Raw genomic sequence first — 57,860 nt, forward strand, 5'->3', positions numbered from 1 at the left:
TATGATCAGAGAAAGGTGATATTTCTATTTATCACTTGTACAACTGCAATAAGAGAGTGACACACTCATGTATCTTGAAAGCACTAACCCAGAGAGACCTGAGTATAAACGTACGTGGATCTGAGCATGGCAGCAGCAAAACTGACAGGGAGCTATGCAAACAAGGTGGCTGGAAGTGCTGAGCTCTGACATTTTACTAGAGTTCCTCCCTCTCTGGGTCATCAATGGCTGAGCCAGGGCTATGAAGTGATGCTTCCCTCCATGCAGATTTCACAGCTCTGAGTTTTCACCTGGGCCACCTCCTTTAGCGGCAAGTGCAGAGCTCACTCCTGTTCATCAACACAGACTGGCAGGAGGAACAAACTCTTCTTATAAATCACTCTGTTGGGGAGCATTCATATGAGGAAAATTGGGTTCAATGCCCTCTTTTGCCTATTGAGTCCTGACTCACAATTTGCACTCAGTTTCCTTGTCTTCAGATTGCTCACAGTTTTACGGTTTTGCAATGCCCTGCTTGACATGGAAAAAAAGCTTAATTGCACTGGAAAGCGAGAGTGTGACTTACAGTATTGCAATTAGATTCTTACAGTGAAGTTTGGAACTGTGGGTTTGGGTCTGGCCACAAGGATTGCATCAATATTTTATGCAATATTTGTTTCATGTAAAGTGCAGACACAAACTTTGGCTGAAAGAGCATCACCCTCCAGCCCAACTGCTTCTCTCAGGAATCATGCTTACTTTCTGTGACTCACTCAGCTTTAACTTTTCCACACAATGGAACAAGTTCAGCAGGTGAAGCAGAGCCTCCCCTGCCCTTGGTTACACACCCTTTGGAAGGTGAGCAACAGTGGTTTTAATCCTTTCCCACAAAGAGGAGAACAAACCCTGTATCCCAGCTCTTGGTGATTGTTGCAGAGTGTTTAAAATATTTTCTATCTAGCTACATTTTGAAGGAAAACAGCAGCTTCCATTTGCCTTCATGTGGGTCCAAGGTTGAGAGCTGAGCATGACCTTGCCTGCCCACTAGGCAGGCAGAAGAATGTCTGGGGGGACACAGGCAAGAGAGAGCAGGGGCTGACCTGCACTGGCCATCCCAATGGGGCCAGAAATGGAGCTGCAGAATGGAGACCGTTGCAGAAACCCCCCTTCCTTCATGGTGAAGCACTAACAAACACAGGTCTTGAGGGTTAAACAACTGGACTTAAATTTACTGCAAACAACTGGAGTTAAATTTAAATTGTCTTCCTAAGAACGTGCAAACTTGAAAACTTTTTGTGTCTTGGTAAATGAAATTTAGCCTTACAATACCACTAATGTGTTAGGGGATATTGACTGCTTTTAAAAATGTTATCCTGCATTTTAGAGATCAGGGCACCAATTAATTAATGTAATCTTCTTAATACTCTTCATCAAAGAAATTTTATCTAATTATAGTAGGTTACGACAAACTTTTCCCCAGGGAGTTTCAGACTGTGGTATTGCTAGGTGTGCTGAATTAATTAAGGAAGCACATTTCTAATTCAGCCATTCAGGAGCACTTTAGAGCCTAATTCTCACAGACTTTCTCATCTCTGCTGTTTTAATTTCAGTTGTCATGAATTTAACTCTGGAAATTACTTAATAACCAGTAGAGAGAATCTGATATTGAAATTGGCTTGCAAAAATGTGGACAAAAGAAAGAGAATTCACAGTTAAGAGGTGAAGAAAAGGCAGACTAGGAAAGCAAAATACCAGAATTAAAAAAGGTATATTTGAGTAAATTCAGATAGCTCATCACGAAAATTTAATGGGAAGTTGATGAGAGAGAAGGTTAAGCTAAGAATGGCTGTCACTCAGAAAGGATTAATAGGAAAGACAGATCCAGAAACAATCAGACAGGGCACAGAGGCAGCTTGCCCCCCTGTCATTCCACCACTGCCCTCAAATTCAAGAGGAAAAAGAAATGAAAAGGAGGTCATGTTCATAGTTACAGGAAAAGAAGAATGAGCTTGAACAATTACAGACAGTATCCAAAGGACCAAGGCATGAAAGAAGATGTCAAATAACAAGAAATTTGGCTTTAAATAGCCTTAGTAAGGGAAGAACCAAGCAAAAGGAAGGCCTCTACTTCACTTGCAAAACAGCTTTATGTGGAGAAGGCCAAAATATTCAGTTGTTTCTTTCACTTTTGTGTAAAACATTGAATGATGAGCAGTCTGTAAGTCTGCGCATAATTAATGTAAGTCCAAAAAGTGTAAGATTTCAGCCTAGGTGAAGGATGGGATAGGGAGATCCTGGAAGGAAAAATTCTTGTATGTTTGATGTTTCAGCATGGCTGATAAATTGTTCAGAATGATATTTAAAGATAGACTGAAGCAACCTCAGTGGAGAACCTACAGGAAAGGAAAAAAAGAACTGGAGGGAAGATACAGAATAATTGGCTTTATTAACAATTAAAAAACTAATTCGAAGTATTTGGTTGCAAAAAAAACTTTCTGTTACTTGCCAAACTATATGTCGAGAACAAATTATGTAGTTTCAACATTTTCTTCTTCAAAAGGACAATTGCACTTACAGTTCAGGAAGGAGGATTATGCCATCTGTCCTGACTTTAAATGGGACATTTGACACTCCCTTTCAATATTCCTACAGGGGTATTAAGGAGGATGAAACCAGAAGAAAATCAAAAGCAAAAGTGTAATTCTCCATGATTCATTGTCAAAATTGAAGGACTTGTTTTTCTACAAGGTTGTCAGTTAGGTTAAATTCAGCTTTCTACTTGATATAAGAATAAGTTTTGTTTTCTGTGCTCACATGGAATGGAACAAGAAGTAATGAGCTTGAGCGTTAGAAAGATTTATCTTAGATATTGGTAGAAACATTTCTAATTGTGTCACAAAGAGAAGGAAACACCTTCAGAGTCTGTGTCACTGAAGGTCTGTAATAACACTTTAAACAAACATGAAATCATGGAATGGTTTAGATTGTAAGGGACCCTGGAGACCATCTGGTTCCAACACCCCTGCCATGGGCAGGGACACCTCCCTCTAGACCTAGGCTGTTCAAAATCTCATCCCACCTGGCCTTGAAGAACTCCAGAGGTGGGGTATCCACAACTTCTCCAGACAACCTGTCCTGGTACCTCACCACAATCACAGTAAAGAATGTCTTCCTTGTAGCTAATCTAAACCTACTCTCTTTCAGACTGAACCTACTACAATTTGATGAACAATTGTAGTTGACTCTGACTCTTCTCTCCCTTCCTTTTTGCTGTAGTAAGAAGCAATCAAAGAAAAAAAATTGACTGCAAATGCAATAAAAATATTTTTTCCTAACTCTACAAAGAGAAGAACCCTCCCATTAATTGATAAGAGTCATGCACAGCTTTGAGAAACAAAGCCTCTATCACATCAAATATCTGTGATGTATGTAAAAATCACTATTCATCTGTATCTTTTATCTTTGTTTCCAGCAGCTGCTGTTGTGGTTCATGGTAAAGCTTCTTGCTTTGGTGTGGCATAGCTAAGACACCTATTAGTCTCTGGTGATGTTAATTAAAGAATGAACATTGATGTCAGAGAATATTAAAAAGGGTTTGTTGTGGGAGAAAAGGGGCTATATCAAAATGCAGGCATTTATCAAGAGAAGCAGTAGCAGCATGGAGAAAAATAACTACAATGAGTGAACATAACAAGAGAGCTTCAGCAGATCCAGTTTTTAAAAAGAAATGTCAATGTTGCCTGCTTAGGCCCAGCATGTGCACTGCTGCCTGCTGGGATGGAGGGCTCTGCTCCAGCAACACCCTCAAACCTCTGCATGTCCTGAGATGAACAGCCATACAACTGGCAGGATGAAAATTGCTGAGCAAAAGAAAATGTTCTGCTGAAAAATACTGACAGAGGAAAGCCTGCCAGCCTGGAACTGTGATACAGGGTACCAGGCTTGGGAAAGACAAACATGCTTGAGAAATGCAGCTGACATATTTGAAGTACAGCTGTGTACCTGTAAACCACAGACATCCTGAGACACTAGTGATAGGCCCCAAAATAAGAATCTGTAACAGCAACTTACTGTCTGAAAAACAGTCTGGGAAAATAAAATGGTTCTAAATGAACAGCAAACAGCATCATTTGTTGGTTGTTCCATGTGCAAAAATGGAAATGCACAGCATTTATTGGCTGCTTGAAGTGGTGATGTCCCACAGTCCCTTATGCCTCTATGATCTGAAAGACATTTTCATCCAAAGTGAAGCCACTGTCTCTGAGTACTTCCTGTACTTCACTTGTTTTTCTTTCCTAAACAGGTTAAATCTCACAGAAACTTCCAGTGAGCACTTGAATGCTCACCAGGGATGTCTGGCTGACTCCAGGCTCAGTGACACAGATCATCTCCAAATGGAGAATTTTGAATAATTATTGCACTGTACTTCCTTTGGGCACAGTTTTGGGGATTGTCCTACCACCTCTGGGATGGCTGGGTAGCCCTCTGGGGTCAGTTTGTCCTCTCCTTTGGGATGGTTTGGCCCCTTCTGAAAACTGTCTAATTCACTTGGTCCTAGCCAGTACTATATATCCATAGAAATAATCTATTGCAATCTATTCACTAATTATGTTTGTAATAACCTGTAATAACCTATACCCCCTTTGTTGCTACTACACAGTTGGCTGCTGCTATTATCTGCCTTATGTCAGATAACTACTATTGATTGATACTGTGTTATTTATTGCTTATCATCATTTTTATTGCTTGATATATGTATATCTTCATTTTATTAATCATGTCCACTTGCTATTGTTGATTTTTGGGCTATTTGTGCTAACCAATAATAAGGCAGAGAAATCTAGAGGATAAAAGTCTCTATGTTTTCATGTATTATGGAGTCCTACCCACCCACAAGCCAGAGAGCCCATTAGTTTGTGACATGCTCCCAGGCATGTACTTAGTTTCCCTAAGCATGCTCCATGCTGCCATTGGGAATAGAAGTGAACCTACAGGTAAGGACGTGACAAAATGTTTTGCTGGATGTACACGAAGCTGTAAAAATCAACATCCCACTGGAGACAGGATCACATAGGAGGTTCAAGAAAGGGAAAACACAGCTGCATTAATCAAATGGCTTGTCACTCACTGAAGGTGTTTGAGAAGAGGCTGCTCTCTCCATTCAGATCTGTGGTGTTGCAGGGTTTGGCTGTTGAGCACTGAACTATTCACAAGGACAGAAGCAGTGGGTGATCTGAACACTCGTCCCCCCCAGAAGCTGGGGGAAAAGGAACTGTTTACCAGAACCACCTCCTCCTCTCTGGCATGGGGTTGGTTTGTCACTGCTGAAAGTGGAGGCTCAGGGATGTAAAGAATTTTGGTGGTGATGAGAAGAAAGTATTTGACTCAAGGTCTCCTAGCCTAGCCATGAAAAAAGCAAATTGAGGGTACAAGTTAAATTATCAAGTAAAAGTTTAAAATTTTAAACTTCATTATACATGAATTTTTACAAGACATTTAACTTTTCCAAGCCTGTTTTTTTCTCTTTATGCATGTGGACATTGGCTAGGTAATAAATATGTATAATGTAGATATATTGAATCTAGTAGCTTAACATAGCATTTTCTCCTCATGCTACCAGGAATCATTTCCATGGCTCCTGAATGTGTCAACATGAAATCAGTGGAGTTACACAGAACTACCTCACCCATCTAGGTTCCCTCCCCTGCCTTTACTCACCTAATAAGTCCAAATTGCATCAACTACAATCTGGTTTGATGTGACAAAGTACCTGCTGTATGTCTCTTCAGGCCCACCTACGTGCCTGCTGTGAATGTGTTTGCTTTAAAAAGCCAGGGTACCAAGAGCCAAAATTGAACCATACCAAGCAAATTCTGTTGCATGAATCTTCTGTTTACCAAAATATCTTCCTTCTAGCAGACAGGTATCGCAAATTGTCCTTTCTATCATTAGCTTGCAAGATCTCTGCCACCATAAGACACCCCCTCAACCCTCCCTTACATGCCCTTTGCAAAACAAAATGCATCCTGTTGATGGTGTTGCTGTCTGAGTTCATTGAGTTCATGCTGTCTCTGAAGTCATTGATAGAAGAGATTGCAACAAGCAGGGTGGGAGTGGATTTACAGATCCTGCACTGCGTTTGGAAATGCCAGGGATAAATTTTCACAGACTGTAATGGCAGAGTCACACATCTGAGACACTGCCTCCGTGTGTCATCATGCATATGTTGAAAGATATGAAGCAAGTGGGGAGAAAAAAGCCTTCAAATGAAACAAAAAATGTTTAATGAGCATGCTCAGGTAAAGATGAACAGATCAGAAAAATGTCTTCTTTTATTTGATTTGCTGTCTACAGTATCTCAGTAGCTGTAATTTGATTTGAAGGTTTTTATTGTAACTGATGCCACTTTAGAAAATCATTAGTCTCTTTATTGGTTAAACTGTAACTGAGTTTTTCCCACTTTCTTATCTTCTGTGCAGATGTTGCCTTTTCTCGTGAAAGTTAAACCAATTAAATAGCTTTAAATATTTGTGAAAAACTGACTAATTACTTATTTTCCTAGATTTTCTGATAAAATAAGATTCTTTTTTTAAGAGATGCAAATATCTGTTTCCAGAAAGCTCAATCTATATAAGCTTTACTATGGATTACATCAGATCCACAGGGCTCTGCCTAGGTACAGACCCTTCTAGAACAGAGCCACGTGTGGAGTTGGAAGTAACTGCATTTAGGGCTCATTCCAAGTAAATCAAGAGATGTACTTTTGTGGTCTTTTTAATTTTTTTTTCCTTCACTTCTTGAAGTTGTGTCATTCTAAAAGGGAAGAAAGGAGAGTATCCTATCCTAAAGAACTCCAGTGAAGAACATGTTTACTTGAGAGAGGGAATGGGGTTGTGATTTCTCTCTCTGCTTCCAATCCTTTGAATATTTTGTCTATAATTCTTTCATTTAAATTAAAACAAACAAACAAAACAAAACAAAACCAAAACAACAACAACACACAAACCAACAAACGAAAACCCCTAGACAATCAACTCTCTATTCTGGATTGACAAGGAGACATAATCCACTTGATTTCACTTGAGATGCACTGAAGATTGCAATGAAAACTTTGGGAAGAAGAAATAAACAGTAATAACAGAATCTGCTGAACTGGAGGAACTAACTGAATATAGAATTGGAGTGGCATGTCCTAAAATCTCAAGTATTAGGCTTAACAGTTGGCAGGTACAACTGGCAGAAAGAAATGCTTCTGACTAATAACTTCTGGCTAATAACTACTAGATATTCATTTTCCATGATACTTAAATAAAAGATAGGAGAAGTTAACTGAACTGGAATGAGTACTGTGGAAAAGATATTTTCTCTACTAATTGATTCATTTGACAGAATAGCAGTGTTTTTCAGTGTCAGTCACACAAAATGGCTGTTGATGGGAATCATTATGTCCAGGCTTGCACTTCCTTTCAATGGAAACTGCTCTTAACATCTCAGTGCCTACAGAAGCAAAGCTTTTTACCTCCCTCTGCTATGACAGTTTGTCATTATGAATCCCATTTCAACACAGTGAGCTGAACAAGGTGCACAGATGAAGTGGGGGAAAATTTACTTTTACAGAGCTATTACATTGCTAATTACAACTAAATAAATATTGAAAGAGAAATCTCTAATAACATTAGCCATTAATCTCTTTTAAATGTGTTTTGCTGGAGGACTGTCGAGAACTGTAACCACAATTTCAAGTATAATGAAGCAGAAATAAAGGGGGTTTTTATTATTTTTACCCTTCGGTAGTGAGGTGATTGTTTGCCTACAATGGGCCAATGCAAACATCCAGTAAAGTGGAGGTTTATGCCATTAATAATAAATAAAGTCATCCTGATGAACTTTTACACCTGAATTTACTTGTTTTAATTCTGGAGAAATGATAGAAAATTGAAAATCCCTACAGAGGTTTTCTATATACCTCTATAGATGTCATCATACCTGTTTGATATGAGAGCTGGAAAAGAACGACCTTTCTAAAACTAGAAACATTCCCTGAAGGTACTAATATAAGGTGGTACCAAACTAGGGCCTCCTGTCCCTGCTGCTGTTGGCCTATTCTGGCCAAGTCCCTCTCCTACCTTCCCCAAGATCCCACACCACAGCAATCCCCAGGTCAACACATCTCAACTGGGATCCCTTTTCCACAGCTATTTGTCCTTGGCCAAGAACCCCAGTGCCAGAAACAGCATTAGGAGCTTTTCTCTCGTCCAAAGGGAAATTTGCAACTGAGGAAGGAAGGGCAGTGTAGCTGTCTTGCAACACCATAGAGAAGTCATAGTACAAAAGAGGTACACCATGCTGATCCTTACTGGAGTTACTTATTTTAATTCGCCCTGACCTGTATCAAAGGGCATTGCAGACAGTACAGGACACATCTCTCCTTTCACTACTTGCTTTTGGAAGCAGAGACCTTGGGGCCTCCCCAACAGCCTTGGAGATGTGCCTGGTAATATCCTTATGCTGGGCATGTCCTGTGTGGTGTGCCCTGGCAGGGCATCTCCAGACATATTACAGGGAGGGCAGGGAAGTCTTTTCCTGAGACAAGTCTTTTCATGGGAGGCAGTGCCTCTCAACAGCCACACTGAGATAAACTGAACTTTTTGTCAGTAATGCACTGGCACTTAACATGTAGGACACTGCCTTCGTAGGCAAGGTCATAAATACAAATAAACTTTTTACAGGATGCAGCACAGAGACTGTGAAACCTTGAAATAAGCAGATGTGTTACCTGTCCATGCTTGAGCAGATCCTGAAAAATATAGTCTGAATATACTACTGTACAGGTAAAATGCAGACAGCTACTATTGTTCCTTTACATCATCGCAACACATTTGGAGGCAAAATATTGAGATTGTTTTCTCTTTGGAAAATAAAACAGTTGCATTTCAAAACTCATAGAGACCTGCTTATTTGTGTCAGGGTTTGTTGTTCCAGGGCTGTATCTGCATACAAGATTAATACATGCGTGCACAGAAGATTATCTGGTAGGCTTAAGGAAAGGCTTTTAAAAAGACGTGTCCTAATTTATGACAGCAAAAAAACCAACAACAAAAAAAAAAAAAAAACAAAAAAAGAACAAAAAAACCCCCAAACAAACAAACAAAAAAACAACCAAAAAAACCCAACAAAACAAAAACAAAAACAAAAAAAACCCAGAGGAAATTATTAGAGCCCTAAATGCAATAAAATGTAATGACTTGTATGTTTTAATCTTATTTTAGAGTTTTGATTTCTGATCTTTTGTGATTGATAATACGATCTTCAACATATATTGAAAAGGAGGGAACATTAATTCTGCTGGCACAAATACTGTTTCACACTCCTTCTCAAGTCAAAAAAAAACAGAGCTAAAGTCCTCACAAAATTTTGGCATTGTTCTTCCGAATAGCTCTCAGTTATACAAAACTACAGGGAGCAAGGGAGTGGAAGGGATGCGTGGGAAAGGGAATATTCTCTAAAGCAAAGGATCACCCTTCTGGTGTTTCCCTGGCTCCGGCTGCCATCTAGTGTTGTGCCGGGAGCGGTGAGGGGCGCGGCTCTTTGCAGGTTTGCGCATCTTCCCGAGACCGCCCTCCACCTGGATCCACGGGCAGGATAACCAGCACGGAACCACCTCTCCCGGCACAGCAGCAGAGGAAGCTGTAACCCAGAAAGCTGAGGAAGAGCTTCTATGAAATTATTTCTCAAGTATTTGCAGTACAAGCACTTCTGAATAAAGTTATTCACATGGTTGTAAACGTAGTCTCTGGTGAGATAAGGAGTGACGTAACAACGTAAACCTTAATCTTTCACTGCATGAAAAGGGGAGGGTGCCTTACCTATTGCTGTGGCACAGCTATTGCTACTGTATTTTCTTCCTCTTTTCCTTCCATTTTAATGGGAGTGCAGAAAGCCCAATTCCCAGCTAAAGCAACTTTTGTATAGAGAGAATCACCTCAGTGGAAAAGTCATCCCTTGGATTGTGCAAACCAAAAGTAAGCATGCCACAGTGTATGCAGGAGATGTACCAGCCATCAAAAGAGCCTATAAGCTTCTGGAACAGGATCTACATTCTTCATTATTTTTAGCATCTTAATAGCTTGAATTGTGCTAGAAAAATAGTTCTGCTTTGCTTTGGAAGAGAGCATTCCATTCTTTAATCCATTCTCCTCCTCAAATAGGCAGGAGTTCGTAGCTCTTTCATACAGTGCCATAATGTGCTCTCGGCTGAACGCAGTCCTCCAGTTTGTTTGTTCCAAATGCTGCACGCGGCTTTGAAGGGCGTCAGATTTCCTTTGCCCTGTTGTTTTAGCAGACAGACAGCAGATACTGGCCACTGAGGACATTTCAGAAGCTCCCACTGACCTTTAAGAAGCTGCAGATCTTTGTGTGAAAACTGTGCAAACTGGAGCATGATGTGACAGACTACATTCACTGTTGCTGTTGGTGCTGGAAATGGATTTTGCTGTCCACGAGATCTGGCTGACACTCTTGAGGTGTCACATCATTGACATCCTTGTGATGCCTGGAGTTTGTGCAAATAAAGGCAGCCATGCCAGCTGCTATAGATCCAAAACCAGTGTGCTGCTGGAGAGTTGCCTGCCAGCACTGTAGCAACAGGATCAGACTGGTGAAGGAAGTAATTACCTCCCTCACAGGTAGTGAATAGAATTGAATCAGCAGCTGGCTTTGAGAGGATGGGAAGAATCTCAGAAAAAGAAAGAAATGTTCCTTATTTGAAATGCTTCATTACCAAGGCCACAAGATGACATTTTATATCTAGTCAGAATGCCTAGCTCCCATGCACATTAGACGAAGCAAAATTAAACCACAGCTTTAGGTCACAGATATGAGGGATAGTCCATATTCCATAAGGGGAGGGGGGGCAGATGAGGGATTTTCTGCAGGGCTATTGAAGAGGGCTGACAAGAGTCTGAAGCCTTTTGTGACTATGGCAATATTTCACACTGGGAAGAGCTCTGCAGGATTGCATCTACTGGAATACTCTGCTTTGCAGCTAGAGCAAGGCTCTGCAGGCCATCATGGGAAACAATCACAACTGATCAGCAAATCAATAAATGGAGAGCACCAGTGATGGATGATTGCCAGGACAGTAGATGAAGGTTCCTGCATACACAGCAGTGCTAGAAGTCACTATTAACCATTTTGTAGTACTCCTTGTTTCAGTGTTTTAGGCTAAAAATCAGTCCCCTCCTTGAAGACCTTTGTTAAGACAAAACCTTTGTTAAGACTGAGTAACTGTAGTGACAATGTTTACCCATTTAAATTCTGAAAGTAAAGGCAAAAGGACTGCTTAAATTTGCTCATATAGTCCTTTTATTTCCAGTAGTAGTTTTTTAAATTTTTTTCACTCACTCCAGTTGCTGACTCTGTTCACTTGATCTTCTTGCACCTGTAAATTTTGAGTGTTCTTCATTCAGAACTGAGGTTCAAACCACAGTGGAATTTTCCAGCTGAAGTCCTGCATTATTCACTGAAAAGCTATGCAAGAAAGTTTCCTGTATACTCAGTCCTTCCTGAGGAATATTCATGACACTGACAGTTAGGTGGTTACTACCCTTCCTATCCAATTGTCTCATTGCCCAGCAAAAGCTGTCTTGTAAACATATAATTGTATCTTAAAATTATTTTAAAAATATCAAAGAGGATTAATTCTGCCACTCCATCTTTCAAAGCAACAAAACCACACCTCTTACAGTTTTGAACATTCAGGTACCACCTCCTATATAAACTCTCAAAAGCATTTTGAATACACAGCAATCTTGACTTCCCTGTTTTATTACAAAAACTTGTCAAAATTGCAGGCTAGGTCAGAAACAAAATGCCTTTAAACTTACTAATTACATTTCAGTGTCCTTTTACATGACAAAAGAAGTGGGCATATATTGAAGGGTATCTGAGAAGACAATGCTTAGCAAAATAGCTAGTTTCCAACACAAATAGAGTGAAGAGGGCCAAAATAAGAATCTTAACAAGTTTTTCCTCAGGTAACATTATTGGGAAACCTAACAATGAGAAAGCCACGTGCTTCAACCAGCTGACAGACCTCCAGCACAAATGACTGGCAAGATAACCCATAAAGTTTGAGTCTAAAGTTTGAGGTTGGAGACGATTAATGAAGCATGATCTCCTTGGAGTAAGTTGAAATATTTGCTCCAAAACCCAACTGCAGGTGCACACATAATCCTACATCTAAAGGCACCACACTTTATGATCTGAGCACATCAGAAGCCAAGAAGAAGTGGTGTTCAACTCCAACAGTCTGAGGCCCCCAGATCCAGCCTGATGGGTCACAGCACTGCACCTGATGAATGCTAAGAAAGGAAGCACAGCTAAAGCCACTGCTGCTAAAGTGTATTTATTTCTAACATGTTCTCCCATCTTAAGTACTTTTTAGACATATCTCCATTTAACAAATAAAGTTATGCAGATTTTGTTATACAAAAGCCACAGAAATAGTACAGAGGACACTTCAAAAATAACCATGATCCCACACATATTGTTTACAGCAATAAAATTACAGTGAAATGCTCAAAAGGTTTACATCCTTGTCAACAGGAATTTAAAAAGTAAAGTAATTTGAAGTCTGGCTTTTTGGGAAGACCTTTAAATAGCAGGCTGACCTTGTTAACATTAATCATCTGGCATTAGGTACATCATCAAATAAAGTGTTTCTGAAAAATCTGCATAAATCAACCGATATAAGAACCTGACATTTATAATATGCAATCTCATGAAACTTCAATATATCATTTTTCCAAGTAAAAATAGTGGGACAGCAGTACATAAAGTCAGGTTTTCCAAAGCACTGTTGTGTCTTAACTAAACAACCAGTGAGACAACTTTCTTTCCAACACAAAAAAAAAAGTCTAAGAACTGATGTGACATCTTTTTTTTAAAGTGCATTAATTATCTGAACAGTGCACTGATGCTTTTAACAATCTTAAATACAAAAATGCAGAGAACCAGTATAATTTTCAAAGTTTACAACAACTGACACCTAGAATTAAATCACTACCCTTTACATTCAGGTATACATCTTCCTCTGTGTACATTCTGTAAAACACAATGGAAAACTGGTCCTAGTTGGTCATTGCTTTTGTAGCTTACGAAAAAATTAGAAAATTATGTAAAAAAAATGGACTGTGGGCTTATTTTTTTTGCCAGCTGAAGTATTAAAAACTCTCTTGGATTTAATGATTCCTTAGACTTTGAAACACACTCATCCATGAAGAAACCCAATCAAAATTAAAATCATACTGCATCTTAATTTCAACTAAGTACATTTGGTGATAGGTGTGCTCAGAACTTAATTCTGGAAGATGATCATATTTTCTGGCACAATTAACTACTACTTTTGAAATTGTAACGGATTTGCAAGCATACTGGCCACAAATGAGGCTGAAGAAGAGATTGTGTCTATCTACCATTGGAAAGATAGAATGATGACTACAAAACCAATGATACGGAAGTAATAAAGGCTTTAAATTGCAGCCAAAGCTACAAGCAACCAACAGGTTTGGAAATGTGTGAACCACTTCTACAAAAACTGCAATGAGGTAAGGAAATGGATACACTGGAGACCAGACAGAGAAAGACTGGATAAACAGTAATGCCTTCATCTTCTTGGGTTCAGGATCAGATGTGATGATGTGGTGTTAGGACAGTGGGTTTTGTTTCTGTCACTGACAGAACTAGAGATCTTTGTCTATACATCAGAGAGTCTCTTGCTATGTGTTCCAGTATAGTATAAAACTTGAAAATACTAGTTGCATATATTTACTTATTTTTCTAGATTTTATCTAATTGTGATGTTAAATAAAACACTCAACAGTTAAAGCTTACTTAGAATGTTGTTCAATCTCAAAGCTCTACTTAGCAGCCACACCAGTACTGAAAGACTACCATCTATTCAAGGCAGAACAACCACCATGTGGGAAAATGAGACAACACTAGATAAGGACATTTATGGTGCAGCTTTGGTGTTCAGTTGGTTGCATCATCTCTTCTCAGAGGAATTACTTGAAGGGCTTTAGCTATCCTCTCTCCAATAGCTCGACTACTTGCTGCAATTATTCTTCGAGACATCAAATCAAATGGTCCACCTACAAAGCAAAGCAAACAAAGCAACCAGTTTATATTTGAAGAAAATTAAAAGTTGCTATGAAAATAAGCACTGAAAAAATTGAGTGTAAATTATACATTATTATTTAGGACCAAATTTTTCCTCTGGACAAAAATGCATTTAACACAACAAGTATCTCATATGAACCGCATTTAACTTCTCTTCAATGGATGTTTACTGTCCTTTTACCCTTTTCCAGGAGTCCAGCCAAGGGACTAAAGGTTGTCGTCTTGCTCAAGAACATACAATTAACCTGTTCCTCATCTGTTAACAGTTTGGGAACTGCTCAGTAGTGGTAGCTTGGAAAGAGGGCTGAAAAGAACTTGCCTTCTCATTTCAGCTACATTTTGCTCCCCATCAGCCATTTAAAAGGACAAGAGAGTATTATGCAGGTCCATGCATGTACCTGTTACATCCAGCAGCACTCCACCAGCTTCAGTAATAATGATTCCAGCTCCTGCCATATCCCAGCAGTGAATCCCCATTTCATAATAGGCATCAGCTCCACCTGTTGCCACCAGGCACATGTTCACAGCTGCTGTACCAACAGCTCTAATCCTACAGGAGATACAAGATGTTGTTTTAACTGAGGAGAGTTTGCAAAAAAGTTACAGTGTAATAGAAAATACAGAGAACAAAGAAATGTCATGATGGAAGCGAACTGAACTAGAGCAAGCATGATGAAGTGCTGCGGTGAAACATAAAAAGTGGAAATGAAGTGTTACTTGGAGAATTTTCAAAATACAGCAAATTTGTAGAAATTACATTTACAAATTCTGTCAATAAATTTTTGTTTAAACACATTTTAAATGATTTCTTGAACTAAAACATATTATGGAAGATCATTTCCCATGAAACAGTAGCAGTCTATTCTGCTCTTTGAATGCCTGAATTCAAGGAGAGTGTACACTTTTCAGTGCTGAAAACACTTTTCTTTTTCAGTTTCTCTGGTGAGGCTCAGTAAACATCTCTGACTTGCCAAACCCTCTAACAGTAATCATAAAAACTAAATCACACAGCATAAATTTGGTCTTGATAACTTCACCAAATCCTCAGGTCAAATTCCAGTTTCTTCTGGAAATGTCAATGTACTTAGGCATTTTATTTGTAAACAATAGTTTGACACTGGAGTTGACTAAAGTTGCTTCTTGCAATAGTTTACCTGCTATCAATCACAATTTAATGTACAGTTTACTGTTAATTGAAATAACTGCAGTTTTTAGTACAACTCACACTCACTTGCTAAGCTGAACTCACAACACATCTAAAATCTATTTCCTACTTACATCTTAGCATAAATTATTTAGCAACATCAGAAGACTTTTTGAAAATAGGAAAAAACCTACATGTTAAGTGTCAAAACAAGAATCCTGAGAATCTCAGCATAAAACTTGTTATATCAGAAACACAGATACTGTTGAGTAATGAAAAACTGTCTACTGAAAACAACTTTATACAAGATGGTTTGTGGAAATGTAGACTGGCTTATCTGGAGGAGAAAGAGCAGGGAATGCAACCAAAACAGGAGCAGTTTATGGACAGTTTAAACTACTCAGATTAAAATTGTATAGTTTTGAAAGAGGAAAGGGAGATCTACTTTTGTCTTTTATATATATATCTAAAACAATTTTCATGACTACAAGGAAAGGAAATTAAGAAATTTCATATAGCTTCTGTTCATCCAGTTTTATCTAGGGGAAAAAAAAGGCACAAAATTGTATTTAATATTTTTAACTACTAAGTACAACACTTTGTAGTCCTGCAAGCCCAAACATGCTTTGCTTCCCAACACTGATTGTTAGCATTCTCTGCTGCATGTCTCAGCTTGAAAAAGTTAAATACAGTTTCCCTCTGGAAGCTACTAGACAGAAACATTTAAATCACATTTCATATTTAAGGTGTCAAATATAATGCAACCAAAACTTTCTAAAAAATATTGTATTTACAATATTAACCACCAGTATATATAAATATTTATAGAAATATGAAGTATCTTACCCATGAATAGGAATACTGAGAAGTCTTTCCATATTAGAAAGAATTATTTTTATAGCCTCTGGATCACGATTTGACCCCAATTCTGTTACTAAAAGGGATTTTGTAATGTCTGGAAAAGAAACAAAACCTCACTCTTCCAACAGCACAACTTCAATAGTCACAGTAACTAGCAGAGTTTACTTCATTGCTTTCTTATAAGATTGAATAAAAGTATGAGGTATCTTAATAAAATAGTACATATATCAAACATATAAAAATCTGTCATTATTTGGAAAATTGCAGGAAAAAAAATACAAGTAAAGAAGCACAATCTGCTCCAACTGTGCATATACATTAACTGATGCGAGTACTAAACAGAATTCTATAAAAATTAAAAAAGTCTTGAGATACCAGAAGATGTCATTTGAAGCATGGATATTACTTGATGTAGGGTTGTAAACACAGAAGTGTGGTACTGACTTAAACCAACCTGGGAGAAGCTGAATTGTTTGGCAGATTTGTTTCACTCTAAAGAAACACCTCAAACAGATTGCAGACACATAGGGAATCAAAGACAAAGAAACAAACTAACAAAACCACAATACATGGGAAATAAAATCTTCAATTGTCAAGTCCTGATTTTGCACAGATCACATCATATACATCAAAGAGAGCATAAAAGGTGTTTCTTAAAACCAGACAGCCCATGGCCAAAGAAAGTCTTGCAAAACAAAACTATGAGCTAAGAAATATCAATATACCCAGGTCCCAAATTTCTCCTGTCTCATTTGCAATCTGGCAATTACCAGAAAGAAGCTATTCAGTTCAGCTTACCTTCTTGGCCTGATACTTGCAGCTTCTGACCATTGCAAAATGCACCTTTTCCTTTTCTGGCAGTATACATCTTGTCTTCTATACAACTATACACAATTCCAAACTCTATCTGCAAGAAAAAGGAAAATTACCTTGTGGGGGTTTTCCCTTTATTCCTATTTCCTGTGAAATAGGAAATTACAGAACTTAGTTGTAACTAGAACAAGCAAGCAATTAATTTGAATTTCATTAGATATTAAGTAATAAAAACTATACCTTTTTGTTTACAACAAAGCCAATTGAAACTGCCACAAATGGAAACCTACAAAACAAAACATTTCACTAATTTATAGTAGATACTAAATTTCTTTCATTACCATGCTTACTCTTAATAAAGACAGTTAAATGTAATGTATATTTCAAAAACAAACTTGGACTATACAGAACTGAATTTTCTGCAATTTGCACAATTTAGCTGACAACAGAGCCAACAACACTGGTTACCATTTGAAACACAAAGTTTTCTACCCACTGGGGCTGCCATTCCTGTTACAGCTATTCCTAGCCTAGGCACTGTTTTTCTCAGCCAAAGAATGCAAACAAGCCTCTATGCTACCAACCTTTCTCAGAAGGAACAAGCTGGCCGAAATGGTCTCATAAAAAGAACCAAGTTAGCTCTCCCACCACCTCCCCTTTCTCCACCAAAGCCATGACAAAGAGATATTGAAGAATGCAGGAAGAGTGAAGACCATGGGACATGGTGGATTGCATCTCAGTCTAAGTTTGAAACAAACAACCAATGAATTAATTTTTACTTTTTTTTTTTCAATTCCCTGACATTTACTTTTATTCTTTCTGCAAAAAATGCCAACTTTTAAGCCTGTGGATTCAGCAGAATGGGTTCTTTTCCTGTAACTTTCTGAACATGTTATTCAGCAGGATTCAAAAGGTGTTTCAAAGCCATTGTGCACATAGCAGCAGTCATTTCAAAACTGAAATTAAGCAGACTCAGAAAAGCTCACTGGGGCCAAAATCTATCACATTTAAAAGATGTAATTAATAGACTCTCAACGATACTCTGTAAGTCCCCTCCTCATCTTGGTGTGAAATACCATTGGTAACTACTGGTGATGTCCTGCTTTCTTTCATAGCTGGGGCTCCTAGACCTCAATGAATTTGAAATTTCTTAGAAATCAGCACCTGAAGCTGTTATTTCCTTTCTGAAGATCCTGTAACTTCTTATTCTGTATCCTGTTCCTGTTGAAATCTGACCATCTATCTTTGAAATCCATGCCAAAGGCTGCTGACCCCTGCTATATAATACAGGCCTCGTATGGAACAGGTGTTGTAGGTAACAGAGCAAGACTATTACAATACTCACAGGAATATTAAAATGCTTGCAAAGACTGCCCAATGGCTCTCAATAAGCAGCAATTTGTAACTCATAGTATCTATTTTAAAACAGTTTAAAAATTAAAAACAACTTTACTTTCATGGAACTGGAGAAAGAAAAAGGGTAATCAGATGAGGTTGCGAACATAAAGAAAAATGAAAGGTGGACCTGTGTACAAAGTTGGTAGTTCCATCAATAGGATCAATAATCCATGTGGGGTTATCTGTCAGAATGCTGCCCTCTCCAGCTGCAACAGATTCTTCACCGATAAAGCTACAGTAGAAACACATTTAAAGACAGAAATTGTTTAAAATGTCTGAATGACAACATTGTCCTTGACATTGAAATTCTTAAAAGTGAGATGAAGCTTTGAGTACCACCAGCAAACATATGTAAAAAAGCTGAGAAATACAGTATTTATCCAGAAAGCACCAACCGTATCTGACCAAGCTTGCATTAATATTTATAATGTCAAGGATAAGCACAATATGCAGGGAAAAGAATTTTATGCTTCAACACAGAAATAATACCAGAATTTAGCATTCAAAATATACTAGAATAATACCAGAATTTAGCATTCAGAACATTGAAGTTTCATAACTTTTTTCCAGTCAAATTTTGTTCAAAATAGCTATAGCTATTTACACCTTTCAGCTTATTTGTGCTATACAACATTACTCTGTAGCTTGTGTTTTCAGTGAAAAACACCTCTGTGGTCTTACATACCTGGTTAGAACACTGCAGCAACTGTTAAATTTGAAAATTGATTTCAACCCAAATATGACAGAAAGTTGTTAATCTCAAAAGTTTAGTTTTACAAGCATGACAAAATGGTAACATGGTAAAGGGATGAAATTTAAAGTTTCTTCTTCAGAGTTCCTGAAGAAGATGGGTGAGTGCATGTTCAGCCACAGTATTAAATCCCAGGACACAACACCCCAAATTCCACAAGTTTTGCTGCTCAGAAAAGTGTTTTAGACTGCAAAATTATTAGAATGAGTCTAAGTGGGAGGAATTCTCTTTGAGGTCTTTTGCAGGCTGTCACAATTTATCACACATTACTCAACCTATGAAAAGCTTGCAGCAAACACATGCTTTCCTCCAAAACCACGTAAAATAACTGCTGTGAGGAAAGAGATGAGGTCTCCTTAATACTGACTGGGAGTTTATGATTAACTACAGAAGTGAGGATGACTAATCAGAGAGAAACAGCATGTTTCCAAAAAGCAGCAGACCTTCAGAAAAACGAGACTGAATATAGGTGGATGAGTAATTCACTAGGAAGTTCAGCACCATTATGTCTAATGTCACATTGGTTACCTAAAATAAAAAGAAGCTAAAATATTCTGAAATGCTTATCAATGTCACAGAAACTGTTATTTCAAGGTCATTCCAGAAGTTTGTATGCTTACACTAATTTGGCTACTGAACTTTTGCATCACCTCAGCTGTTCCAGTTCTATATAGATTTCTTACATTTCACATACACAGCTACAATAACAAAAGCTCCAAGAAACTGAAAGAAAAAATAGCAAACTGACTTTAAGGAAACTGTATCAAACTTGAGCCATGATGTCAAAATGCTAAAGGCAGACCCATGCAAGCAAAATACAGATTACCCTTCAAGAATACATTTTTCAGGGGGTGGGGGACAGGGGTATAGAGAGGGATGGAAGAAGGGGAAAAAAGGGGAAGAGCAATTAAGAAAACCAGTATTTTGTATGACAGTCTTTCTGTTATGCAGAACAAGAAGACCCTGTCTTCTTTTAAGGATGTTGTATGTTGTAAAACTGTATGAGATCTGCCAAAGGCACACTCAGTTCCACAGGATCCATCCAACACAGACAGCAAAGGCACACTAGTTTCAGAAGGAGACAAGAAATTTGGGGTTCAGGTCTCCTGGGGCCACCTTTGACTTTCCAACACAATAACCAGAAGTTTCTGAACTGGAAGTGACTTTCAGCCTAAGCTTTGTCTCATGTCAGTAGACCTGGGGACACATTGTTTTGTTGCTACAGCCCTGGGCAAAACTTTAACCCAATACTACTCTAAAATACTTAATTTGTTGAAGGTAATGCTACAACTTGCCAGCATGCCAGTTGTAATAAAACTTCACCAAGCAAAATCATAAACTTTCAATTTTTCTTCTGTCAAAAGCATACAACAAGCCATACCTGTGAGAAGGATACTTTTCTTTTATCAAAGAAATAATGAAGTTTTCTACTTTTTGATCAGTTTCTGTCACTAGATCTACAGGTGAACTTTTAGTCATAACAGGTATTTCTTCTTTGAGTGCTCCACGGATTATCTGTTGAAACAAAATCAAATAGAAAAAAAAATCTTTCACTGTTAACAATATGGAAAATACTAGGTTTTCAAAAAAATGTAACATAATTTTTACAGTCATTTTCTGTACTGCACACACAAAACACAAGCAGTGACATAACCTGGATTTAACTGCAGGAGCTGGGACTTGCATCTCTAGTCCCTATTCAGTACAAAGTTTTACATGGCTTTAAATCTAAGTACAAAAGGAAAATCTCCAGGTAGATGAAACTGGAATCCATTTTGTAAAGACAAATTTTAGATCTACAAATTTAAATACCAGAGTTGAATAAAACACCTAACACTGAGCTCAATATTTTTTGCCAGACCCTGCATTTATGAACTTAAAACTATAACTTAAAGTTATAGTGTAATAATTTGTGGGCTGTGAGACATGGATTCTTGCTTAAGCTGATACTGATCTTAAAACTATCAGTATCAGCTTAAGCAAGAACCCATGTCTCACAGCCCACAAATTATTTCACTATAACTCAGAATGAATTTCTGAGGGAAGACTTTATTTAATGAGGTTGTTGCAGAGAATGTTCTACAGACTTTGCAGCTCCAGGGGACAAAATTATTACATGTACCATCTTGACTGGCTTCCATAGCCTGCAAACGTACTAACAAGAACTACTATGAACCAAAACATTTGGTAACCACTTTTGCTGAGGCTTTGCCAAGATGTACAAACTTTTTCTTGTTCTAAGCCATCTCACACCTCATATGGCAAAATATCACCGCTGTAAGGGATGGTTCTTTTTACAGAAGCAAAGCAGTCTTCATGAAGAGAAACAAACATAGATTGGTTTGGGTTGGAAGGAGCTTAAAAGACCATCTAGTTCCAGCTCTCCTGCCATGGGCAGGGACACCTCTCACTAGACCAGACTTAGAGCTCTGTCCAACCTGGCCTTGGACACTTCCAAGCATAGAAGGAACACAATATGGTATTGGGTGCCATCAACAAGCCTCAGTATAAAGCTGACTGAGATGTTCCCAAGGAAAGACTGTCACCAGCTTTCAGGTGGTAAAATAATACCACAGACAGGAGTAGTTTAAGGGTGAAAATCGAGATGCTCTTTGTTTACTACAATTCTGAATTTTATTGTTAAATCAAACTCAAGGAACAGAAGTTACTCCTTAGTCTTTAATCGGACTCCAAGGTAAAGAAAAGTGAAAAGTTGTTTTCTTAACTTAACAGATTTCCAAACATAAAAGACACTCCAATCTTGTACTTGAACATAACAAACTATTCTACCCTTTTGGGTTTTTAAGAAACACTCTCCAAAAGAAATTCCAACATCAACCTCCTTCAAAAGCTATACATATATCAGACTCAATAAATGACCTTATTATTTATAAAGAGCTTATACATACCTCCCCAGCTTTCCTTGCTAAACCAACTGCATAATCCATACATTCTTGCCAGGGGTCTGCCATCTTTCCCGAGATAAAGAGCCTAGCAAAAGGAAAGATTAACACCAAAAATTATTATGGCTTGTTTTCTTCCTTTTTTCTTATTTTTACAAATTCGAAGTTTTTTCCTTCACCTGGTTTAAGTACTGCTCACAGGAGGAAACAGGCACAGCGCACGCCCCGCCCCAGCCCGCCCCTGGCTGCCGGACGCGTCCCGAGCGCTGCCGGACGCGCGGCCCCCTCACGGCGCCCGAAATGGCGGCTGCGGCGCGCGCCGCACTCGCCGCCGCCGCTGCCGCCCAGGCGCAGGCGCCGCGCACGAGGCCGCGGGCCCGCCCCCTCCGCCGCCGCTGCTGCCGCTCGGTGGCGCCCCCGCCTGCGTGTGAAGGAGCCCGGGGCTGGGCGAGGCCGCCTCGGCGCCGGCGCTGTCAAAATTTACAGGGGAAGTGTTGAAATTATGACTTTGATGTCGACTTCTTGTTGAGAAGAAGATTAAACGTGGCAGGGCGGAGATACCGTGAATGCTCTCCCATGGAGCACGCGGTTGAAGTTTGTCGTAGAATTAAAAGGATAGTTTGCGTTGGAAAGGACTTTAAAGATCATAAGCAGCCTCTCTGCCGTGGCCAGGGATACCTTGCACTAAATCAGGTTGTTCAGGGCCCCATCCAACCGGGCCGTGTTCCCTTCCCGGGGCGGGGCATCTACATAATCTCTGTGAAACCTGTGTCAGTGCCTCAAAACCCTCACGGAGGGCGAGTTCACAGAGTTTTTGAAAGTTTTGAAAAACCACAGAGTTCAGCGGTTTTTGAAAGCAATTTGCAGTGCAACTGATGCATCTTCAATATTAATTAAAATCATATAGAGGAAAAAACTTTCCAAGCCTGACTGATACCAGTTTCTTTTTTTTTTTTTTCTTGTGGTCTTTTGAGCCTATTTTCTGTTAGTAAAGACAAAACACTGAGGGCTTGTTTTGTTCTCACAAATTGCAGCTGGTGTAACTGACTGTCCTATGTAAAATGGTGATCTGGCTAAACAGGGCAAGGGTTGCAATTTGCTTTATGCTTAAAATAATCACAAAATGTCTACCACACCAAAAGAAGCAGTCTTACCCCATTGCCCCAGTGCCAACCCAAGGCACAGCTAGGCCAAAGGGGGTTAGTTTTGTGCTTTCCACATCACTGAACAAGTTTCCACTCTCACTGAATCTGTTGTGTGGGGCAAGTCACTGTACAATTCCACATTTCCTCCTTCCCATCTCATAAACAAGAATAAGCCTGCTTTTAAAGTATTCACAGTCATTAAAGAACTACAGAGATGATAAGTTGTGTTTTTATTGGTTATTTTGAAAATCACGCTTTACAAGGTTACATCAAAAGCACACAGACCACTGAAAGAGGCTCTTTGGCTCAGATTTGTTTTTTGTTGAGGCAAGCAGCTGAACACGCCTCAGTGCAATCTATATAGGACTGCATGAGTGTTATGAAAAATGGCTTTTTTTACATCATTAATGTATACTTAACGTTACAGCAAGGGTTTTACAGGAGATTTCAAATTCTGCATTCACCTTAAAATCAACAGAAGTAAAACAGGAACGCATGAAGTTCTCTCCTAACAAATATAAGAATTTTCCTAATCCAAACCACAATTTCTATTCCAGCTGAAATTTTGTATTTAATATATGAGGCTACTAGGAGGAAAACTAAGCTGCAAGGTGTATTTTTATGTGTCACCTGATAAACTGGATGAACAGAGGTGACATATTGATAAAAAAAGTCTGCAAACCAGACTGATCACACCCCAGGGTGCACACTTCCAAAACAAACACAGAAACAGAAAATTGTGAAAATAAAAGTATGGGAGATTACTGCCTGCTTTCTTAGTGTGATATATTATTTCTTGCTTAGTACAGCATTGCCCAGCTGATCTAACAGGTCCCGTATCCAAGCAGAATTGAACTCTTAATGTTAATACAACTCTTTCCAAACTGTTGCATGTATTACAAACCCATGCCAGGCAACCTTGCAGCAATGTTTGAACTGGAACAAGGCCAGGAGCTGCTACCACAGCATCTCACAAAAGTTTGTAAATCCTTGACCATGTGCATTCTCTAAAATTACAGCTAGAATCACTAAAATGCTTGATATTCACCTATTTGTGTAGTTTGGCTGAAAGTATTGTTTGTTGTAAAATCAGGAAGTATTTATTTTGATGATTTTTTTTCTTGCTTGCATAACTTTACATACTTTTTTTTTGCATCTACTAGAAGTTAAAGTTTTGTTTATTAACTTAGAAGTGAAACAATTCATCACCTTTTAAGCATAGGGCTGTAAAATTATCAGTGGTTTCAAATGAGAACTGACTCCTCCAAAGTATTTTGGTTTTTTTTTCAAATGTAGTTGCTTAACTTTCTGTATGAAAATGTGCTAAGACAATGAGTTTAAAAAAATGAAACAAAACAAAATGCTAAGTAAAGATATGTTGAAATCTAAACAGGTAAAATGAGAGCAGTTCTAACCTATGCAAGATCCTGGAGGTCTGGAAAAGTTTCTGCTTTTGTTCCAACGACCATTGATTAGGGTGGAGTTTTCATCTCTTCTCCATTATTTATCTGTCAGACTAATTTGGTTTTGCTTCTCAGTTTCTGAAAACTACCTGGAATGAGCTTCTGTGTACAATCCTAGACAGATTCCTGGAATAAGATGATAGTGAAAACTTTTTGGAGTCTTATCGACTGTGACTTGCCATGTTTGTACTGTCATTTACAGGCTGATAGACCTTAGCCATTACTGGCAATTGATGAAAGCAACCACCCTGGTAAAACCTTTGAGGTCTCCCCAAAGATTTACTTCCTGTATCTCAAGTCTATCTTCTCTTTATCCACAAAAAAGTGTTATTTCAATTATTTTGCCTGAAAATGCTAAGGCAGAAAAATCAGGGGCAGGAGGAAGGGTGTAAGTAGAAAACTATTGAAGATTTAGCAAAAAATCTTCTGCTAAAAAAAGGGGAAATGACCCTGTTGCACAAAAGTATTTTTCACTTGCTTTTGTAGCAACAGAGGAAAAAAGGTCTGCTTAGGGCTCTTCCCAGCTCACTGGTTCCACAATGCTGTTTGGGCTCTTACTGCATATTCTGTACCACAGCAGCCTAAGATAAAAAGAAAGATGAATAGACAATTGCAGATTAAAGGGAGGAAAACAAGTAACAAGGGAAAAGGGAACTGTTCCTCTTGTACTGGAAAGCAAGATAACAGCTGGAGAGACAGGCAGGGGAAAGCAGAAAAATGCTCCTGTTCTTTCCACTGACAGGAGACAAAGATTTCCAAAATATCCAGCCACTGAAAACCCTTTCCTTCATGGAAAACAAAAACATCTTCCTTTGCATGACATCCCCACCACATCCAGTAAAGTAATTTATTCATACCTTACTCATGTCAAAACTACAGTAAAGAATATTTAATGCAAAATAAGTGACAGGCTTACTGAGATCTTTTATCCCCCACCTAATCACACAAGATTTACAATCTTGTAATTGTACAAGATTGCAATCTTGTGATCTTACAAGATTCACTCAGGAAGACACCTGAGTGAATTTACTTCTGCTTCATAAAGTTTTCCTCCTAAATGTTATTGAACTATTACAAGAAGAAAATGTGGACCTGGTTTACGGACAGTGCTGGTTTCCAAATGCCATCAAATCTGTTTGTGTAGATGTAGAAAAGATGCTGTATTAGCATAGTATGTTTCTTTCATTCAGAAAACTGTCATACTGCAAATTTACATTTTCTTTATTTATTAAAACATACTGTCCCCACCACTTACACAAAAATAAATACCAAATTTAGGAAAAAATTCTTGACATAATACAGCTCAATAGAGCAAGAATTTATTCTAGAATGTGAATATTGGTAATACTAGTTATTATAATTTTCCTTTCAGGACACAGTTCTTCTGTCAGTCAAGCAACTGAGAAATTGATGGGAATTGTGTCTTTACAATGGAAGACATTCTGGTATACCAGTGATTTAAAAAGAAAACTGGACTTGCTTTAATACCATGCTTATAAAAAATACTGGATTTTTTTTTGGTTTTTTTTTTTTTTTTGTGGAAATGTATTGACTAACTAAAGTAGGATTCTGTATCTTCTATAAATAGAACATCATTATCAAGATACTCCAGAATTATATTTCCTCCATTGTACAGTGGACAGTCTTTATCAGATAGCCATGTTTCCAGTGTGTGCTCAAATGGCAAGGCTTCTCCAGAGGCAGTATGGCATAATCTCAGTTTCTGTAAGACAAATAGGACAGAAATTAACACCAAGATTTGCCTATCCAATGTGAAAGAAGTGGGGTGGGAGAGGCACAAAAGGCTAAAAAGAAAACTAAAACCAAAGTGCAACAACCTGGAAAATGTTTGTTATTGCTGACTTACCTGGGATGTTGATTTGTTGTTGTCATTTTTAAGGCTTGCTAAGGAAGCTGCAAAATCTACTACTTTGCCAATACTCCACTTACTGCAAAAGAACATGGGTTTGCTTTTCTCTTTGTTCCCTTTTGGTAAAAATACTTGAAAGTAAATTCTTTCTGTCTAGAAAAACATGAAAAATAAGACAAACATTAAAACAATTGATAAAGACACAATGCCAGGGCCTCACGCAGGAGGTCACCTTTTCTGGGGACCAAATTGATTGTGGGCAGGAAATAAACCCCCTGGTTCACTTGGCAAATTAATTATATTGGACTTCTCCCTTGAACACCCGAGGGGTGGTGTTACATCCTTAATGGAGATAAAATAAGGAAGGCTTAGGGAAAACTTTTGTTTGTGGTAAAGCTGATGGTCTTACCACTCTGGCAGGATTTCATCAACAGTTTGCTGACACTCTCATGCCCTCTACTGTGCAGTCTCATGCTCTCTACAATGACATTCATTAAACAGAAGGAAAAAATCCAGGAATCCTAGGACAATCATGGAGTTTCCTGGGTGTTCCACCTGTCCTCAAAGTAATAGTGCAGTCAAGAAATGGAACGGTCCACTAAAATGAGCTCTAGGGCAAAGTTTCCTTATAGGAAAATGAGGTAAAGCCCTACTTAAAGCTGTTTGATGTTTAAAATAACCAGTAGACACCCACCAGATGCCCAGTAGAAGAAGCTCATTTTCCTGCTTTCCAACAGTAAAATGTCTAATAAACCCCCTAGTGTCAGATCTTCTCTTTTTTCAGGGTGACAATGTTCTTATTAACTACTTTATGAAGTTTAAAATACCAGTCTGTCCCTTTACTAACTCCCAAAGCAAAGGGCACATGATAAACTGTTTCTAGATGAGGACTCCATTTACTTTCACAGAGGTTTGGATAATTCCCAGGAATGGGCAATTTCTTATCATTTCAGGAAATGAGTGAAACTTGGGACTTTTTGGCCTGAACAAACCTGGAGTATGCCCAAGAAATAATCACTTTACCTTTGTAGAAATCTCAGCTGTAAAAAGATTATCACAGTACCCACTGTATTGTACTGAAGGTTAACTGTACCTCCTTCCTCCCTGTTTCATGAATGGGATGATAATTGTGCTATGCAGTTTATGAAAATCATTTCTCACATGGATTTTTACACATACAAATGGTTTTTGTTTATACAACACACTCAATCTTCAGGTGCTAATTCTGGGTGAGTAGCTGAATCTGCACCTGAAACATCTTGGTACCAATCTAAGTTGGCATACTCATTCCTCTACACTCTCAAAATTAGCAAACTCAAATGTTTAAGGCACATTCTTATGATAAGACATTATCCACTGCAATGCCCCAACATATGAATTCAGTCTTGGTGGGGAAACCAAGCAATTACATGTTTCAGGGCTAGATGATCTGAAATTTTGATATTGCTAGCCAAGTATTAAGATTTGACACTACCTACAAAAAGGGCCCAGGTGATAAGGAACCACAAGCTAAGATGTGCTGTAAAATTCTGTGCTGCACTACTTACAAAATTGTGCTACAGTGATTCTGTAAGTCCTATTCTAGTCTAATAATGAAATTCTATGCTCTGCTGATCATCAAATTCTGCTAAAATAACACGATTTAATAAACTTAGTGCTGTCATCTTTCTGCCAAGAATCCCCATAAGACCCCGTTTGTCCCTGCTGTGCTATGTGACAGCCATGTGGCAGGCAAACACATTTTTTCTAAGAAGTAATAGAATTTGATTCCACTGCTCCAAACTCCACACAGACATTTATAACAGACTTAAGACTAGTGAGATTGCTTTTGGGTACCAGGCTGAAATGTACATTTAAGGGGTTGTGGTCTTGAAAAATTAAATCCAAAACCAAGGAACCGAGGAAACTCAATGAAGATCAAACAATTTAGTAATCTTTCCAGTTCCTTTGAGAATTCAGTTATTGAAAACAAACATCACTGACCTGAGGCAAGGACTTGTCCCCACATGCGTGCATTTTCAGTTTCATTAATGCCACTTTTGCTGCTGTCTCACTGTTTTTTGCTCCTTTGCGTTTTTTGCTTTTCACTTCGTCACTCTTCTTAGAATCTGAGAACAATATTATTCCTGTTAGTGTCATCATTCTGACTGTTCCCTGAGCATTTACATGACATAGACCTTAGTTGGTTGGGTCTCGTTGTATTGCCAAGGATCCCATCCCTTTTTATGTCTGTTCATATTTTGTATTTCCCAAAGTCATGTATCAGCATTTTTAGTTCTAGCAGAATTACTTTCCATTGAAAGGTAGATGAACACTATCACCACGTAAACACAGGCTGCAAAAGCCAAATAGATACAAATTCTGGAGCTTCTACATCTGTGGCTATCACAGCATTCATATGGCAACATTTCAGGTCCTCCTTTCTACACATAACCCCACTGTCCAGCTGGGCAGCACTGTTTATTTTCTTTCCATCCTAGAGCTTGTTTAAAACCTGCAAAACATTACATGGTAGTATCAGACTTTTCTGGGTATCTTGATTGTGTGGATGTATGTCAATCCCAGTAGACTGACATACACATCCAACACAAGTGCATTATTTGCACATGGATTAATATGTAAATAATAATGGCTAGGTACAATTCATTATAGTATAGTACTTGTAGAATGACAACAAGACAATAATTCCAAAAGAAACCTGTGCTCTATTTATTCTTTAGATTCTTCTTGTACTGTTGTTCTTGTTCAGTTTAGATGAACAGTATTAAATGTTGACATGTAAGTTTAGGGCTATCTTATTTGGTCAAACCTGACCCCTTAAAAGAAGTCAGAAACTCAAATAGTATTCTGAAAAAAAAAAAGAAAAAGAATATATATGCCTCTGTACTTGCCTATAATATGCTGAACAAGCTGCTGGGTGGCAGCCATTCGAGGTTTTGGTGTGTCCAGCTTCTCACATTCATGATCCGATTGATGACGATGTCTATAAGCAACAAAGTAAAACTTCTGTTGCATTTTCCATGCATTATTGAATGAATATTGATGTTTAAACAGTCTGTTCCACTCACCTGAGACAAAAATGTTTTTCACAGTAAGGACATAACACTGGCAAAAGCTCCTTTCCACTGCAGTCCTTGTATGAGCATGGGTAAGATCTGTGCTGATCAGGTTTCACAGAACTGTTTCTTACATTCACCTAGGAGTAAGTACAAAATATTTTGTGTAAATAAACAGATACTACAGATATAAGTTACCAACCCAGCTTTCTCAAAGATCTGTGCTACCTCTCCATTCTATGGGCAAACCTGGTCCAGCTACTCTCTCCTACTTCTGCCCTGGTTATGTTTAGCTGAATAAGAACTGTCATGCTACTCAAAGTCAATTTACTTCTGAGAGGAAGAAAAAGAGTAGATTCATTTTTTTAAGTCCTTCACATTCTGAGTTAAATAATTCATACTTATATACCATGTGCATTCATCTAGTCTGAAAACACACAGCTAAGTTGCATGGAATTTTAATTTAAGGCTGTCATATATTATTAGATTACCTCAGAACACCCATGAGCATCCCGGCTCCTGTGCTGAAGGCTTTGTGGAAAAAGAAGAAAATATCACACTGTTATCAATGTTCCCGGAAAAAAAAAACTTGCATGTGAAAACATCTAAGTGTTTAAAGAGTAATCTGACACATTTTATAACGGAAAAACTTCAATTAGATAATGAATCTTTTCCAAAGTTTGTTCTATCCTATGCATTTCACTTCTTGAATGGACAGATCATATTCTTTCTCAGAATGTAAAACATTTAGCTTTTGGAACTGATGCTTCAAGATAAACAAACCATTTCAAGAGAATGAAGACATTAGCATGCTTAAGAGTTCAGTTCAAAGCAACTAGAGCTTGTCTGTTTAATGGATTTTCAAATTTCTTCCATAATGGCAGAAATCCCTTGAAGGCTTCTGATACGTTAGAAGTGAAATCTGCCCCCAATCTCTGAGTTTCTCTCAGCTGCCCTCTGCTAATCTCAAGTGTAAATCAAAGTGCAGACCCTGATTTCAACCTTGCAAGAAACCTCAAAATTTTTTTCAAGAAGAAAACATAATCAGCCACCTCCTAAGCCAGCAGATGGGGTGTTTTGCATTTTAGCAAAGCTTTTGACACTGTCAGAATGTTCTTCTGGACAAAAAGGTCCAGCACACAGCTAGACAAGTCTGTAGTACTATGGTTTGAGCTCAGAAAGTCACAGTTAATGCAATTGCTTCAATCTGGTGGACAGTGGAGTTAGCCAGGGCTCAATTTTAGTGCCAGTGCTCTTTAGTACTTTTATAAATGATCTGGATACACATCATGGTTGCCAGCCATTCTAAACCAAGAAAAGCTGTCAACTCCCTTGACGGTGGAGCAGTTACACAGAGAGATTCTTGATAGATTAGAGAGCTGGGCAGTCACCAACTGTATGAAATTTAATGAGAGCAAGTACAGGATTCTTCACCTGGGATGAGGAAATCCTGGTGACCAAGTGTACAACATGAGGAAATGGAAAGAAGTTGTGTCATGGGAAGTTCAGGTTGAACATTAGGAAAAGGTTCTTAGAAAGGGTGGCTGGGCACTGAACAGCCTCCCCAAGGAAGTGGTCATGAATTCCACCAAGCCTGCTGGAGTTCAAGGACTGTCTGAATGACAGTTGTATGCTTTAGTCTTAGTCCTGCAAGGAGTAGGGAGATGGACTTGTTGACTCTTGTGGGACCCTTTCATTTTGAGGTGCTCTGTGATTCTATGAACTTACCAAAAGATGCCTGAACAGCCATCACATACAAAAGGAAGAAAATCTGAAATGAAGAGATTTGTTTTCAGTTAAGACAACATGGTTGTTGTTTTGTTAATAGTTTCTAGCTTAATTTTCACATGATTAACTTTTGTTCACCAACATCACAGTGAGACCATTTAGAACACTATTTACTGAGAGTGGATTATTTACATTTTTTTTTATGGGCTGCCAACTGGAGGAGATGCTGGCTGTTTGGAAGGGAAAGCATCTCCTCCACTGGACAGTCATAATGATCCTGCCCCTTCTTCACATCATATCATACATACTCTGTCCTTGGGTGATTAAAATTGAACAGACTTCCTAAGCCTCTGTACACATCCTCTGCCTACCACATAAATTCTTACACATAAAATCACATCACTGTCTGCTGAACTCCACCACATCATTAATGGCAGCAAATGCCAGGTCCAGCCCACTACTCTGCTTCTCCATCCTTAGGATTTTATGCTGACAGACCACCCCGCAACTGAACCACGCATCTCAGGTCACAATCATCTCGATCCCTTCATCTCTGAGTGGTCCCTCAGAAAGTTTTCGGTACGGGCGGTTTGCTGCTTCTTTCTGAGAGGTGTCATTTCCAGTCACACTCTCCGAGATCACTGAAGGCACCAAGTGTGAGGAAGGGGCAAGCAGGCAGTTAACCACCCAGTGAGGCAACCCAGGTGACAGGCGCTGGCACCGCAGGGCTGCAGCAGCACAGAGGATTCCCCGATCAGGGGGACACGCCTCACAACCCCGCACCGTCCCCGGCCCACCGTCCCCGTCCCCGCCGGGACCCGCCGTGCCGTCCCTTACCGAGCTGGCGGCACTCGGGCACCCCGCAGTGCTGCCCCACCTCCAGCTCCGCCATGGCGGCGGCACGCAGGAGGCGGAGAAGCGGCGGGGAGGGCGGGGCCGCGCTGCGGAGGGGCCGGCGGGACCCGCCCCGGGCCGGGCCGAGGCGGGGCCGGGGGCGGTGAGGACCCGCCCGCGCCGGGCTGAGCCTGATCCCGAGGCTGAGCGCGCCCCGGCAGCTGGGAGCTGCGGGGGTGCTGGCAGGACCGGCTGCATCACCGGGCTCAGGGCAACCTGAGCAGCCCATGTTGGCCCAAGCCTCAGCCTTCAGTGGGCCCAGAGCCGCGGCTGGTGCTCCTCGGGCTGTTCCAGGGGGAAAAAAGGCATAATTTGTGTCTCATTGTGTCGCTATTTGCGACGTCCCTTGGGGCAGAGCCTTGTTCCCGGAGGCAGAGCGGAGGTAGCCCGACTTCCCGAAGCACGTGGTGCATTCTGCAACCTGTTGGTGCTACTGAGGTTTCCTTAGCGGCGCATCCACCACTTTTGTACAAAACCACATTCCTTCAGACTTCAGTGTTATGTTCCCAGTCCTGACCCGCGTGCACGCCTGTGCCCGAGGGTGATGCTCTCCCGAAACACCTTCCTGCGGCATGTCTCCAATTCTGGGCTCCTCAATAGGAGACACGGAGCTCCTGGAGAGGATCCAGCAGAGAGGGACAGCATTTTTCAAGGGACTTGATTATCTCCCTTCGAAGGAAAGACTGAAGGAGTTGAGGCTCTTCAGCCTTGAGAAGAAGTGACTGGGAGAGAACATAACCAATGTCTATAGGCCTCTTATGGCAGAGTGCCAAGAGGCTGGGGCAGGTTCTTCTCCGTGGTGCCAAGCAATACGACGAGGCAACAAGCAGAAACTGATGCACAGGAATTTCCACCGGAATACAAGGAAGAACATTTTTATTGTGTGGATGACCATGCAATCGAACAGGTTACCCAGAGATGTGCAACCTCTCTCCCTGGAGATACTGAGCCGCCTGGAGCCCGCAATCTTGTGCCATGTGCTCTAGGATCACCCTGCGTGAGCAGGGAGGTTGGACCAGATGACCCACTGTGCATTCTGCCATTCTGTGACACGGGAAAAACGTAGGGGGGAAGCACAAACTCGCAACCGCCTCCGCAGCGCCAGCCCGGCCCGGGACCCTGCTGCTGTCCCGCGGAGCTCACCGGCTCCTCCCGCCGCCCTGCCCGGCGCTGGCTGAGGGCAGCGGCAGCTCGGCCTCCGCGGAGCCGCCCCCGGGCCCGCCCCGCCACCAGGTGCGGTGCCGCCGCCCGTGGGCCGAGGAAGTGCTGTCACGGCGTGTGCTGCGCAGGGAGGCTCCTGAGGACCGGGCTGGCCAGACCTTTCCGTCGGTGGGTGCCGAGCTGGGATCGCCGCCATGAGCAAGATCTCCAAGTTCTTCAAGGGGGGCGGCTCGGCCGGCTCCAAGGGCCGCGGGGGTCCCTCGCCGCAGGAGGCGCTGGCCCGGCTGCGGGAGACGGAGGAGATGCTCAGCAAGAAGCAGGAGTACCTGGAGACGCGGATCGAGCGGGAGCTGGCGGTAGCCCGGCAGCACGGCACCAAGAACAAGCGAGGTGAGTGCGGGCCGGGCTCCGCGCGATTGAATCCCTCCCGGGGCTGGAGCGCCCTGGCTACGGGGGGCACTCGGCTCTCGCCGGGGCTGCGGCTGGGCCGGGTCACCTGGCACCGCAGGTGTGCGGTGCGCTTCGGCCCTGGGCTCCGAGCAAGTATCACCACGCACCAGGCGGGATGGTGGTTGGGCATCGATTCGTGTTTAATGAGCTGTGGATTCATATAGCAGGATGGGGATTTGTTAATCCTCAAAAATTTATTGTCTGTGGTTTCCTGTGCTATTCTCCTGTTCGTGCTTTGTACCGCACGGTACTGGCTGGATACACGGAGGGCAAAGTACTGCTGCTCAGCAGGGGAGGGAATCGCTGTTTGGGGGCTCAGCATTGGCTGGGCAGGGGACAAACGCGATGAAGGATGTGTGGATCTCCTGTACATTCACGAATCAGTGCACATTATCCCCATTGCTGACAACTGAGCAATAAAGTGATTTGTCCAAATAATGTAAGAAGTATATAGGCAACCAAAAAAAAAGAATGGTAGCTTAGTGGCTACTGCTCTGGGACACTATTAGCTACAAAGGAGAGGATGCTAAGGGGTCAGAAAGCCTGGCTCCTGTGTATACTGATGTTGTCACCCCTGGGAAGCACATGATGGTAGTCAGTGTCTTGGGGATATACAGGCCTCAGAGAAACAAGTTAATTACTTCCTGAAGTCGCATGGAGGCCTGTTTGCCTGAGCTGTATTTTAATTTAAATACTTAATAACAGAAGAAGAATATTTTGAATTAAAGATTTGTGATGTAACAAGAAAGTAGGTCTTTCGCCTGCTTGTTCTGTTACTCAGTAATTCATAAAATAATGCCCTGTAGCTTTGAACTTGTGTGGAGCTGTGTGTTAGAGGTGTCCTGGTTAGCCCTCTAATGTATTTGTAATACTTTAGCATTTAATAATTATTAGCAAAAGGCAGTCTAACTAAACTAACTTTTAGTTAAAATGGATTTAAAATTGCGGGTTGAGATGGGACAGATTTGAAGGCACAGGCAAGGGAGTAAAGTCAGTTGAGAGCTTGACTGAGCTGCTCAAGAGGATGGGAGCTGTTACAATTGTCCCAATTGTCACTTTCTACTCCCCTGGCTTCAGCTGGAGTGTCTCTTGGTCCTTTGTCCAGGTACTGGCACCTCTGTACTGTCACAATGAGCTAGTTCAGGAAGGTGATCCAGCTGGAAGCTTATTTGCTATGGGACAAAGTGATCAGGTGGCTCCTGGGGCTGAATTCATTGCGCAAAAGCCTGAGCTGCAGGGCTGGTACAAGCAAACAGGTTGGTTCCTATGACTGTAGCAATTCCTGGTTAAATCCAGACACTCTGCTCTGGAATTTCATCCCAAACCTGAAATATAACCTGGCACATTTGCAGAAAGAAGCAGCATTTCCTGCTTCGCTCCTGTCCTTGTCCTGCTCCCTTCCTTTCCCTTAGCAGAGCTCCCTGAAGGTGTGTTTCAGAAAGCTGGATATTGTAAAATATTGTGGTTTTCTTTGTCTGGGTTATGCTTTTTACCCAGGATGGTTTAAGTTCCACTTATCCAGCTGACCTGGTAGCTACATGAGTGCTTGTGCACCTAGGAAGGAGAGAGTGGGGCACAGACAGGAATCAGAATTTGTTGGGAAAAGGTGGATCTGCTTCATCTTGAACTCAGCTGGTTGATGGTGCTTTCAGGTGTGTGTTGGCCTTTTGCTTCAGGCATGCAGCATTTGATATCTGAAGATTGTTGTTTCAATATGCCATTGCCCTAGTTTTTTATCTATTACATTGTTCATGGAGTTGTATTACAAACTGTAGTGTTGAGCTGATTGTGGTTAGAAATAACTGCCTTTGATTTTGTCATTTGATCGGGGACCTACAGTTAAGAACAGTAAAGAGGCAAGAGTAGGGCTGAAAGGGCAGTGGGGCAGTTTTTATTCATGCCAAAAATGGTTCTAAAACCAAAATGGGATGACCTAAGTTCAGTCAGAGGAGAAACAATATGAACCATATATTGTTTAAAATATAACCTTGCTGTGCCAAAGTACTTAAATTTAGCAGGATAGTCAGTGAACTTAAATCCCCAATAATATATCTTCATCTGATATGCCAATTGCTTTACAGTTTAATTACTGTTGATTTACATTGACATTATATTAGCTGGTCTGTAGTACTGTATAGTCAGAGAAAATCTATGCTAACCACCACCTCTTGTAACATTATGTAAACATACATACAAATGAGAAAATAAATGTTTTAATCTACATTGCCTTGTTGAAGTGAGTGTTTTTGAGGGACATCACTAGTAATTTCATGTAGCTTTTTTTTTCTTCATTTCATCTGTGTAGAAGCCTAGGGAAACTAAAATGGAGCTGCCTGCAACTGGAGCAAGATGTATCTAGGGATAGAAAATTAGCAAATTAGCGTGATCTCACTTGATTTTTAGGTGCATGAGTGTGAGTCAGTTGCACCAACACAAGAGAGAGCAGATTCAAGCACCAGCAATTTCTCATGACTTCATATGACTCTTGAATGGGTTTCATGTGACATCAGTAGGCTTAACTTGGTTTAAAAGCTGTAATGCATTAGCTATGCCATAGATGTGAAACATCACTGAAATACTCCTGGCTTTTCCTTTATGAAGTATCTCTGCAGTTCCTATACCGAATCTGAAATTAGCTGTACTTTTGATGTGCTGTATTTCCAGCACTCCCCATTAATATCTGATTGTAGTTAGACCACTTCAGGGTTTTTTGTATGCTGAAATTCTTCCTGAAGAGGTTATGTCATGAGAAGCACTATTTTTTTCACAGTTAGCACTGAATTCTAATGTCTCTCCATTCCAGGAACAAACTCTTTTTTAAAATCTCTTGCTCTGCTTTTTTGGGGGGTTTCTCAGTTTCAGCCAATGCATAGCTGCCGACTCCATGTATACATTGGCTTTTCTTATCCATTATTTTAAAGGACATAGAAGAAAATTTAAAGAACAGGAAGTGATACTGAATATTTGAAAACTTTTTTTTAAAAGGAAGTGTGTTTTCTGGAGCATGCCTGTAATTGTGAAAATAACATACACATGAATATGTGTTGTTTCAGCCTGATGTCCTTCACAGATCCTAAAAACATTAAAAAAAAAAATAAAGTTAAGATAAACCATCCAGAATAGGGTTAAATATTAACCATAAAGAACGACATAGTACTACTGAAGACAAAACCTATGAAGAAAGTGGGAGTAACAGGGAGGGTTTCACAAGTAGATGCTGCTAAATATGTTGTGTGTAGCGATTGGGCAGGGCTTGTGTAGCCGTGTAGCATTCCTTTTCAATGAGCCGGGTGTGACCGGGAGGCTGTGGAAGCCAAACAATGGTGTGGCAGGTGTGTGCTCTGGGGGACAGGACAGTCACGCCTACCGCAGGCTGCGGGATAGGTTGGGAAGGAGGGGTTCTGGCAAAGACATGAAGGAGAGCCCTTGGTGTGTCTTTGCTCTGTGAGTTACAGTGATTGTTCTCTGACATGATCACATTTCAAGTGTCTTACCATGAGCTGGAATACTTATAACTGGTCCAGCTCTTTATTATTCTTGATTTAGCTCCTCAGTTGTAACTGCTTGTGGCTTCCTCCACAAGGCTTTAAGGACTATGAGTGCTGATAATGAGCCTAATTAGGGTCCTATGATTTTTATGGCCTCAGTAGCATTGCATTTGGTTGTCCCTGGAGTGAGGGAGATCAGAAGCTGCAGTCCATGAATCCCTTGCAGGCCTGAGGTGGAGGTGTGTGAACTGTATGCAAGAGTGATACCTGGTATTTTCACAGTGGTGTTACATCTTCAGAAGAAATATTCTTTTCCTACTTCAGTAGTTTCCTCATGGGAATTATAAGGATTATTAGACAATTGTTTTATTTCTGCTTCAGAAGATGATGAGATTGTTGGTGCTTTCTGTACTGATGGGTGTTGGTGGTGTGCTTGACAGGTAAAAATGGTATTACTGCACTGTTGCTTTTCAGTCTGATCTGTCATGAAACCATGAGGAGGGTGCACAACTCTTCCTATGTCATTACTTCTATTTTTCCTTTTGAAATCTGGATATTCATTGTGGCCAGGATACTTATTGCCAGGCTGGCCATTTCTGCTTCCTTAATAAAGTGTCAGCATTGTAGCAATATTGGGAAAGCACTCTTCTGTATGTTAATAAAAGGAGTTCATTAATATGCAAACTTAAACTGACATCAAAGTCTCCTTTTGTTCCTGACACCTTGACTATAAAATAAAAACTCATATTAAAAACAGTGGTTCCTAATCTATGAGCTGTATCCTGCTTACTGGATTCAGTTCAGGAAATGTGCTAAAGCCCAGCCAAGTCCTGACATTAAAAAATTCAGGAGTTGAATTGGCTTTTTTGGAACACAAAAGAAAAAGTGTATGAGTCTGCTTTTGTGGTTTTTTTTCCTGGAGAAGCCCTCCACCTCTTCCTGAATGAATTGGTGTTAATTACACTTGCTTCCTCAGACTCTGCCTCTGCTCAAACTCATCCTCTCCAGGCTGTCTTCCTTCTTTGAGATCTTTGGAATGGGGAACACCATTTTTCAGTGCCATTCTTAGACCTTCAGTGAAGTGAGTTTGTGTTCTCTACTCAATTTCATTATATTTTAATAGATACATTATTCTCCAGTTTGGTAATTAGAATGTGGTAGCATTATAAAGCAGAAGCATTTCAGTTCTGTAAAACTTGCACCCAAATTTAAAAATACTTCTAATATGCAGTAGAAAAGCACTAAAAATTCTAGTACTTTGTAAAACATAGGAAAATAGATTTCAAATAACAAGGAAATTCTCATAAATTAGTGATACGAGCTACTGTAGCAATAAAGGGCATTCATTTAACGCAATCATGAAAATCATATAGTGTGGTGTGAGAATTTACACTGCTTTGGTTGGTAAGGAAGGAGTATGAATTTATTTCCTATGGACTGCTTTATTCTGTAAGTCACTGGTAAAACCAAAGAGAATGAAGATAGTATCTTGCACCACTATAATTAGGAAAAGCTGCTTATGAATAGCTGAAATAAAGAGAGTTTAACTTCTCCTGTGTTTTCTTGATTTGGGTGTGGTTTAATTAGATGATCTTCAGGATTTTGAAAACTGCTTTGTGTGTAACTGAGGAAATCCATTTTCTCTGTGAGCAGTCAATAATAACAGCACCATTGCAGAGTCCCATTTCTGAGGAACACTGACTAGAAAGACTGCCCCATGGTAGATGCCTGCTCCAGCTGAGTGCTCCTCAGTGTCCACAGGGCCTCAGAGTCCTCTCTGGCCCAGCTGGTGTTATGCATAGTTTCAGACTGTTACATTTGTCTTGAGCCTCTTTCTTCCCAACCTAAGAGTCCAGGGTTACAGTTGATCCAATGGAAGCTAAGAAAAAGGAAGTGGCTGGTGTCTTAACTCTACCAACACTAAGCATAATTAAGTAAGGAAATAATAAGTAGGTAAGCATTGTTTAGGGTTAAATAAAAATTAAGTATTTTAGAATTGCCAGTGAGAATTTTACAATTCTTACATTTGCCATGTGCATGACATCATCTGGTGTTTGTGCATCTTCTTCAGAATATGCATGATCTTTGAACCATCCCCCAAAACCTGGGAAAATCTTGGGTTTGAATGCCATGATTAATCTGTTGGGATTGTGGTTTGCTGTCCTGAAACGTCTCACTGCAGGTGGTGGAAGGCATCTTGGCCTGTGTGAATGCCTGTCCTTGAGCAGATCATGATGAGCAATTTTGATTATCTTGATTCAAGCATTTGTCAACAAAGTAGTAATTTTTTTAGAGTGTTATTACACCCCATAAATCTTTGTGCCCTCCTCGGGGGAATCCTAATTTTATTTGAAAAGTTGTGTACCCCAGTGTCAAGGTGCAGTGTTATTGCACATGGGCAGTTTTTACAGGATCACAGCAGTAGCTGCTGCTGTTGGTTGAGTTTGGGGGGACCTCAGAGCTTGCAGGCTCTGAATCTGTTTAAAAAATTAAGAGACAAGGGAAGGAATGGGGGTGCTAATAGCATTGAAAGAAGCCAAACAATGAATTAACTCAGTCTCTTGTTTTGTTTGGTGGGATTTTTAGCCTGGCACATGTGTAGTTTGGAAAGGACTATCATTAGGAAATGCTTGTGGCAAAATTGTGTGTGTTCCACACCCTAAGGCCAAGAGAAAGTTCTTTTCTCCCTCATGCATGTCACGTGCATTTATTCTGGTAATGATTTACTCTGGGCAGAGTACGCTGCTCATAACTTAGAGAATATAAAAGACTAATCTCGACAATTTACAAAGATAATGGTGTGTAGCTGGATTTGGCTGTGCTGGGTCTACAAAGTTCTTTGTGGTTTTAAATTCTAAGGTTTAAAGATCATGTTCCTAAGTGATTGTTAAGAAATAGAGGAGATAAAAGCTGGAGAAATGCAAATCCTCCTCTGATCTAACCCTTCAGCCTAGCTGGGCCATTTGAGCCCTCTGTTGCACTTCACAGTTACTGCTGCTGAGACAAAGTTTAGAAAGCACCATTGGTGGAGTTGTGGTTTTCATGGCAGATCTTCTTACACTGTCTTCCTTAGGTTTTACTTACATTTTGCAGCTTATTCTTTTATTCTGTCTTCTGCTTCCTCCCTTCTGACTTCTCTCTGATGTTTTTCTTTTTCCTTCCCATCTTCCCTGGTTTGCTTGTGTGCACAGGATGGAGTTCAAGATCTCCCACAGTGGAGGAAGAAGCTGCTTTTCCTTGTGGTGCTAAAAGGAGTTATTCTAAAAGAGGCTTCCCAGCATATTCATGCAACAGCCTATTGGTGATTAACAGGCTGCTGATCTGGTGTGGTCAAAGTTTGTCTCCCTCGTAGTAAGGTAGGAGGGTGAAAATTATAAATTCTGCAGGTCAGCTTGGTGCTGAACTACTTGTCCTTGCATTTGCTATGAAAACACACAATGCACTTTGCCTCTTCCCATTCCAGCTGCCTTACAAGCACTGAAGAGAAAAAAGAGGTATGAGAAACAGTTGAATCAAATTGATGGGACACTTTCGACCATTGAGTTCCAGAGAGAGGCATTGGAAAATTCCCACACCAACACAGAAGTGCTCAAGAATATGGGTTATGCTGCACAAGCTATGAAAAAAGTACATGCAAATATGTAAGTGTTTTCTAGTAGCTTCCAAGTTGAATTTACTAACCCCTTTCAAATAATTCCATTACTACAGACTGTTGTATCAAGTTAGATACTTTTGACTTCATTTTTGGTTCAGGCATTGAATGTCAGGAATGCTGTTAGTGCTACAGTGTTATATTTGGCAGAAAAATATCTTTCCCTAACAATAAATCTAGAAGGAAGTTCACTTAACTGGTGAGATCTGTTTTTTTCAGTCTGTCTTGGCAGTGGAGAGTGGCCTCTGCCCTTGGTTTGTCTAGAAGAAAATCTAGTCATAGCAACTAGGTGGACTCTTTTCCTCAGAATCCATAAGCTGGACTGTGGGACTCAAAGTACTAAAGTACTAATTAAATGCACCCCCTTTCCCCACCACCCCCCAAAAAAAGAATTCTTTTTTTTTTTTTTTTCATACGTCCTATATTGTTTCAAGGGGTGTTTTTCTGCCTGAATAAACAGTTAAATCAGAAGGCTTGTTCTGGGAGAAATAAACAGGAACTGAAACAATAACGAAGTTAACAATAAAGGGAAACCTTTAAATGGGGTACAATTCTGTTAAGTTCTCCCCAGTTCTGGTGAAAGCTTAACATCAAAAAAGATCCATAAAATCATAGAATAGTTTGGGTTCAAAGAGACATTTAAAGATAATCCTGTCCAAACACCCTGCAGTGAAGAGGGACATCTTCAACTAGATCAGGTTGCTCAGGGTCCATCCAACCTGGCATTGGATGTTTCTAGTGATGGGGCATCCACCATTTCTGGGCAACCTGTGCTGGTGCTTCACCACTGTCTTTTGTAAAAAGCTTCTTCCTTGAATCAAATCTAAATTGACCCTCTTTTGGATTAAAGCTGTTACCCTCTGCCCTTCACAACAAGCCATGTTTATCCCCATCTTTCTTATAAAACCCCTTTAAGTAGCAAAAGGCCTGTAAAGATGCTGACCTGGGGGGATCTGCCCATGGGCTGTGACTGGCTGGCAGAGGTATGAGGAGCACAGAGAGGGAGAGACACACTCTGCTGCTGCAGTTTCACCTTTGTTGTAATCCCAGCATGGAAGTAGCTGGACTGGGTGTGGGTGGGGAAAATTATTCCCTGTGAATGCTGCTGTTTATAGAGTCATGGGCATATAAAGAAAACAGGGTCTGTTCAAGTGAGTGTGTTCTGTAGGATTTGAATGATACATCTTTTAAAAAATGTTTCCATGTTACCTTGCCAGGGATTTGGACAAAATCGATGATTTGATGCAAGATATCACTGAACAGCAAGATGTTGCCCAGGAAATTTCAGATGCTATCTCAAACCGAGCCACCTTTGGTGATGAGTTTGATGAGGTTAGTACTTCAGGCCTGTGAGTTTTAACTCCATAGTTATTCTGCTGTGCAGTGCTTTGTTTCTCAAGAAGTGTGGATGTGAAATTCCTTGGTTCTAGCTTACCCTATCTAGGACAATTGCATAATTTTATTATAAATATAAAAGTTAAATAAAATAATTATATAAAAATATATATAATGTACTAAATTAAAATATGTAAATGTAAAAATAGAAAAAAAAATTATTTTCATATCAATTTTAAGAAAAGCATTTTTAACTGCGCTCCTGTAGTTATTGTTCTCATTTGAGCCTCGGAAGAAGGTCACTAAAACATGTAATTTGTACTACTCCAAGTGGACACTGAAACATGTAATTTTCTGTTGCTCCAAATAGACATCCATTTGACTTAAGTGCATGTCCCTATGTCATGGACAGGCTGCTGTTCATAATTCTGAATATTTGGACCATTTTTTAAGGTCATTTTTAGTGCTTTGAGAGGTAGGTTCTTTTACCTGTTGCCCAGACCACAGAAGTAGCTCTGATAGGTAGAAGTAATACCTGTTGGAGGCAATAAGGCTTCATTCTAAAGATCTTTTCTCCTGAAAGCCCCCCAAGGCATTTAGGACCTTCTCAAAATTTTTTGCAGTAGCTTTCATCCTGTGCCCCTAGATTTGATTTTGTACATCTAAACAGGATATAACTTATTTCTGATCCAACCATAGTTGAGGACTCAAGGGTCAAGGTTACTCAAAATTCTTGTAATCTGCAGAGATGGGTGTCAAGCTCAATATCACAACCACTTTTGTTTTGTTTTTCAATTTTGTTTCAAAATGGCCAAGCACTAAGAATCATTTGAAGAATGTCCTGAATACTCAAACCACTCACTGTATTCCCAACTAATTTGGTCCTATGTTCCCAAATGGACAACAAAGGAAAATATAAATGCTATATTGCACATATTTGCTTGACTGGGAGGAAGAGGAAGTTTCATTCAACAGCTCTAATTTGTTGAAAATAATAATGATTCTTTGTATTTTGTTCCCATTATCTGTTTTCCTGTATTTCCCCTTTGAATGTAAATAGACTTTCCAAGAAACATTTAGGCATTACTGGCACAAGGAATGGGATTTGGCCTGAGCTTCAAACAATTGAAAAACATCCTCACACCCCAAATATCTGTACAGTGTCTTACTTTTCAACAGTGCTTAACTTTTTGGAGTCTAGGCTTAGTAAGCATGTTGTAGATTGACCTGGAAGTTCCTAAGGGATACCAGTTGAAGCTGATGTGCATTGTTCCTGTTTGGGAAATAAGCCCCTGTCACTTGGAGCATTGTTGTGCCAGCTTTTGGTAGGAGTCTAATAGTTAGAGCACTTGGCAGTAACAGGGAAACCTGATTTGCAGGCTACTGCACCTTAAGAATGCTAGAATCAATGACTTAATTTCTGGGATGTAAGGTGGTTAGTGTTGAAAGATAGTATTTAATTTAATTTTTTTTAAGGATGTTTTTCCCATGCATTTGTATGCATTTTCTCTTCACATATGTGCCGTGGCTGTAAGGAGACCATGGAAGCATGTGATTTCTCCTGCTCCAGACAGGCACAGAATCATAAGAGTTCCTTCTCCCTGGGTTGGCATAGTGTATGTTTGCCTTAAATTATAAAACCATGAGAAAGTAAATGCAGGTGTAAAGTCCTGTGGTGGCTATGCAACTATCATTTAAACTTCTACATTGGTGATAAACAAAGTATAAATGTGTAGGCAAAGCCCATTTCAGTATCTAATAGCTCTTACTTTACTATTCATTTGACACTTACCCCACCCTTCTCCAGGCTGTTTTTGCCCATTGCTTCTTTTAAACCATTTTATCAACGTGGCAAAGATACATTTCTCCACGTATATGTAGCATTTAGCTTCCTTTCTTTGGGAAACTTCAGCTGAGGAATAAGTTCCTTGCTTTTTTAAAAAGCTTACAGGCTTTTTATTTTTAGCACTGTACAAGTGGATTAGATCATCTGTCCAAATCAGCCTCTGCACCTAAAAGCCCACAAGTGCTGTGTGCTTCAAGAGTGAATAACAGGACCCAGGAGGACAGTATTGGTTCCAGTGCTGCTTTGAAATCACACATAATTCTGGACTTATATGATAGGGCTGAAGCATAATGTTTAATGACAGTCTGCCTTATAACCAGTGGAAGGTCTTTGCCTTTTGAAGTGGGAGAAATGGCACATTAAAGTTAGAATCCATTGAAGAGTACAGGCTCTAGATTTGGAACAAACCTGAGGACAGTAGAGAGCAGAGAGGCTTCTTACTCCCGTATTTGACTTTTTGGCATGTATTGTACTGGTGTTAGTTTTGTTTTTAAGTTTATTCCTTGTCCTGTTTCTAACTTTCATTGTCCTATTTTCAGTGTTCAATTAAGACTTACTTAATTGCCCATACGTAGTAAAAACTGCACATTTAATATGCTGTTTCTTGTTATCTTCTTTCAGGTGTAAACTGTTTTTTCAGTAGTACTTTGCTTCACAGTGGTTTAATGTGCCCTTCCGTGTAATCACTGTCAGAATTTGTAAATAATGTTTTCCTTGAATTTAGGATGAGTTGATGGCAGAATTAGAAGAACTGGAGCAGGAAGAACTGAACAAGGGAATGAGAGATGTCAGGTTGCCAAGTGTTCCGTCCACATCGCTGCCTTCTCGCCCTGGTAAAGTGCCTGCTTGCCATTTTATGTTTCTCATGATTAAGCCATGCTGGGAGAAGGGGGAGAGCAAGAGAGGGTTTCAGATAGGCATTAACTCTGTTATAACTTTTCAAATGTTACAAATTCCTTTTCCTGTTTTTGTATCTGCTTAACAGAAAAAGCAGAGTGGGACTCCATTTTGTTGTGAAAATGCTGTGAAAGAATTTAGGACCAAATTCTCTATAGATTTGGGGTGACAAATTTGGGGAACTTGACCTTGCACATATATTGATGAATTTCCCACTGAAATGTAGTGAGATCATTGAGGAATAATCTTTTTTGCCTTTTTTTTCCTTTTGGCAATTAAATCCTTAGTCTCTTTCAATTAGAGTCTGACCTAGATTCCAAATGTTTATGTCATAAAGATCCAGCTTTGCAGGGTAGTGGTTTGATATTTTCCACTGGAATTTTAATTAGAAATGAAGGAGGCATCGAGAAGTACATATTTAAAGACATATGTTCACTCCTTTGCTTTCTTTGTACTGAACAGGCTTATTCCTGGTATTAAGCTGTAGTTTTATTTCTCTGTAGTTCAGCCCTGTTCCTTTTGAATTCAGCCAGAGGCAGTCAACTTTTACCACACTTTTCACTGTCAGTTGAAAGACTTGCTGTGTACTGACATTAGTAAAAGAATATAAATACTTGATGGTAAGGACAGCACACATGTGGCACAGGTGGCTTATGGTTTCTGCTACAGAACAGGTTACCCAGACCAGCTCAACTCAGATACTATGATATGTGTTTTGGCAGATGACACTTAAACCCTGAGAAGCAGTTTGAAATGTTCAAGCTGAGACTGTGGCCTCATCTACTGAACTCAGCTGCAGAACAGCTAGTAAAAAAAAAAGGGATTTAGAAAAACAGTGAAAATTCAGTCTGGCCATTTATGATTTGTTCATACATTGTCTTCCAGATTCAGATCCAGCTGTGCCAGTTGAAATTTTTATTAAACCCAGACCCATCTCCATGTGCTTCTCACTATTTTAATTTTCTACATCCATCTGTATGGCTGCTTTAGGCAAGATGAGCTGGTTACAATTATATAGTTCAAGGCTGTGAAAAACTGGCTGATGTTACACAGCAACAGCAAAGTCAGACCAGTTGATGGAGTTATAATGCTTCTAATTGGAGATGCATGTTGCCCTCCTGGTTTTGAAGATGAGGAAACTGCAATGAAGCGAGGCATAGTGCCCTCCCCCAATCACGCAGTGAACCTGTGACACTTGCAGAAGAGGGACTGAAGCTGTGGTCCCCCAAGTGCTTCTCCCAGCCCTAGTCCCTGAAGGTGGTAGTTGCAGTTCCCCTCTAGAGAGCAGCTCCTGGCCCTGCAGCTGTCTCAGGTGGGAGCCAGCTGGCTGCTGTGAAGGTGCACAGGAAGGTGTTGGACCCACCAGCAGTGTTGCACCGGTGGGTGGAGAGATGCCAGTTCTGATGTGCACAGCCCACAAATGGAAGAGGCAGCCTGAGGCTGAACCTTGGCTCTTGAGCATCTAGTTTGCAGGTCAGCAAATGACAGTTTGGGTGAGGTTTTAGGTTAGTGAATGCAGATGATGTGGGATAGGAGATTTGGGTACAAAGTGTGTGTAGGTCCTGATACAGAGCTGGGAATTGTTGCAGTGACCACAGCAGTTAACTGATGTCACCTGAGCAAAGCAAGTTCAGGAATGTCTTTCTCCATTTAATAAATGACCCCATTAAGATGAGGTGAGTTCATCCAGAGACTTGCATGTGCAGAACCTCTCAGCACTATTTGGAAAGGTAGCAGGATGTGCAGCTGGCCAGGATAGGTCACTTTGCTCATTTACATGGTGGTGAGAGAGCTGACAGCATTCTTGTGGACCTTTTCTGGCTGTGACAACCTTTAGAAATTAAATATTTTTTCTGTGTGAGTCTTTCAGTAGGAATGACGTCAGACTATATTGTGAACTTTAGGGTTCTATACAAAATAATGATGGGGCAAAATAGTCACATCTCTTATGAGCTTCATTTCTGCATTACTTATGTTCAGCTTGCTACTCAGTAAATTGGTCTGAGATCTTCAAACAGAAAAGCACTATGCAAGTCCTCATGCTAACAGATAGAATGGTTCTGACTGTTACATTAGTTGATGATTATTGTCTCTTTATCTGCAGCATCAACCAGGAAAAAAGCAGAGGATGAAGATGAAATGAAGAAACTGGCTGCCTGGGCTTCATAAGAGCATGGTCTTCTTATAACACCAAACATTATAGTGCAGAATGTAAAGAGCTGTACTGCTGTATTATAACCACACTGTGGTTGCATTTCATACAGGCTGGGGTTTTTTATGGCACATCTTGCTGAGACTCGTGTTACTGCCATATTACAAAACTAGCTTAAAAGCTAGCTTAAAAGCTAAAACAAAAGAATTAAATACTTGCCTAAACCTTCAGGCATAATTTTTCTTTCAGCCTCGTCAAGAGATTTGTTTTATTATTAGTATTAGTTTTTAATAGGCACTATCTTACCATATCTCTTGGTTTGTAAAACCCATGTGCCTCACTTATGCTCACAGCTGGATTCATTTTTGAAATGAGAAAGTTAAGAAAGTCATCAGGGCCCTATAACCAGAGGGTTATTTGGTTCAGACTATTTAAATATTAGCAAAACAGCTTAATACGTGTCCTCACTTGCAAGTTCTTTGAGCCCAAGAACTAATAACTATTCATTTGGACATGAAGATTCAAACAGTCTGCCTGGAGCAACTTAGGGTGTCCTTGATATTAAGAGGAAGCTCTTCTGTAGGCTTATTGAAGTGGGATGTGTTATTTGTTTTGTTTTAACTGGCCAAAATGTCCCATGCACTTCTATTGGTCAACTTGAATTTATTTTGGACTATTTCCGACTAGGTTACAGAATTACAGTGATTGAGGAAAGCAAATTTAGCAACACATTTTTTAGTTACATAATTTCGAAATAGTTTTAATTTCTGAGCATCTGGTTCTTTTCTCTTACTCAGTTTGTGAATGGAAATAATACCAGTGTGTTTGCAGGGCCTTTTTAAACCCTGGTTAAAAGCTGATTCTGGGTTACTTGTAAAGTTGGTGTGTTACTGTCTAGCTGACAGTGTTTTAGCCTAAGGAAAAAATGCCACTCTTGAGTGCTAAACTACTACATATACGGAGAGATGGCTGTTCAATTACAGCCCAAAGATTAAATAGGCTGTTTTGTATTAACAAAGTATTAAATAAGTCTTAAATAAGACTTAATAAAGTCTTAAATAAGCCTGCTGTCAACCACAAGGAAATAGTAGAACAGTGTGGAGTTCCTAGGGGTGTAGGAAGCAGAGTCCTTCATCTAGGTTTCTTGTTTTCAAATTAACTTAAATTTAGTGATGACTGAACCACCTGGGGAATAGTGGTGGACTTGGTTTCTGTAGATCTTTAGCAACAGAAGACTGACCCCTTCTCCTGCAGGCTTCAATAGCCTTCAGCTTAGTGGATTTTAGGTTAAGGATAAGCAAATACATGTTTCTAGACATGGTCTGCTCAGAGCCTTTCAGGCTGAGCCCCATTGATGAAACCCAAAATGTATAAACCCTGTGGAGAGATTGAATTTTTCAGGACTTTCATTCTCTGTGGAGGAATTGCTTTTGGATTGTATCTGTATGAGAGCTGAATCAAGCCTTGCCACTTCAGATAATTTTCTTACTGGATAAAGCAGGGTGTGTTAATTCTGTCCTAAAATTTGGAGGTACCAAGAAAATTGTCCCATTTTGTTGAGAGTAGAGGAAACCTGGAATTATTTAATTTTTGTTTTAAATACAAAATAAAACAGGGTAAAAAAAAAAAAAAAGAAAAACACTGCTGCCTTAAATTTAAAAAATAAATTTTGACCTCTCAAGGAGTAGGAAACCAAGTACTAACAAAATGCTGCTTGGTTTTAATGCTTGCTGAAATTCAGCATGAGATGCTACCTGAAAGTAGGAATATTTAGTAAAATAGCAAATATTCAAAGTTATTAGAAATCCATTTGCTAACCCTTCAGGCTTGAATCCTGTGTTCAAGGTGTGCAGTTTATGCAGGTCTCTGAATTGTGTACAGAACATTTTAGCACACACTGGGGGTATGACTGTGCAAGGCTGGCAGTGTGCTTGTGGACACTTCTGGCATTTCTAAATATGAGGCCATGCCAACACAGTCCCATAGTTAGTTTGGAAAAGCTGGCTTCCAGTCTCTGTTCTTGTTTGAATTAGTGGTTTAACAATGCTTAGCTTTTATGTAGGTAGCACTTGGCATATTCAAAGTGCTCTGCAACCTAATGGGTCTCTAAGCTTCCATTTTGAAACTAAAGTGACTTTCAGTCTGCTTTGGAAAATGTAGGCCTGCTGTGTTTGAATAAGAATTTTCCATGTGAACACCCCTCACTGGAGACAAAATAATCCTGTAGAGATCTTCTCCTTTGCAAACTGGCATTTGACTGCTGACCACCAGCAATTTTTTGGCCCATTGTTGATCCTAAAGAAGCTTCAGGTGTGTTCAGCTTATTAATGTTCAGACCAAGCACTTTAAAAACAAAACTTTTGAAAGGTGAAGAAATGAGACTGAATATTCAGGTGAGCTGCTCTGAAAGCTTGTGTGTAGTCCTGAAAGACAGACTCATGTACCAGTTCACAGCCCAGGATGTGAGGTTGGTGAAATTATACTCAGAAACACCGTAGTGATGTACAGAAAGGAAAATGCACCCTGCACCTCTGTAACTGGAGTGTTTGTTGCCATATTTTTTTTACACCAGTTTTCTTCAAGGGAAAAGGGTTGTAGGGATTTAATTCAGCTGAGGGAGTGGCTCTTTCCTGTGTAAATTCAGATAACAGTGGGACAAATGGCTCTTTCTTATTTGAACATATGCCTCTCTTCATGCCAAGATGGTATTTGTTTAGTATGTAAGCAGTCGAGAGTGAATAGTGTCAATGTGTTATTGTAAATGTACCCTATTAACTGGAACATATTTTACAGGAGGACTGTGGCAGCAGATGGTGTACTATAACTGACTTCCTTTCTTGTTGCTTATTTATTCTGAGATTGTTTTTTTTTTCTCCTAACAAGCTTAGACATTTTTAACCTGGATAACTTTAAAAAGGGGAAAGATATTAATAAAAAGTAAATATAATTCATGTATGTATATATATACAAACTGTAAATAAATATTTTGGTGACATGTTTGTGTTACATGATTTTATTAAATTTCTTTTCCTATCACGCAAAATTGTAAGTACCCTCCTTATATTGTCATTAGGATATAGTGCTCTTTTAAAGGATATGAGAATATTCTGAAACATTTTTTTGATGTATTAATCTTTCAGCAGGCAGTTAGAGTTCAAGAATTCTTTGAAGTTAATTTGGTTTAAAAAACATCCAACAAAAAACCCCACCCCAGTGTAAGCTGTGGTGTTTGGGCTGCATTCCTTCACATTTAACCATTGTGTTGCAAGAAATTCTTTCAATTTAATATATCCAAAATACCTCCCTCTCCTCCCCTCTGACCTGAAGATCTTGTCATTGTTTCAGAAATACATGTTTTTCACTTTCCAGACCTTACTTGAAAGGAAGAATGATCAGGTCTTTTAAAAATAAAAAAGAAAAAAATATGATAGGCAAGGATGAAGACAAATACAAAAGGCATTTTTTTCATTCATCTTACTAGAATCTCTTTAAAGTGTGTGTGTGTATAGTGTCTCACCTTTAATGTACACACACATATTCATGTATGTATGAAATGCTGGAGCAGTGATTTAGGACCACCATTCCTTATCTGGTGTGGAAAGGTTTCGATTGCTTGGGCAGCTTCTCTTTTCCTCTTTGTAAGTCCTAAGGGCTTTGTCACAAAATGCCAAAGTGCTATAGTATGAGCACTGCTGTCTGTGTCTACAGCTGTGGGGGGTGGAAGAACAGGATGAGTGTGCAGGGGGAATATTTAGAAAATCTCACTGTCTTTCATGATGTAGAGCTTATTTATTTTAATTATGTAATTTTTTTTGAAACATAAGGAGAAAAATTTATTCTCAAAAATGATTTAGCAGCACTTCTTAAGAATTACAAGTAGTATAATCTCAGGTAGCTGTCATATTTTCTCACATCTGTCCCCATTGCAGAGGGGAACCTTCACAGCACAGTTGAGTCAGGTGTATATTGTGCAGGAAAAGTATAGCTGCTTTATGTGACCTTGATCATAGTTTAAATGGTTTGTTCTGTTATCAGCATGTGATTACCTGGTCACCACTAAACTACACTCTTGGGATCAATATCTACAGATCAAACTAGATAATGTAGTTATGAAATTCTAATATGTGCCTAGAAATTTCTGAACAACCTTGTATACCTAAGATATAATGTGTCTGGCAGGGTCACAGAGCCCCTCTGCTGCCCTGCTCCCTCCTCTCCTGCAGACTACACTTGTGTTCTCCTCTTTTGCTTGTATGTATGCTGGCTGACTTTTCCCCCTGCAGCTAGAAGTCTTCTGATAATTCCCTGGTTGCTGTTTACTACAGTTGACTGTCAAATTCCTCTTTACCAAGATAAACTTTGGGCAAATACCATCTTGAGGAGTTTGGGCTTGACACTTACGCAGCCCCTTACAGCCTGTGCTGTCTCAGCAGCCACTGCTACCCAGGCTGTTTTTAGGGCAGCAGGGCAGTGTAGGTACCCCTCAGCTGGCTTTCTCAAAGGGCAGGCATCCAACTCTCCTAGGATTGAAAGGCAAGTTGAGGATCTGTGATTTGAGCTAAATTTAATCAAATAGGTGGTATTTGATTAAATACCTGTTGTCTGAGCTGGTGGTCTGCTCCCATGGAAGTGCTGTCAGTACCTCCCATTCCCATTGCTGTGACATCAGCTTTCTCCATGTAAGTCTTATGGGGCAAGGAGTGTTTGTGGGTTCAAACAGGATTTACATTTACCCCAACTCTACCCTGAGTTTAGCATCCTTTCCTCAAAAAAATTAAACTTGCACTTTAGGAGTAAAGGGAGTGTTCAGATACGTTTAATTTATAAATATATCCAGCTTTATAAATATATCTTAGCTTTACTTTTGTACTCAGCTTACTAAAGGGACTTTGGTGCAGCTGCTGAAAAAACTAAGCTCAGCTGGGACTGCAGGTGTACAGGCATTTATAGGGATGTTGTATTACCCCATAGCTACCTATTGTCTGTACCTTGTGTGTTTATGGGGTGTTGGAGTGCCTGGTGTGGCTGCTTTGCTGCCCAGCAGCAGTGGTGAGTCCATCAGCACCAGGGCTGGGACTCTGCAGACCTCCAGGAGGAGCTCTGGGTTCAGCAGACAGCAAGAAACTCCAGCAGGCTGGAAAGCTGCAGTTTTCTCACAGGACCTGATTTCAGTGTTACTGCTCATGCTGGAGGAAAAGGCCTGCCTGGAAGTGCTGCTCAAACACCAGGGGGGAAACCCTCCCACTCTTCTCATTCCTCCCACAAATCCCCACTTGTTCAGAGTTAAAATTCTCTTTTAAATACTAAACCACCTTCTTGGCTGCTTCTCTGGCTTCTCTCTCTTCTCTTCCCCTGTCTGTGGCCACCTTGGCACCCAGATTTGTTCCCTGCTCTGGACTAATGCAGGAGCTCAGAAGCAGATCATCATGCAGCAGTTTACCAGCCCCCTCTCTACACACTCAGGCCAGGACAAAGAGCTAAGACCAATCTCAAAGGTTTAAATCTGTTAAAAATACTCATTTTGAAGAAGCCTAATACTGGCTCAGTGAATTGTGCCTTGCAGTGACCAGCTGCAAGCTGGATGCCATTGGAACACACTGAGGACACTGAATTGCAAGCGGGATTTCTTGGTCAAATCTGTCTCTCAGACCCTGTGAGGGTTCAGAGCACATCAGTCATTGTGAGGTAATGTCAGTGCTGCCTTGGGTTAGGTGGGAGCATGTGGCACATGCCTACAGGGAGGTATTGCAGCTGCTGGTTTTGAGGCTGTTGATGTTCATGTGTGAAAGTAACCACTTTGATTTATTGAGGATTTGGATCTTAAAAGGTAGCTTTACCAAGGAGAGGGTTTATTTGGCACAGGAAATTCCATCTGAACTGACACCCTCTTGTAGCTGTAATGCAGTTTCAGAAGTTCATAGATAAACATAGGTTGGAGATACCACCTTGCACTTCTCAGGTTAAAACCTTCAGCTCCCAATGCTTTGCAAGCAGTCAGCAAAATATTTCAGTCAACTCAGTTTACTGAGCTAGGAAAAAAAAATCCCCCTGTGTGAACCAAGTAGTTCTGGAAAAGGTTTGTAACAGCACTAATGTGAGAACAGATCTTATTGTATTGTAGCAGACACTTGTGGTTGAACACAAAGGATTTAATTTCATAAAGAAGATAATAGAAAAGAAAAAATGATGGGGGAAAATGATAACAAGTTGAGACACTAATTTATGTAGCCTGAGAATCTGTCTAGAGCACATATTGTGTCTGAATAAACTGAAATCTGAGTCAACAGCTGCTACACCAGAGCAGAGCATAGAAGCCTCTTTGTTGAGAGAAGAGATCTTGTCCTGTGACCTTTGGATAATCGTGAGTCTTGTGTAACGCACGTCATTGGAAAAGTGAAATGAGTGGAGATGTTCTTTCTGTGGTTTTCTAGACTCAGATGTGAAACTTGTCTCACAGAGGATGCCCATAGTGAACTACAGCATGCTGACAGCAAAAATAGATGAAAGTAATTATTTGCACATTCTGTTTCTCAGGTTAAGTCACAGCAAAGTTGAGCTGAATTTTTGATTGTTTAATGCTCTTTCATCATCCATTACTTTGCACATTAATTTTGCTACATTCTTAAATTAATTTTTAATGGCCCATTTAGGTAGGAATAACTAAGTCAAATATGACTGGTCATTCTCTGCAGTTATCTCTACAAGAAACACATTTTTTGGGCTGCTTTTGTACACCTAAGCAGGAGCAATGTCTCTATAGGCATACAAACATCTCACTGAATCTTAGTCAAAAGATTACACAGAGTGAGACCGTTTTCTCATCTGTTTTTTCCAATGCAAATTATTATCTCCTTAACAATTCAAAATCTAAGAGGAAGCTCCTGATGTTTTTGTTGGGTTTACAATTATCCTACAAGCTGTGCTGCAAGATTTCTGAATTCCTAATGCACATCCACGCACAAAAAATAAACTTCTCAGGGCAAGACTTGTAAATGCACAAAGCAGCTGCTGTAATAGGGTGGAGCTCTTGCCTATTGCCTCTGCTCATCCGTGTAACAGGTGTATTTATCCTGCAGAATGAGGGGGAAATGGAGACTCCATGACACCACAAACAATCCACCCCATAACCTGGTCACCAGAAATGCCTTGAAAGAGCCACAGGAAATCTGGGAGGAGAGATCAGGTTGTTTTGCCACATGTAGCAGCTGCTTCCTAAGCTTGCTCTGTCTATCTATCTATCTATCTATCTATCTATCTATCTATTGATTTTTCAGACAATGCAAAGCAATAATGAGATCTTGAAAGGTCAATGTACAACCTTCTCCCAGTAGATGCTTGCCGGATGAACAATGCTTGACAAACCCACGTTAACTGCCAACCAACCAACCAACCAACCGACCATTTATAGTCATCCGCAGCATTTCCATAAAACAGCTGTGGCAACTGTGGTTTCTTCTCAATGAAAGAACGTTAATCCACATGTGATTGAGAAAACAGAGACCTGTTTCTCCACCACATGAAAGCATCCTAGTGTGTTCAATTTGACTTTTAGAAGAAAGGAATATCACAAATCTAGAAGCAGCGAATAATTTATAAGCAAGGATATTTAAAACCACTTGAAATCCAGTTGAGATATCCCAAGACAAAGTTCCTGTATTGTACAGCAAAAGTCTCACTGGATCAGCAAATCATCTAATTTTAGCCTGCTGACAAGTCAAGGGGGTCAGCAGTAACCCTAGGATTGCACCAACAGACTTTGCAATTAGGGTGAATCATGTAATTGCTTTCTTCCTCAGGTTCCTTGTTTGCACAGCAGAGGGAAATACAATACCTATCTTCAGATACAAAGTGGGGACAAACTTCATTTGGCACTCTGGTGATCCTCAAGTCAAAGAAGTGCTGAGTATGAATCAGCAAGCCTTTCGGGTTTCCATGAAGAGGTTAAAAGGGCTAAAAAGGGGAAAGGTCTCCATGAAGATTGTGCTGAAAACCAGGAAAACAGGTTGGAGCACTGCTTTTGAAGGCTTAGCAAAGGGTTAAGGTGCAGAACTTTTAACTTCCCTTAAAATGGATGAGACTTGGCCGCTGCTGAGAGTTGATCCCAGAATCCCATTTATTAGGCTAGTGCTTTAATCAGCCTCTGCTAGAAGGAAGACCCATGCTGAGGGTTTCTGCATTGTGGGGAGTGATCTCTTCCTGACAGGTGATGTCCCTGTCTCCCAAAGCCAAAGGGTTCAGCTCTGGCTAGCAGGGACTTCTGAGGACTGAAAGTATTACTCCAAGTTCAGCACTCCCACGTCCATGCCTCCTCTTTCTCCAGAGCCATGCTGCCCTGCTTTGCAGTTTGCAATATTTGCAAGCCATACCAAAATTCCAGCCTGGGCTGGATGCTCTGATGTGCTTGATGAGACAGAAAAGGTACAAGTCATACAAATAGGGGCAGGAAAACAGTGAAGATCTGGGTTATACACAAGAGAAATGCACTGAAGACCATTTTTCTCAATGTCAGGAGGAGGTTAAGGGTATAAAAGGACACAGAGAAGCTTTGCCAGCTGAGTTAGAACATCACTAGCTTTCCTGAATTTTAATTTCAGTGTCAAACACTGTTCTGTTGCAGAAAGATTTCATGTAAAAAATTCTCATTTTCTTAAGTAAGAGTAGCGTACACATCAGGCTGATTTATCCAGCTAAGCAGAATTACATTTGAGAACTCAGCCAATTACAGAGCTCCTTCAGCCTTCCTGTTACATGACAGTGAAAAATGCTTGTCTTGGAAACATCCTGCTTGTGCACATCCTGTGCTCTGGGCAGCATCAGTGTAACTCTGCCTGACGCTTGTTAAACAGGACTCTTCAATCCTAATATCACTTTGTTTTGATGATGCTGGACAAACCTGCAGTTTGGGGCTTTTAAATATGTCCACCAGAAGAAAAAAGATGCTTTTTATGTGACAAAGAGTTATGCTTAGACATGTCTCATGACAACCTTTTCCTGACTCCAGAACAACCATCAGAACGGTTCTGAAGTCATCAACCCAAGGAGAAATTTTAAGAGAAACATTTTGTATTCCAGTGTAACACTCAAGATACCCAGCTGGAGAATAAGCTGTGGACTGACCAAGTCATTGTCGCTCTGAGGATGACATGTTTGTCATGTATATCTACTACAAAATAAGGATATCTGTAGATACATTAATATTTTATTGTTTAGCATAAAGCATGTTTATGCTAAATGTTTACCATTTTCCTTATTTTTCCACTCCTCTGAATCCACATAGTTGCATCAGAAACAAAAGGTAAATAAAATCTGGGCAGATCAAAAGGACTGATCAGAAACCCTGGGCCCAGTGTTTTCTTTGCAATGCAGAACCTGAGAAGGACTGAACACAAAAGGTTGTCCTCTGAAACAAGGCTGGGATAGAGGTTAGCACAGTGAGGCTGGCAAAGAAACCCCAGTGCTGTGGGAGAAGGTGATCCTGAATGGGTTACAATTAGCACAGAGCCTAAACCACTCACAACACGGAAACTTACAACTAGTGGAGCAGTTCTGATCAACAAATGAGTGAACAAATTTTTACTTTCAAAGGGGAAAAAATGCTCAGGTGTAAACTATGGACAAGTTTCTCTTGTCTTCTTTCCTTTCTGTCTTTTCCATTCTCTCTCATCTTTCATCTAGGAGGTTAAGATCCTATGCATTAACAATGTGTTGAAGATCATAACAGTGTAGGACCACCAACAGGTAGATTCAAACAAACAAGGATGTGAGGATACAGTTCAGTTACCCAAGCGCCCCTTAAAGCAAGTTCTGTATTTTGTAGGAAAAATGTGTATCTAGTTTGGAGTGTTGGAACTGTCTAGTGATCGGAACATTCTGATCTCTTGCACCAAGACTTAATTGAAATATAGGAAGGAATGATAGGAAGAAAGACCCCTAAGGCCTGGCATTCTATAGAGTGTTTCCTGTAGGATTCTTCCCTTCCTTGGTGGCTTGTGACCTTGGTCTATTGATTTGTGTTATCTGACATTTCTAAAAAAAACCTGATTGTAGCAGCAACTTCAGAACGTAACTTTTTTGAATTCCACACCACTCACCCAGCATCTATCAGTCTGCCATAGCTAGGATAGGAAAAACTCCTCTACAAACAAACACATGAAATTTCCTACAGAAAGTTCTACTCAATTTTTTTCTAGTAGAATAAATGCTGTTCCTTTGTAGCTACATTTCAAAAAAGGAATAGAAACTGCAGACAAAAAAAGTCAAATTACTTAGTGTTCTAATGAGCTGCAGAGAGTAAAACCCATCTGGGGCAGACATACCATCTAGAACAGGAACTTTCCTGGTCCCTTTTCACTTGAATTGTAAAACTGTAAACTGTTGTATGTTCTACACCCAGTTAATGGTTGTCAGTGGGAAAGGTATGGAGTGGGAGTTTATAGGGACTCATTCTTGATTAAATACTACTCAGCATTTTAATTGATTTAGCAGTACACAAATCAAAAGCAGAGAAGTGGTGTGGGCAGACTGCATGTGCTTTGGTGGATAAAAAGTCCTGCAGGATTAAAAGATGCAGTACTAAAAAAAGCAAGGCCCCAGTAAGATTAAACTACCCACTATGTAATAAAATCTAAAACAAAAGGAAAAACCCTGTTGTACATCAGTGGCTGAGCTATTAAGGCAATCACCTATAGCAGAA

At 40.0% G+C, this 57,860-nt stretch overlaps 3 protein-coding genes across 3 annotated transcripts; 1 reads left to right on the top strand and 2 right to left on the bottom strand.

Moving 5' to 3' along the window:
* Window positions 1-12,369: 12,369 nt before the first annotated feature.
* IMPA1 (inositol monophosphatase 1) lies at window positions 12,370-22,366 on the bottom strand. Its single transcript, XM_071421338.1, has 9 exons — window positions 22,210-22,366; window positions 22,037-22,118; window positions 20,509-20,642; window positions 18,504-18,608; window positions 17,219-17,264; window positions 16,964-17,072; window positions 16,151-16,259; window positions 14,559-14,710; window positions 12,370-14,132 (listed from the first exon to the last, which is right to left on the bottom strand). Exons 2-9 carry the CDS (start codon window positions 22,097-22,099, stop codon window positions 14,014-14,016), a joined length of 837 nt encoding a protein of 278 aa, XP_071277439.1. The 5' UTR covers window positions 22,100-22,118; window positions 22,210-22,366; the 3' UTR covers window positions 12,370-14,013.
* A 3,481-nt stretch (window positions 22,367-25,847) lies between these two features.
* Window positions 25,848-32,236, bottom strand: ZFAND1 (zinc finger AN1-type containing 1). Its single transcript, XM_071421340.1, has 8 exons — window positions 32,130-32,236; window positions 31,293-31,335; window positions 30,056-30,095; window positions 29,577-29,704; window positions 29,400-29,491; window positions 28,492-28,616; window positions 26,506-26,661; window positions 25,848-26,361 (listed from the first exon to the last, which is right to left on the bottom strand). Exons 1-8 carry the CDS (start codon window positions 32,182-32,184, stop codon window positions 26,191-26,193), a joined length of 810 nt encoding a protein of 269 aa, XP_071277441.1. The 5' UTR covers window positions 32,185-32,236; the 3' UTR covers window positions 25,848-26,190.
* An 863-nt stretch (window positions 32,237-33,099) lies between these two features.
* Window positions 33,100-50,162, top strand: CHMP4C (charged multivesicular body protein 4C). Its single transcript, XM_071421341.1, has 5 exons — window positions 33,100-33,737; window positions 40,749-40,926; window positions 42,155-42,269; window positions 44,843-44,951; window positions 47,120-50,162. Exons 1-5 carry the CDS (start codon window positions 33,542-33,544, stop codon window positions 47,182-47,184), a joined length of 663 nt encoding a protein of 220 aa, XP_071277442.1. The 5' UTR covers window positions 33,100-33,541; the 3' UTR covers window positions 47,185-50,162.
* The last annotated feature ends 7,698 nt before the right edge of the window (window positions 50,163-57,860 follow it).

This window comes from Agelaius tricolor, unplaced genomic scaffold, assembly GCF_023055355.1.
Source record: "Agelaius tricolor isolate 1412-34295 unplaced genomic scaffold, bAgeTri1.0.p SCAF_2, whole genome shotgun sequence".
NCBI classification, from domain to species: Eukaryota; Metazoa; Chordata; class Aves; order Passeriformes; family Icteridae; genus Agelaius; species Agelaius tricolor.

Coding starts and splice junctions, on each gene's coding strand:
- CHMP4C (XM_071421341.1), top strand. CDS start 33,542: ATGAGCAAGATCTCCAAGTTCTTCAAGGGGGGCGGCTCGGCCGGCTCC. Junction 33,738..40,748: donor CGGCACCAAGAACAAGCGAG/GTGAGTGCGGGC, acceptor TTCCCATTCCAG/CTGCCTTACAAGCACTGAAG. Junction 40,927..42,154: donor AAAAAAGTACATGCAAATAT/GTAAGTGTTTTC, acceptor TTACCTTGCCAG/GGATTTGGACAAAATCGATG.
- IMPA1 (XM_071421338.1), bottom strand. CDS start 22,099: ATGGCAGACCCCTGGCAAGAATGTATGGATTATGCAGTTGGTTTAGCA. Junction 20,643..22,036: donor TAGCAAGGAAAGCTGGGGAG/GTATGTATAAGC, acceptor TTGTTTCAACAG/ATAATCCGTGGAGCACTCAA. Junction 14,711..16,150: donor CTCAGTATTCCTATTCATGG/GTAAGATACTTC, acceptor TATCTCCTGTAG/GATTAGAGCTGTTGGTACAG.
- ZFAND1 (XM_071421340.1), bottom strand. CDS start 32,184: ATGGCGGAGCTGGAGGTGGGGCAGCACTGCGGGGTGCCCGAGTGCCGC. Junction 29,705..30,055: donor ATGCTCATGGGTGTTCTGAG/GTAATCTAATAA, acceptor ACTTACTCCTAG/GTGAATGTAAGAAACAGTTC. Junction 26,362..26,505: donor ACAACAAATCAACATCCCAG/GTAAGTCAGCAA, acceptor TTTGTCTTACAG/AAACTGAGATTATGCCATAC.